Here is a 68,960-nt window from a genome sequence, read left to right as displayed (position 1 = left end):
TACGCCGAGCCAGGAGCCAGCACTGATGCAGAGCCAGCGGGTCCCCGAGACGGCGACCTCTTAAAGGAGGGAGGAGTTAACACCAGCAGTTTTCACAGAGTGAAACTGCCGAGTTGCGGCCATATCCGGTGGCCTGCACGCGCATTGAAAAGACCGCTGATCCCGCACTTGCGCAATTGCCCGGAGTCCGAGCCAAACATTCGCGGAGCGAGTAATCGGCCGGATACAGAAGTGCTGACCTGGCCCTCTGCCGGCAGCGCTGCAACACACCAGAGGCCTGGAGTTGCATTAGATTGTAAACTTAAGTTCAGTAAATAATTGTACTCCAGAGCTTACGCTCTGTACTTATTGTAACAATCGAATATTAATCTCTCACCCTAACGGGGAGTAGAATAATAAATGATAATAAAATTAACATAAAGACTTATTAATTTATATGTACATACAACACACATGCAGAACTACCCTGCAGTACCAAAATTCCTCGCCCGTATTTTTCCTCGCGAGAGTTCGAAAAAAACAAAAAGAAATCTCACAGGCCTTTCTTAGTAAAGTTTCAAGCCGAATTGTGTCGTGGCTACGACGCTGCCGTTGCCCGCAGATCATATTTGTTGGGACTGGTACTGAAGGGTAGCGCCGCTTGCCACGTGCAAATTTTACTATTTGCGTTAAGTATGTACATAAACATACATATTTGTATGTACATACCCGTCAGTACCAGTCGCAAAGGATTACCAAAGGAATCCCAAGGTTTTCTCCAGGAATCCTCGAGGAGTCCCAAGGAAATTTCCATACAAATCGGCGAGGAATTTTCATACAACAGGCGTTCGTGGCGAGGAATTCGAAGTACCGAGGTACCTAGGAATTCAGAGGAATTTCTCGGCAATTTCTGGGAATATCGAAAAACAAGCAAGGTCTCTTCTCGAGGAAGACTAGAGGAATTTCCTCGGAATTTCCTCTAGTATTCTCCTCATAAATTCCTCGGGAAAATAACTGTAAACCGTGAAAAATCTCCAAAAAACGTAAAAAATTTATTTAATTGGTAAATTTAATTTTAATTTTTATTTTTTATTCCATTAATTTTTTGCTATAATATATATTAATATCATGTAGTTTGGAATGCAATAAGCTATGCTAATTTACCAATGCGAAGCACTACTTTATATATTTCACGTTGAAAATTTTCCAAACACCACGTGTCACGTTCTACAATTGAATGCATATGCATAAGAAAAGGGGTGACCGAAAACGAAACCGAAAATTCTAACCGGCACACAGGGTATACTCGACCGTAATGATCCCGTGTAATTAGAATTACATAGGCAAATAATTAAATACGGACGCATTGGCGTTCCCTATAACGACAGTTTAATTTCTATCAAAATTTCAAATCCTTAAATCAACAAATAAATATTAAGTATACACTTAAAAATATAAAAAATATCCCACCAATTATTAAAACGGTATTCAGAAGACTATACATAGCGTTTTTTTCTCTACTCTGAATTTGGTTCCTCTCACCCTCTTTTTCGGTCACTGCTCTGAACTACTTCGAAAAAAAACAACAAATATGAACTTCGAACATATGCAGCAGCAAAGCCAAGACAAAATTCGGCTTGACTTCGGTGTTTGAACATTGCTAAAAACGGCCTGTGAGATTTGTTTTTTCGAACTCTCGCGAGGAAAAATACGGGCGAGGAATTTTGGTACTGAAGGGTATACCATATACATACATACAAAAGTATGCATTTGTGAGAAATATTCGAGACCAAAAATTAATGCAAAAAATTATGCAAGTTTTAACATGTAGAATAGCTATTATAAATGTATATACTTATACAAAAAAAATTTCATTGCAATTGGTGTTATAATTGAAAAAAAAACTATTATTTTTGTTTAATTAATAAATATTAAAATGTTAATTATTTTGATCTTTTTTTGTGCTTATTCTTATGTTTCTTAAATTAATTCAGTATCTTATATTACGTGAGCCAATTTAGAACCGACATTAAATTAAAAATGAGAATTAATTTTTAAACGATATAAGTTCGCACGATGTTATGGCGCTCAAGGGCGACATAAGTTCGCCGTCGGCGGAATAATGTCGTTTCTATCTGGGCAAACTTATGTCGTACTTAAGCGTCATAAGATCGGTCGAAGTAATTTTTGAACGACATAAGTTCGTGCGATCTTATGACGCTTAGAAACGACATTAGCTCGCTGAAAAAAAACGCCATAATTTCGCGGACAAAATATACTGGGCGAAATTATGACGGCGGAATTATGACGCTATGCCAGTAACGGGTATAATAATTTAAGAAGCCTACATATCATAGTTGACAATAATTGAAATTTAGCCTTGCAACTCTACTAGAAGTGTTTTTGCCCACCATCGGCATATTAGCCATACTATGGGAGCTATAAGATACAGTTGTCCGATTTAGCCAATTTTTTTTCTACATGTTATAATTTAGATTTTTGGGAAAAATATCATAACGATGTCTGAACGGGAACTATTTATGGCCGCGGTTCGCTACAAGTCCAACCACTGTGCAGTGTAGCGACGACTAGACTCTTCGATCGGTACATTTAAGAAGCTGTTCGTGAGACATGACAGTGATTACTTTTGCAGATTCATCATTTAAGGGTCTTAGTATCATAAGAACTGTCTCTGAGTACAATCCTGTTCAGCTGACGGAAATCAATACAAATTTTGTTTGTTCCGTTTTCTTCTTCACTATGACCACTCGACTTCCGAAATTTAACGTTGGCTTCTGTATTATTTCAGTCTAAAGCCAATTGTCCACGCGCTCTCTTTCGGCGGCCGCTTCCATAGGTGAATACCGTCTTGGTTGGTGACGAAATGGTTTTATTTGTTTGTCCGGTACGATCCTCTTTTGTACAGGACACTCGATTGGAGATTAAGCAGGCTTGTAATTGTCGACCAACGGCTAAATTATTTGCTTGAACTGTTCAGAAACGTCTGTTATTTTCGGTCTCGACAATATTGTATATAGATAGCTCATTATTTCCGGAACAACAAATTGTTTTACCTTAGCTCCATCGACACACACGGCTCCCGTAAATGTATTGTTTTTACATTTCCTATGCCTCGCAGTACAGTGAAAAATTCTGCAAGTTTTACGTCTGTCAGTTTCTTAAAAACTGAGTTGCAAACGATTAACACATCCGCTCCATTGTCCACGAGACAATTTATTTCAAGTCCGTTCACTGAACCACCTGCACAGGTCTGGATACTTGTGGACACTCTCTTGCATGTTGTATCTGTCTTGCAATCCTTTCTCAGGTGCTCAGCTGACCCGCAATTAAAGCAACGAGCATTTCGGTGGCTTGTATGTGTTTTTCTTGCCACCACTGTATGACTTGACTTGATTGGACATGCACTTGCGGTGGTATATCTCGAATTTCTCTTTAAACTTGTAAAACTCTTTGCAGCTGTACAAGTTAAATTTGAATTCACTTGATATATCTAATCCGTCCACAATGTATCCAATAAGGGACTCTTCGTCGATCGTTCCCTGTGCTACTGTATTTCATAATGAAAATATTCTTTTGAAAGCTCTCATCATTCTTCTTTATTCGCTCTCCCAGATTGACGTGCACTTCTCATTGTACGCCTACATTATGTAGTTAATACGTTTTTCAACTGCTCAAACTTATTAACTACTTCCCAATCTAAGAACAGGTTTGCCAGCTTTGTTCTCTTTCCACGTGCATGTAAGCATTTCTGTTGTTCGCTCAAGCCATATGCCTCTGCCTTTACTCGTTACAAGCAGTCCAAACAGAGTGGACAATTTTAACTAGCTTCTCGCGGTTCATTCCAAAATTCCATTCCTGAGGAGAATGTTAATTGAAGCTTAATTATACCCGTTACTCGTAGAGTAAAAGGGTATACTAGATTCGTTGAAAAGTATGTAACAGGCAGAAGGAAGCGTTTCCGACCATATAAAGTATATATATTCTTGATCAGGATCAATAGCCGAGTCGATCTGGCCATGTCCGTCCGTCTGTCTGTCCGTCTGTCTGTCCGTCCGTATGAACGTCGAGATCTCAGGAACTATAGAAGCTAGAAAGTTGAGAGTAAGCATACAGCCTCCAGAGACATAGACGCAGCGCAAGTTTAACGATTCATGTTGCCACGCCCACTCTAACGCCCACAAACCGCCCAAAACTGCCACGCCTACACTTTTAAAATGTTTTGATATTTTTTCATTTTTGTATTAGTCTTGTAAATTTCTATCGATTTGCCAAAAAACTTTTTGCCACGCCCACTCTAACGCCCAAAAACCGTCAAAAACTGTCAGTGATGAAGACTCTCCTTCGCACTTCCACTAGCTGAGTAACGGGTATCAGATAGTCGGGGAACTCGACTATAGCGTTCTCTCTTGTTTTCTTTTGCAACGCTTCTGGGAGATAGAAAGTTGTCCGGACCCAATAATTCAGTCTACATAGGAAGAGTTAGACTGTTTTTGTTATTTATTTTAAGTGACAAACAATAAGTTGTTAAATCTTATTCTAAACTAATTAATTATCATTTTATAAAATGATTTGACTACGTGGCCTAACAAATTTAACTGATTGTTCGTTGCGGTGCAGTCGGCTTTAGCTGCGTACTTTAATAAGTTTTCTTGCAAGGGGATTCTGATGTGTGGCTAGTTTTTCCTTGTATTTTTATTTTTTTCTAATATTGTCTCAATGACAAATTTTATTTGTAGGTCTCTGTGTATACTTCGGAAGATACCATGGAGGTCCAGTTATGATTCTTAGAATCCTAGACTGTGCTCGCTGTACAATATCGATGCTGCTTCTCGATGCATTGCCCCATATGGGTTTTAGGACAGAGTTGTACAAAAGGAGTTTCTACTTCAGACTTAGAGGAGAGCGAACGTTTATAAGCCAGTTTAGATCCCTTGCTTTAAGTTTCAGGTGCGTCGTCTTGGCCTCTATATGTTTCCGCCAGGTGAGTCGCTTGTCCAGATGAATACCTAGGTATGTTACGTCATCGGCTTGTGGGATGGGAGTGTGGTTCATGACCAAGGGCGGGCAGCTTTGCTTGTTTAGGGTAAACGTAACCTGTTTGCATTTTTGTTCGTTTACTCGTATGCGCCAATCTGAAAGCCAATGCTCTACACATGTTGAATGACGTGCTAGTTGCATCGTAGCTTTTATCTGGATCGACTCAGTATTGCGGTATCGTCAGCGAATGTGGATGTGGTAAGCTGGTGGTCTGTTGGGATGTCTGCCGTGTACAGGGTATATAGAATTGGGCCCAGAACACTTCCTTGGGGCACTCCAGCTTCTATGGTACAATCGCTTAAAGTGCTTGAACTGCATCTGACCGCGAACACTCGTTGGTATAGGTAAGAATTTAGAAGCTTATGAAAGTTTTGAGGTTTGATTATTTTAAACATAAGGCCATCCAAACATACCCTATCGAATGCTTGTGCAACGTCTAAGAATAAAGCTGTGCAATATTCTTGATGTTCAAAAGCAGTTCGAATTTCTGTTGTGTTGCGGTTAGTCTGCTCAATAGCTCCATGTTTTGCGCGAAAACCAAATTGATGCGTTTTGGTTTGAGGCGTTTTTTCAAATAACTTTTGAGTTAAAGAGCAAGCAAATTTGTAGAACTGCACACATTGCGAGCTCGATGATCATTTTCGGGGATATTAAATCGACGCTAGGTGATTTTCCAGTCTTCAGTTGCTCTTTAATGACCTTCGTTATTTCGCTTGGCCGAAATTCTATGGGATCTTGTGGTGCCAAGTCAGATGCAGTTAAGGATGGGAGAGTGAATGAGTTATTGACTGGATTTGGTGGGAATACTTTTTTGAGATGATCAGCGAAGGCCCTTGCTCTTTCCGTATTACTGCGAGACCAGTTTCCGGTAGAGTTACGAAGGGGTACAACAGTTTCTGTTGGTGGGTTTCCATAATGAGTTTTTAATGCTGTGGGCGTGAGATTCTCAATATACCGTAGTTGAGCGTCCGCTTCTTCGTTCTTAAGCGCTTTGGTAAGTCTGCGAGAAGCTGCTTTTAGTCTACGCTTTGCGCCAGGTGATCTGTGCTCCTGCCATTCCCTTCGAAGACGTCGTTTTTCAAGCACTAGCAGTTCAGTATTTCGACTTGTCATGTTAAACTTTATATTGCGTGTGGGTGACTTATGGAGTTGTTGCTTTTGGTGCAGCGACTGTGTTGATTTCAGGTCACCAGTAAACTGATCAATGTCTTTCTCGTTTTCAAAGGGTGATTATTCTGTCCGAGATTCCTATCAGCAGGCCATGCGGAGGTTTCTATATCTTGAGAGGAAGCCTAATCGGAATCCTGCCGTGAAGTATTCTGCACTCATGAAGGAGTATTTTCGCCTTTCGCATATGTCGCTTGTTTCTTCAACCCTGGTCAGTTATTTCCGATACTTCCTACCGCATCACTGTGTCATGAAAAAAGATAGCTCTACAAAAAAGCTACCAGGTGTCTTTGACTTCTTCTGGTTACTCTCTTAATGATCTGTTAATGTCGGGTCCCGTCATCCAGCCCAAGCTGTTTCATACATTAATCCGGTTTCGTTCGCACCCTATTGCTTGTACAGAGGACATCTGCAAGATGTATCGCTGTGTTAGGATTTCGCACGAGGACAGATACTTGTAATGCATTTTATGGACGGACTCACCAACAGAAGAAGTTAAAGTGTATAAACTAGACCCTGTTACGTACGGCACCAATCCAGCCTCCTACTTGTGTGTTGCTCCATTAAGCTGGATCTTTGTGGTGCAGATCTCTTAGCTAGACTTATGCATGAGGTAGCTAGTCTAAAAATATTTAATGACCGGTATTACTGTTGGTGCGACTCGACTGTGGCGTTGTCCTGGATTCGTGATGAACCTTCGAGATTCAATGTTTTTGTGGCTGATAGGATTGCATCTATTCCGACAGCCTTAAATCCAGCCGACATTCTCTCCGGAGGTGCTCTTTACTCTGAGCTGCACGAGTTTCCGGTCTGGATACACGGACCGTTCTTTCTAATCGGGTCAGAAAAAGATTTGCCATCTGTTAGTCTTACTGAGATGCTGCTGCCTGAGCTTCGAAGTGTATTGCTCCGTATGTGGGCATAACCATTTGCTATAAATTTGCTATAAAGATGTTGGGGATAAAGCTAGTCATTGAATTGTGACACATGTAGCTGAGCTTCTCAAAGACAGTAGCTAACGGCAGAGTCCGTATACGACAGCAATTCGTCGTCCCAAGCGCCTAGTACCCAGCATCGCAGTCCGCACTATCCTAGTCGCCATAGTATGGGAACGCTTCCCTAAGCCCATCTGCTCGCAACCTATATATGCAAACTATATGCACATATAAAAGGATAAAAATATGTCGACATCGGTGAATTGTTATTAACTGGTAGCGGTGTCTGTTGTAATCTTCGCAGATTGCGTATGGTAACTTTTTGTTGATGTTACTACGAAGATACAATTTAAATTTAATTCGAAATTGTATGTTTAAGTTTATTTAAGTTGAACGTCCTGTAAGTGTCTATAATGAAATATATTCCATAATGGGTACCTGAGCTAAACAGTTTTCAATGTAAATGGGTAAGGGCCACGAATATATGTTTTTTTACAGGTAGGGAGGTCCAAGCCGAAGAGCAACAACACATTATTTATGCGAGAAAAGGTATTTCTCGTCTTCTTATTTTACTATTATTCGCATCGACTGTATCCTGTCCCTTAACTTCCTAACTCTGTCCACAAATTTTAGTGTGTGACGGAGGTTTTGATTAGGGAGTATCGCCCCCTAGCAATTTCCCTCAGGTAGTCGGATTCTGAAGCCAAAGTATGCACCCAATCGGTATTCACTTCATCGCGTTTGTCTCATAGTTATAATATGCCTTTGAATCCTGTCTTTTACCCAAACATTTTAGAACCATGGTTAAAAGAGAATTCTCGTTGCTTTACTTGTAGGAAATATATTATTGTATGTTAAACTAGTTCTGGACTTATGTAATTGTAGTTTTCTTTTCTTAAAGGCACACGCCCTTTTTCTCGGATCACTTAAATTTTTGTGAGAAGCATCTGAATTAAACTAATTAATATTACTGGTAATTGATACATTTTATAAGCAACAACATATAAAACTCAGTAAAAGTTATTTTTTAAGGTAAATAGTTGTAAAACATTAGTATACCCGTTACTTGTAGAGTAGAAATAAGCGCTTCCGATCATATAATATTATATATGTATATATAATATAGTAAATGTTGTGTGTGAAAATATTAGGATTTATCAAAAAAATTAATTTTAAATAAGTTCAATATCGAATATTATTTTACAATTTATAACATCTTGATAGAAGAGCATTTTTTATTCTAAATTCATTATTAGGGATATACACAAGAAAGAACGCTATAGTCAAATTCCCCGACTATCTGATACCCGTTACTCAGCTAGTGGAAGTGCGAAGGATAGTCTTTAACACAGACAGTTTTTGGCGACTTGTAGGCTTAGAGTGGGCGTGGCATAAAGTTTTTTGGGATATCGAAATTTACAAGTCTAATCCAAAAGTGGAAAAATATCAAAAACATTTTTCAAAAGTGTGGCGTGGCAGTTTTGCGCCGGGTTTGTGGGCGTTCGGTGGGCGTGGCCAAAAGTTTTTTTTTCAAATCGATACAAATTTACAAGACTAATACAAAAATGAAAAAATATCAAAACCTTTTTTAAAAGTGTGGACGTGGCATTTTAGGCGGTTTGTGGGCGTTAGAGTGGGCGTGGCAACATGAATCGACAAACTGCGCTGCGTCTATGTCCCTGGAGTCTGTACGCTTAATCTCAACTTTCTAGCTTTGTAGTTCTGAGATCTCGACGTTCATACGGACGGACAGACGGACAGACGGACATGGCCAGATCGTCTCGGCTATTGATCCTGATCAAGTATATATATACTTTATATGGTCGGAAACGCTTCCTTCTGCCTGTTACATACTTTTCAACGAATCTAGTATACCCTTTTACTCTACGAGTAACGGGTATAAAAATATATCAAAATATCGATTAATCGATATATAAAAAAAGCGGCATATATAGTGATGTTTTTTCTCATGATAATTGAATATCGTTTGAGTGAAAAGAAAACGTACCGAAAACGGAGGTGAACCTTGCAGTTCTCAACGTGTCCGATGCATGGCAAGCGGTCAGCGCTCCAACGCGGATATCGCCGCCCTGAGTCAGCACGGGGTGCGGGTAAGGGGAGTGTCAGCGTTCCCGTGATTGTACGACGGATGACGCCGTACTGAGTCGGCTGAAGTAATTTAAAACAGCGCAACCTGCAATGTTTGCACAATTCCATTAAAATTCCACACATCAAAACTCTTGTCACACTTCACCAATAGGTTAAGTATACATAGTCAAGAAGTGCAAGTTTACAATATAAGAATATAAGAATCTATCCATACCAGCAACTTAACTATTTTTTAAATTGTATTTTTTGTAATTGTATTTATTATATTTTGAATTCAAAAGTATAATGCGTTTAAAATATTTTGTTTACCTGGTTCCGACTAAAAAATGCTTTGTTGAATTCGTTTGTAAAAATCAGCTAATAATTCATTAAAAAATACATGTAACAAAATCTCTCAAAATCTAAAAACTTTGTTAAAAATAAAACAGATGTTTTCTTTCAATAACAATATTATTTTATTTGTCTATAAATACAATAAAATTAATTCAGCTTTAATCAAGAGAAGCTATTGGTGAAAGTGAAACCAAAAATATTATATTAACAAAATATTAAAAATACTCGATATATCGATTTTTTCGGAAGATATATATTTTAGAATTTTTTTAAAAAGTGAAATATCATACTTAACTTTTACATATTTCACAACCTTTTTATGGACTAAAAGCATTGTTATGATTGGCGATAATTAGTAGATGTTTTCACAAGTATTCGATTAACCTATAGTCTGCTTAGATTATCGAACAGTTATAATGAACTAGTTCTTGGTTACAACTCCAGATTTTCCTCTTATTTTGTGTGTGAACTAATATACTCAATATAAAGAATATCTTATTTGATCGGATCTTGGTGAATATGTAGTGTTACATATGGACATTTATCGAAGCCCAATCTAGCACATATTGACTAATTCGGTATGTGATATTATTCTAAGCATACATATGTTGAAACTCACAAATGAAAAGTGCAAAGTGGGTGGTAATAAAATTAAAATAGTTTTTCTCTTATGAAATCCATAAATTAGAAATATGCTAATTCCTGTAACATAATAAAACCAAGAAAATCGATAATTTAGTTCGAACTAAACAAACAGTATGACGAAATATGTATTTATGTGTATGTGTATATACAAAAATGCTTAAACAATCATTTTTTCTTTGTTAATTCAGATCTTATTAATACGAAAATGTATAATACCTGACTCCTATGAGTACACACCTATGAGGGAGTGGTAAGGTATAACAATGAAAGAATTGCAATAATATTCCCTCTATTCATTAAAAAAATGAATACGTACATATATGTATATATTATTTGTCTATGCCGTCTACGCTGCCGCTTAAAATGTTTTGCGCTTGAAGGAAATATGTACATATATATACACTCTTATTAACCCGTTCCAAGAGATTTGATCTTAAGTTATTTTAATCGGGCTTAGATCGTTTGTTAGTAATATTTTAGCTTTTTCCGTCATTTTATCAAGCTATGTATATTTAATAGCAACTCGCTTCTATTTAAAGAGTATATATAAAGTAATTTTATTGTTATTTTTAAATTATTATAGGTTAACATTTAACAATATCTGTATAGGAACTTAAATCATTTTCAATTATGTTTTACATAATATATAATATTTATGGTGTGCGTATGTATTCTGATATTTTACCAAAAATATTCAGTAGCTTATTATGATTGCGTTTATGTCCTAAACTTTTTTTTGTAATTAATAATTAAATTCTATATATTTTTTCAAATTTTGTATTCTGGATATACTTTGAACAGATATTCCTATTTTTGTATGTTTACCTTTACTTCATTCATCGCTCTTTCTTTTGAACCATTATATTTTTTTAATGGCTTGTAATGCAGTCTAGTTTTTAACCTTTTGGTGTATTACCACTTTTTTTTTTTGGTGTATTACCACTGCCGGTGCGACGAGGGCAAACGGTCGTAATGATATTCTAGCTTCAGAACCTTGGAACGAAAAAAATTTTTTTACTTAATTATAAGAACGTTGACTATAGCATGAAACAAGCTTTTTCAAAATTTGAAAATTTCACAAAATTGCAGCGATTTGAAACCAAAATTGCACTTTTGACCATGTTTTCCAATCTAAAATAGACTATAAGAAATCGGAAAAAAAAATTTGTCAAAAAAAGTCTGTGTCATGCCATAGCCAGATGTTTTGTGTATAAGTGACGCTTTACAGATTAGGATATCTTCTATAGTTTCGAAGAAACCTTGACAACCGTTTTGAAAAAGACTACTTTTGGGAAAACGCGTTTAAAGATAAATGATACGTTTGCATGTTTTTAGTTATGTCTACATTAGAAATATGCAAAAAAAAAAATTAATTTTTTTAAACCGCGAAGGTAGACGACCCACTTAATTGAATAGCTGTTTCTAGGAAAGTTATTCAATATACATAATATATATAATATATTATATATATTATATCTATATATATACAAATTGAGAACAAGTTTGCTGAATGATTATAACTCCAGAACGCATGAGCCGATTTCAACGGTTTTGCATTCGTTGGAAAGGTCTCGGCTCCGTTAGGACAAGAGCAAAGAAAATTCTGGAAAAAGTCAAAAGAAAAGCGGGAAAAAGGTTATTTACATGCAGCGCCATTTTTAAAACATAGGATGTGTACTGTGCATTTGAGGTTAAACTCACCACTTTCACCTTCTTCGACTTCCTCATCCTCATCCTCCTTCTTCTTCATCAATTAGAAGATACACGAGCCGAACGCCATAAAGCAAGAAGACTAAAGCATCAACAATCACGCAGGTTTCAGAAGAAGGAGGAGGAAGACGAAGAAGGAAGAAAAAGGTAGAAGAAGAAGAAAGAGGATGAAGAAGAAAAAAACGAAGACGAAGAAGGAAGAAGAATGAGAAGGAAGAAGAAGAAGGAGGATTAAGAAGATGGAGTAGGAAGAAGGAGAAGGATTAAGAAGATGGAGGAGGAGGAAGAAGGAATACGGAGCATGAAGAAGTCAGAAGAAGAAGGAAGAGGTGGAAGACGAAGGAGGAGGAGGAAGACGAAAAGGGATAAAACGGTGAATTTAACCTTAAATGCACGATCCACATCATTTACACAGTTAAACTTACCACTTTATTGAATCTAAAATTTCATTGATTTAAGCTGCATTTTTTTTTATTCAATTTGTGCTTTTGGAAATCAAATTGGATATTTTATTTGGAAAAATTGACATTGAACATAAACATGCGTGTTCAATAACACAATGATCAATCTGCAGAACGGTTTCGAAGCAATTATTAGAAATCGGAAGTGGCAAAGTTCCAAATACAAATGGCTTGATCACTTTGCCAAACAATTTTGTACAATTCTACAATCTAAAGGCAAATTAATAGAAAGCGTTTTTCCAAATAAAATTCGAAATCATAGAAATCACGATTGGTTGGAATTTAAATGCACCAAAATTGTGCAATGGCACAAGATTGGTTGTAAAAAAATTGATGCCGAATTTAATTGAAGCCACGATATTGACTAAAAAAGCGAAAGGAGAAATGGTGCTCATACCGCGTATTTCGTTGATACCAACAGACATGCCGTTTGAATTTAAGCGACTGCAATTCCCAGTGCGTCTATCATTTGCCATGTCCATCAATAAGGCACAAGGACAAACGCTTCAAGTATGCGGGTTGAATTTGAAAGAGCCGTGTTTTTCTCATGGGCAGCTATACGTAGCCTGTTCAAGAGTTGGCATTCCAAACTCTTTATTTGTATTCGCTCCAAATGGACAAGTTTATCCAAATGTTTTGTAAATAACAATTTTCAAATAAAATAAATGAATAAGGGAATTTTTCATTGAATTTTAAGACTGCATGCGGCGAAGCGCATAGTGCCCACTAGTATAATATATTATTCAATATATACAATTGAGAACTTAAATCCATGTTTCCTAAAATAAATCTTAGAAATATATGTCCTGTTTCTTGTTTCTTGTTTCTTGCCAATACAAGATATTTAAATGATTGCATTCTGGGACGGCTGTTCTAGTAGTGTTTTCTAAAACTTTGTTTTAAAATGTTCCGCCATAAGAGTTGTCAAAGTCGAGAAATTAAGTTTACCATATTGTATGAAATTCTCTAAATATGTACTTATTTCGTTGACAAGAACAATTTAATTTAAATCCAATGAAAGAAATCTCAAAATTCTTATTATATATAGATAGAATTGAATAGGATATATTTTAAGATTGTGGGTTTGACCAAAGACATTAGAATAACAAGATGCGTAACGCCATACAATTTTTTGCACACGGTTTTTTTGTGCTGGCTCTAGAGCTGGCTCCAGGCTCCCTAGAAATTTTGTTCAAAAGTCAGAGAGCGGAGAGCTCTAGAGCCAGCAGCTCTCTTTTACGCATACAGCGACAGCTAACCACTGCACTATGGGTAAAAACCCGGAAATTTTGGTATTTATTCCAATTTTAAGGATAGACTTGAATTTTTTTATATGTATTATTAGGATTAATAGAATTTCGAATTTTGTTTATTTTTTGATCTGACCACGCCTTTATCTCCGCCCACAAAAGCTTGATGTATAAAGTTCTGCCTCCGAATTTGAAGAATATCAATTACTTCTTTTGGGAGGAGTTTCTTTTTTCCAAACTTACTTCGATCTCTTAAACAAAGACTTGAAAGCAAAGGATCAGATGAATCCATTGCTCTATTGAAAACATCTGTAATATTTGCTAGTCGACTACATTGCCTAGCGTGAGATATTCTATCACTCTTGTAGAGTTTGTTGCGCGCTTCTGACGCGTTTTCTCCAAAGCAAAAGCATTATCAGCAATTATTTTAATGGGATGATTTTCTCAATTTTCTTTTTTATATCATGTATGTATGTTTTCACTACATATGCTTTTTTTTAATACAAATGCCGTTCCTGCCTGCTTCGTTTTTTTTTGCAGAAATTGAAGCAGCATGAACGAGAAGTGGTGTTGAATGCCCTTGTTCGGCAGCCAGCTTATTTGCTAATTTTCTTTTAAGTTAAGGTCCTGCACCTTCATATGTTAACTGCTTTCGACCCGGTTTGCATTGTGTCATTTCTGGCTTATCAATAACGACAATAATTTAGACGCAAGCCACAATGAATGATTTCGTTTGAATCGCTCCAACATTCGATTGCATTTCCTTAAGTGCTTGTTCATCGATAGCTCGTAAAAATGTTCTAAAAATATTTGTATGCTATCTTGTTACTAAGGAATCAAAAAATTAAAGCAGCAGTAAAATATCAATTACAATAAAAATTACATTAATATCATGTTTTCGACTTTTTACCCATAGTGCACTGTATTGGTGCACACGTATGCGCATTCATTGAAAAAATGTAAAAATGAAGTTCTTAGACTTAGAAATATTAATAGCCCAATCTACATATGTTCATAATAATACATAATAATTTTCAAATATGACTTTACATTAGAATAATTTTCATTAGAGTCTTCAGCTTGCGACGTGTGAAAAATATTTTTATATGTTTTAATTATTTACTATAGTTATTTAGTCAAATTAATAGTATGAAAATGACCCAACTCTTTATTAATTATTAATTATCAACATAAATATAAATATTTAAACGGTAGCTAGTCTTTCGGCATCAATTTTTAAATAATACTATATCAGATCATATCGAAATTGACCAAAACATTAATCAAATTCGATTCTTAGATCAAAGTTGATTTCGGCCCGAAAATAGTCTTCTAGCACAAGCACGCACACATACACACTATCTCCCTAATTGTTTTTACTCATCCAAGCACGACAATTCTATTTGTAGATTTTTACGCTCTCAATTTTAGGCGAGCGAAAAGAGAGCAATTTTGGTCGTCACCAAAAAAGTGGCTGCATAGCGCAAAACCAATGTAGGGCCGTTACGCATCTTGTTATTACAATGTTTTTGGTTTGACAGTTTTGGGCGGTTTGTCGGCGTTAAAGTGCGCGTGGCTTTAAATGTTTTCGGCACATACAAATTGGTAAGACAAGTAATAAACAAATTTTTAAATTTTTTTAAAGCATGACAGTTTTTGGCGGTTTGTGAAACAAACTTGCACAGCTAAGGTGTCACCAGGATCCGCATACGGACAGACAGACGGACACGACCAGATCGATTCGACAAGTGATCCTTATCTAAAATGTGTACTAAGTAGGGTCTCAAACGGTTCCATCTACCTCTACTTTTTTATGAATTAGGTATAGTCTTCTTTTAATACCATTAAAATTCGATAACGTCGAAAAAAAGGGTCGATAATTGTTATTTTCAATTTTCAATTTCAAAGGTAAAAAGCCTAAGTAAAGAAATGTAGGCCCTCATTTGGTTTAAATTTTTTGAACAATCAAAATTACATACGGAGATGTAACAGGTGAAGGTAGAACATATAAAGTATATATATTCTTAATCAGGATCAATAGCCGAGTTGATCTGGACATCTTTTCATCTGTTTGTCCGTATGAACATCGAGGTCTTAGAAACTATAAAAGCTAGAAAGTTCAGATTCAGCGTGCAGACTCCAGAAACATACACGCAGCGCCATGACCCATGAGTAACGGGTATCAGATAGTCGGGAACTCGACTATAGCATTCTCTCTTGTTTTTTTTACAGTCTTCAAATATGCCACAAGTATCCGTATCTCAAAAAAATTTGATTCCTTTTTCAGTTTAAATATAAATTTAACTCACATAAACATGGACCTTTCATTGACGCACGAGTCTGCAAACATGCAAGCCCAATTTGCATCTTTTCAAAATTATGAACAATTTTCGGCATCAGGATATTCAAGCACTCCTGTATATATAACAAAGCCCCCAGGAATAGGTGCAATAACAAAAGTTGCGCCTCACTGTTCGGTTCTCAGCACTCAAAATAAGATTGAGACAACATCTACAGACAATTCTATTCCAGACATTGAAAATCATCCATTAGCTCCCACAGTGAGATATGTACAAGCTGGTCAGTTTGAGGATACACCCGAATATGGTGTAGCTGGTCTACCTTGTGGTATAGACTCTGAGTACACAGCGGACGCTGTCGTACCTTACTGCTATACGTCGGATGCAAACTATACAGGAATTCAAAACCCAACTTCAAATATTAAACCATTTTCTGGAAGGCCTTTTAATGATAACCTAAATGCATCAGAAGCTGGCGCAAATTCCCAATGCCGAACGTTTAAAAGTTCAGCTGAATTTAAATTACCCCAATTCGCCATGAGCTCTATAAATACTGTGCCGCAAAGTTTGGGAGAAAAGGATGACTACATTGGAGGATCAGAAAATGATATTTGTTCTACAATGAGGTGGCGGATCCAAATCTTTCGGAAGTTATAAGCTTCTTGAGCAACCCGAACAGTGCTATAAAGGCTAATGCCGCAGCCTATTTACAACATTTGTGCTACATGGATGATCCAAACAAGCAACGTACAAGATCCCTGGGAGGAATACCGCCATTAGTTCGTCTGTTATCTTATGATTCTCCAGAAATACATAAGTAAGTATAAATAATAAAATAAAAGATTATTATCACTATCTTCTACGGTCATATTGTTTTGTTCATGTTTTTCATACCCATCAATTTAGAACATGCTAAGAAATATTCAAAAATTTCGGATAAATTACAAAGAGCACATGAAGTGATCTCCAAATGACTTTCTATTTTTCTGTTATTTAAGTTTTTGTAGCTCAAATAATTTATTTTGAGGATGTGGCCGGATATAGTTTGTATTCTTGTAATTGTTCATTTTTTTCAATAATGATTTGTATATGTCTTAATCGTTTGAAAATCCACTTCTATTTATCCTTTGCTTTCTCAATGGAAGTACTATCTATCCAATAAAGCATCTTTTTATCCAAATACGATCACCTAAAATATTTCCTGGTCGATCTTTTATTTTTCTTTACCTATTTATTTTTTGTTGGCGGTTAGTGCAATAGATTGTTTATATATATAAGTAAACAAAAAATAAATGAAACACTTTTTCTGAATAATCCTCTAATAAAAAGTTTATTTCGTTTTGTTTTTATACGTTTAAAAATTGAGTGAGTTTCAAGGCTAAATTATAACAAAGTGTACGTAATATAATATTTATATGATCTGTAGTTTACAAAGATTATTGTAGGCCGTCGCCAAAGTAGCTCTCGTTGTAACTGTTTATAGAGTACTAATGATGCTTTTAAATAATTCACTGATAACGCCGAATCGTTACATGTGTTTTCTTTTTGTAATTACCGTCGGAATGCAGGCTGAGGAAGACAGCAAAGCACTTTGGAGCTAAACCACTCCGAAAAAAATCGGACTATTGGCCTGAGTTACATACACTACATCCGTTATAACATTTAACGATTTCTGCTAAGAAAAAAGTTCAACTTAGTTGTTTATGGAATGCCTAAATTATTTTACAATTGTTATTCAGATTGTTTTTATTCATTCATTATTATTGCCAAAATATATAATAAAAAAGCTAATAAATCCGCCTATTAGACCAACCGACATAATTTGTGCATAAACAACAGTGCAAATCATACAAGCTGTTTAAAGCTTTAAATTAGTTAATATCGCTGATGGTGGTTACATTGTTCAACAATATTTTCTGCAGTATTCAGAAAAGGTTGAAGGCGGTGCGCTATAAAAGGAATTTCGTTAGATACGCAAGGGTGCACCTTGCAAAGACAGACTGTCAGGAGGAGCTTTTGTTAGAGGTAGGACTAAATATTAATCTTAACTTAGATAGCATAATGTGGGAATGAGGTAACTAAAAATATGTTGCTTGGAAAAACTGTCCAAATAGATCGGCCATTGACAAATACGGTCGTATTTTCAAAAAATATCGAGGAGAGAAGTGGGACAAAATATTAAACTCGACTCAGATACAGCATAAGAATAAGGTGAGAATAAGGTAACGTAGAATAGGTGGCTTGGAAAAGCAGTACAAATTTATTTTAATTTAACTAGTTACGCCAGCCCCTTTTATTTTAATGGGATAGAATGAGGTAAGGAATTTTAATTATCACCGTCCCTTTTTAAACCCGTTACTCGTAGAGTATACTAGATTCGTTAAAAAGAATGTAATATGCAGCAGGAAGCGTTTTTACCATACAAAGTATATATATTCTTGATCAGTGTCAATAGCCAAACTGGCCATGTCCGTCCGAATGAACGCCTCAATCTCAGGAACTATAAATGCTAGAACACTAGCAATCTTTTGGAACCCTTTTGATATTTATACCCGTTACTCGTAGAGTAAAAGGGTATACTAGATTCGTTGAAAAGTATGTAACAGGCAGAAGGAAGCGTTTCCGACCATATAAAGTATATATATTCTTGATCAGGATCAGTAGCCGAGTCGATCTGGCCATGTCCGTCTGTCCGTATGAACGTCGAGATCTCAGGAACTACAAAAGGTAGAAAGTTGAGATTAAGAATACAGACTCCAGGGAAATAGACGCAGCGCAAGTTTGTCGATTCATGTTGCCACGCCCACTCTAACGCCCACAAACCGCCAAAAACTGCCACGCCCACACTTTTGAAAAAGGTTTTGATATTTTTTCATTTTTGTATTAGTCTTGTAAATTTCTATCGATTTGCCAAAAAACTTTTTGCCACGCCCACTCTAGCGCCCACAGACCACCAAAAACTGCCACGCCCACACTTTTGAAAAAGGTTTTAATATTTTTCATTTTTGTATTAGTCTTGTACATTTCTATCGATTTGCCAAACAACTTTTTGCCACGCCCACAAACCGCCCAAAACTGCCACGCCCACACTTATGAAAAATGTTATGATATTTTTTCATTTTTGTATTAATCTTGTAAATTTCTAACGATTTGCCAAAAAACTTTTTGCCACGCCCACTCTAACGCCCACAAACCGCCAAAAACTGTCAGTGCTGAAGACTCTCCTTCGCACTTCCACTAGCTGAGTAACGGGTATCAGATAGTCGGAGAACTCGACTGTAGCATTCTCTCTTGTTTTAAATTTTGTATATGCCTTTTTGCCACGCCCACTCCAACGCCCACAATCAGCCCAAACTAACACACCTCAATTTTTTTCACTTTTTTTTTCCGATATTCAAGAAATTGTTAAAATTTCTCGTTCACATTTCCACTAGCTGAGTAACGGGTAGTAGGGGAACTCGACTATATATGTAATTCTCTCTTGCTTATCCTATAAAAATAAGCTTCGAACTCATTATATCCGTAAATCAACATCACAAAAAAACGAAAATTTGATTCTTTACTGGAACTACCTAAAGAGGTTTTTGTACTGCAGTTGTGCTTCTGAAGAGCAGACTTATGCCGGTAATCCGAACTCAATATTCCCCGAAAAAGTATTTGGCTTTGCTGATTTTGTGTCTGAAGACCCAACTTGTGACGTTTATCTGGACCTGTAAACCATTCGGGACAGGTGGAATCACTGGATGTGAAACTAGTGCAGACAAATCGGCATTTATAGTGGTCAAGTTGTGCACAGCCCCCACCACGTATTGATCGGATTGCTCCAAATTGTTTCAGGGTTTTCTACGAACAACATCTGATCAACAGTGGAGTCCTATTGATCACTTAAAGGAGGATGCGGGGTGTTCCCTTAAGGCAGCCCACCACAAGCGAATATTTTTCACTTTGGAGAAAGCTTATCGCAATTAAAATGCGAGTTTAGGCGAAAAGAAGATCATCAGTTCGATAAAAACTGTTTTTAGCAAAAACAAATATAAACTCAGATCGCAAAAAAAAAACACGACCGTTCGCATTGATGTCAAAGTTTACTTACACCCATCTTTTCCAAAACAGTGATTTTTAAAGTGTTCCAACTCACTGCACGTCGGACAAAATTTAAATTTGCTACAGGTATATATAACAGTTATTCGATTAGCAAAAACGTTACAAAAAAGTAATTAAGATCAACAATGTGTTACCGCTAACATGAACAACGATTTGAAGCTTAAAGAGTAAAATCGCAGCCAAAGAGAAAGAAGAGACAAAATGGAAGTGAAGACGAAATCGTATCACAGCACATGATAACCAACTCTGACATTGAGCTGAACAATAATATAGAACAAACAGATAAGATATTGGTCACCGCCATCCATGTCAGGAGTTCGGACACAAAATCATATTGCGCCTGAACTGACAGCTCTCGAAACTGACAACTGTTCTCAAAATCAGAAAAGCAAAGAAAAAGCACAAACTGCAACGAGATTAGTTACAAATGCAGAATTAGGAACTTAAAAAAGAAGCCACTTCCCGATTTCTTGGTCCTTTTTATAATCAGACAACATTCCAAAGTATGCCAATCATACGCTGCCAAATTTGTATATAAAACACTTAAAAAAAATAAAACATATTTAAAAAAACAATTTCATTGTTACTTGTAAATTAACTATGCATATATATCTAACTTTAGCAGTATGTGAATAAGATATCTTTATTTTTAAATGGAATTCCATTAAACTCGTGAACATTTCATAAACACACCCGTCACTAGCAAATCTTTTCTTTTTAATTGTTAGATAGAGGTCATGGAGGTGCTGCACTCCACGGAGTTTTATTAAATATCATAGACAGTACTAGGACCCACGCTATCCAGGCTGCCACAATGGAGATACATGCACACCGATGTATCCATAATAGCGATTTTTAAAACTTTTTTCAAGGTCTGCAAACATAGTTTATTATCGGAGACGGCATTAATGCCAATCAGCCATGTTGCGGATTGAGTTATCCGAAGAGATTTGATTTATACATATGTCTACACATTGGCTAACTGATAGCCAATAAATATCAAACTTGATCGACTCTGTAGCATTCTCTGGAATCGCACAAAAACACATGCAAAAAAGTACAATGTTTTGATCTTAACTTATATCGTTCTCAAATAATAGAAAGTTATCGCCAAATAGCCGAATAAAAAAGTCCTGAGAGACATTAATGCTTTTGAAGCCATTCAGTATCGCCTGTAGGCCTGGATACCGCGTTAAAAACAGGAGAGGATATAAACCACGCTGTAGAGCATTTTACAAATACAATTCACGTTGTAAAAGTGTTTTTAAATGTAGTAGTATTTTCCTTCCCATCTGGTAAAAACTCAATCGGTTATTTAGATGTAACGTTCTTTTTTTATTACAATAATCCATTTCTGTATTTTTCCATTTTTGTATTTTTCTATTGACAACAATGTCCTTCAACGCATTTTAAACCTTCAAGAGTTTATTGTTTTATTCCATCATAAACCTTGATTCACGGCCATATGTCAACTATTTCTAACATAGCTAAAGTCCACTGACATTTATAAAGCTTCCCTTTAGATTATCCTTATACAACCAAGCTTTTAAATGTGACTCTTGTTCGTCAATCGATGTAGTACTGTTCGTGTATTTGGTCACCTCTAAGTATCCTTGAAATTTACCTTGCAGGGAAATTCGAAAATTCATAGGCCTTTGTCTCTGCCACTGTCCAATTATGCCTTTTATTACCCATTCCGCGTTCTTTGTGATAGGTATAATGTCCGCAGTCATGGCTGGTTGTCTACTCTAGGAAAAACAATAATAAATTGTAACATTTTGTGTCGTGTTTAAAATTGTAATTTCTGTGTACCAACCATCCTCTGGGTCATATCGATAAAAAGTTCCCCTAAATGGCTTTGGTAATATAATTAATTTTCTTATATTATTTTATGAATATTATTTACATTTATATTATATTTTAAATCATAAAATACTGATCTGCTTCTTTTATTTATGTTTATGGATATGATGGTGCCAAGGTATGGGAAGCTGGTGACGAACTCGATTGGGTTCCCATGTATGTTGATGTTTCCTTGGTTGGTTGATACGCATAGCTTTTGTTTTTGCTACGTTTATCTACGTTTATTATCCGACGCTGCTGGCTATCCTGACGAGGATACTTTGTATCTGTATGTCGCCGAGTCTGTGAGAGATAAGACAGATGTCGTCTGCATAGTCCAAGTCCTCAAGGTGCCTGGTGAGGCTCCACGTAATTCCGCGCTTGGACGAGCATACATCGCTCATTAACTCGTCGACCACGATGTTGAAGAGTAGAGGTGGTAGCGGGCATCCTTGCCGAATTCCGGTGTTCGTCTGGAAAGGTGCACTTGTTTTCCCGTTGTGCAGTACCGCTAGGTTGGCATCGACATACATCGATTTGATGATAGCGATGAGATTAGCAGGTACTCCTTTCCTTGCAAGTGATCGCCATATTGCTACCCTTTCAACTGAGTCGAACGCCTTCTTGAATTCGATGAACAGGAGGTAAAGCGGGGCTCTCCATTCCACAGCTTGCTCGGTAATTATGCGTAGTGTGTTTGCCTGGTCTACGCAACTCCTGTGTGGTCTGAAGCCTGCCTGTTCGTCTCGGATTGTGTGCTCAATTTTTTCTGGAGGCGTTCGTTATGCAGTGTAGCTAGGATTTTATAGCTAGTTTTGAGCAGTGTTATCCCTGTCCAGTTGTTGCAGTCGCTGAGGTCGCCTTTCTTGGGGAGCTTCACGATGATTCCGCTTTTCTAGGAGTCAGGCACAGTCTCGTCTTCCCATATGCGTGCGAAATGTGGATGCAGCGTATCAGCCATCAGCGAGTGTCTACTTGAAGCAGTTCCGCTGGTATGTCTCGTCTTGCGTCTGTTGCAAGTCTATTCAGTCGCTAAGGAGGTTCAGGTTCGGGGGGGGGCTCTCGTCGGTGTTGGCTTTTATCAGTGTTCCTTTAGTAGTTGCGGTTCAACTTAATTTAAAGTTCTTCAATGGCCAACTCATGATCACTGTCTATAGATGCTCCCCTTTTTGTTCCGTACGTCCAGTAGTGAGTGTCTCCATTTGCCGAAGATTGTTGCATTAGGAATTTTGGATGGAAGATTACTTTCTTAAAGCTAGAAAAGTTTTTTTTAACAGGAAAGTTTGTGTGGCCATGCAAAACTAGAGTTATAAAAAATAATATAAATTTGAAGGGCATATTTTGTCATTTTTACAATGCATGAGCATACATGTGAACCAATTCAGTGGTCAGCTGTCGCTATATGCGTACAAGAGACCTGCTGGCTCTAGAGCTCTCCGCTTTCTGGCTTTTGAACACAAATTCGAGAGAGCCTGGATCCAGCTCTAGAGCCAACACAAAAATATCGTGTGCAAAAAAATCGTAAGGCGTTACTCTTCTTGTTATTCTAATGTCTTTGCTCTTACCTCTGTAACTTAACAAAAATAAATATTAAAATTGCGTGTAAAATAATTAGACTAGTACCCTTAGTCAGTCAACAATCATCCACACGCTTAACTGTCGCTTGATCGTAAAGCGATCGATCAATGTTTCGGTCACATTGCCTCCCTTTTTACACCACCGTGTGCCAAATGGATGTCGCGGGTCGCGCAATACGATTCCCATTTGTCATGGCTGTCTGTCAAAAGTTTTTTACCTACTCCACTTCTCTCGTCAGCACCCTTTTGAAAATGGTTTACCTAGTCATTTATCGTAGTTGTATTCATATACAATTTTTATTGATTAGTATATTGTGGGCCAATGCCCACAATCTGGCCATGTCCGTCTGCCCGTCCGTCTGTCTGTCCGTATGAACGTCGAGATCTCAGGAACTTTTTTTTCCACGCCCACTCTAACGCCCACAAACCGCCCAACGCTCAACCGCCCACCAACCGCCCATCAACCGCCCACACTGCCCAACCGCCCACTGCCACGCCTACACTTTTAAAAAATGTTTAGATATTTTTTCATTTTCTTATTAGTATTGCAATTTTCTATCGATCTGCAAAAAAACTTGTTGCCACGCCCACCCTAACGCCCACAAACCGGCCAAAACTGCCACGCCCACACTTTTGAAAAATGTTTCAATATTTTTTAATTTTTGTATTAGTCTTGTCAATTTTTATCGATTTGCTAAAAAACTTTTTGCCACGCCCACTCTAACGCCCACAAACCTGAAAAACTGTCAGTGATGAAGACTCTTCTTTATACTTCCACTAGCTGAGTAACGGGTCTCAGATAGTCGGGGAACTCGACTATAGCGTTCTCTCTTGTTGTTTATGAATATGGCCGCTACCAAAAAGTGTCCTTTTAATACTGATTGGCTTGTTTGCGGCGCAGGCTTTTTTTTTATTTTTATTTAGAAATTACTAAAGTTCAGTTTAGGTACTGGCGAGTAAAGTCGAGTGTAAACTTTAATTTTAAATATTGGAACTTGTCGTTTTCCTTGATACGCATTTTTATGCTTATTAACAGCTCGATCGGAGTGGTTACGAAGATGTGTCGTAGATTCTAAATTTGGATTGAAATGGGATTATGGTAGCGTTAAATCTCTTGACTTCCCTGTTCCCATGTCAAAGTGCTGTTGTCGTCTTAATTGGCTCGGTGCTAGCCTCATTGCAATTCTTTAAAAAGTCATCGATAAATAATGTTGCAGGGTTGCCAAATACTGTACTTTGGTTACGCAGATCATCATTTGAAGTAGTCGTGTAAATCTGTAGTGTTGTGACTAAGCCGTTAAATCGGAAGTCAAAGAAAAGCAAATTCCTGCTTTTGGGAAATGGTTGGGGATGTTATTATGAACGGTTTTAAACGCGGCCAGCAAGTATGAAAGTAGATGGTCGCAATCGCGTGATGTTTAAATTCAGATTAACTGTTCAAAGTTAATATTCTCGAGTCTTATTCAGAGGTGGTCAAGTGCAGAGCGGGTGAGCAATCGATAGTTTGATTGCACCCACTGTTTATTGTATCGGGTAAAGGGTACTCCAAAAACGCCTGTACATGCCGCCCCAATGCTGGGTCCAGTATTAAGCCATTGTTCTCGGTACCTGAAAAGAGGAAGTGCTTTCATTGGGATATATGTGAGATCATAATGCGAGTTTAATTTTATGCTTCTTCTTAATGAGAGGCTTCCGTATATGTAGGAATGGGTAACCAGCAGATCTTGGAAAAAGATCGCTGTCTTGATGGTCGCAACTCTGAGCAGATTATCTAGACCAGGGTGCAGTTCGATTATACGGCCAAGCTTCCACTCAGTGGGACCGGTCCGGTCGTCTTTGATAACGACAAAGTCATTGATTTGAAGGTTGTTCTCTTCTTGTCTCCATTTGGGACGTGATTGAAGATGCGAAAGCCAGTCTGATCGTTTCCAAAACTGTCGTAAAATACGTTCTCCATCCATGAACTGTGCGTTGATCGACTTATCCTTAAGATTGGGAGTAGGAAGCGCCAGCATTGAATCTCCAATAAGAAAATGTGCCGGAGTTAAGGTTTGCAGATAATTAATATCAGCCGTTAACGGACATAATGGTCGGGAATTCAGGCAAGTTTCTATCTGAACCAGGATGGTTGACAGATGCTCGTATGTTTACGTTACGTTAAAAGCGCGATGAATATCGGTTTTAACGGCTTTAACGTTAGCTTCCTATAATCCTCCGAAATTCGGACTGTGTGGTGGGTTGAAGTGCCACTGAATCATACGTTTGGTGAACTCTGGGATGACCGTCTCGGTAACGTCCTGGCAGAACTTCTTGCTCCACAACTGTAACGATTTGTCCGCTGCAATAAAATTTGTGCCGCAGTCGCTGTAGATGTGCGTTACCAGCCCACGTCGACCGATAAAGCGTTGGAGTGCCCAAAGAAAATTTTGTGCTGTGAGTCCTGTCACCAGTTCCAAATGGATAGCTCTACTGGCGAGGCAGATGAATACCGCAATGTAGGCCTGATAGGTGGTGTGACCTCGAAACCTGGAGGCCTTGACTTCGATGGCTCCTGTGGCTTTGAAAGCTCGTTTCGGCGGGTTGACCTGGTGAAATGGTAGATCCCCCATTAGTTGTCTGGAGGGTGTAGGTTGATGCCGGAAGCAAGACTCACACTGGCGAAGCACTCTTTTGACTGCTTGCTTGCCGTTGACTATCCAGAACCGCTGCTGAGTGACCGCCGAAGTGAGTTGTGTTCCTCCATGCAGCGTGTTCAGATGTGCATTTCTGATGACCATGTCTGTAAAATGATGCAGCTTGGCTCCTAAGCCGGCCCCGCACTCTCATGATACCGTCGTCGTCAATAAAGGGAGACAATTGACTGAGCTTATTGATCTTGGAGAGTGCTTTGAAAGCTTGTAATTTCGACAATTCATCAGCATATGCCCGCGTTGCACTAAACGAACTATAGTAGACAATGCCTGCGCTAACTCGGTTACTACGCCAATTTGAAGTAGAGTTCCCTTGCATCGAATATTATGAGCGAACCTGTGGAACTCGATACAAAATACGAGTCGATTGTATGAAGAAAACGACTCTATTAGTGAAGTAGAGCAGGTGAGCGCCTTCATGATTTTTTTGCCTGTTCTGCTAATACGCTGTCAGGCTCTGGAGATACGAGTGAGTTTAAGAGTGGGCCTTTGGTTTTCAGATTGTAGCCAGTCTGGTCCGTTCCACCATAGCGAGTTGCACAATCTACTGGATTCTGCTGGGTGGGCACATGGTGCCAGCTGGCTTCTTGAATGATTCCAATTCGATTTGCCACAAACGTCTTCCATCGGCACGGGTTTCCGTGTATCCATTAGAGCACAATCATGGCATCCGACCAGTAGTGTACTGAAACGGGAATCGTTGGAACGTGGAGCTGTTTCGGAATCCATACTGCCAGTTTAGTAGAATGGACGGCACCAGAGAGTTCGACTCTCGGTATTGTGAGCGGTTTGGTTGGAGTGACTCGACTGCGTGATACGATTAAGGATGTGGTCGCGGTACCATCCAGGCACACCGCTCTGAGGTACGCACACGATGCATATGCAGATGATGATCCATCGCAGAACATATGCAATTGAAGAGAAACAATCTTGCTTACGTCGAAACCAAAACAACGTGGTACTTTAATCTGTTGTACGTCTGGAAGATGGTCGATGTACTGCTGCCAACGCTCGGCGAGCGAATTTGGCAAATTGTCGTCCCAATCAAGTATACCTTGTGTACCATCGCCTTGTTGAAGGCGAAAGCTCCATACATCCTTTAGCAGAATTTTCGACACGACGATGACGGGTGCTAAAAAACCTAATGGTTCGAAAAGACGTGCTACGGTGGATAAAAGCGATCTTTTAGTCATTGTTGGATTGATTGCGAAGTTTATTTTGAATCCGTAGTCGTCGTTGCTGGGTTGCCAGTGCAATCCTAATGTTTTAAGGGCGTCGTTGTTGTCTATTTCAAAGATAGAGTTGTTGCATAAATCTGCTTCGGGAATATCACGAAGTAGATCTGGGTCTGATTGCAATATTTTTTCCGCGATAGGATACTTGTGGCGTTCGTCTTTTTCGATCTGGTGGATCACACGAATGGCACTGTATGGTGCTGATACGATTCCGAAAGTGACTGTTGTGAGACAAAATTCCTTTAATTCCCCATTGGAATCGCGCAACCAAATCCGTTGATATTGAAAATCATTTGGATGCATTGCAATGCATCTATACATCTTTTGAATATCAGTCACAAACACGTACCGATAAAAGCGCCAATTGAGAATCACTCCTCCCAAGTCGTTCTGCAAGGCTGGACCCATGCATAATTATCGTTCAGTGACTTTCCATTGAAGCTTCTGCAGGAAGCGTCGAACACTACTCTGAGTTTAATGGTTAGGCTTTCTTCCTTCACGACTGCATGATGTGGGATTGTGCTGCAGGAGACAAGTAGTTGTCCATTCAGTTCAAAATAATCTTCGATTGCGCGAGTATATTGTTGGTGAAAATCAGGTTTATTCTGAAGTTTCCGTTTCAAGGCGTGGAAGCGATTTAATGCTATATGTCTGGATCGACCTAAAACTTGTGAAGGGTCGAACAATGTTTTGAGAGGCAATCGAACCATGTACTTTCCATGTACAAACATGGGTTTGCACAAAATGTTCTTCGCACCATTGTTCTTCAGGAGTGAGCTGGCGTTCAGTGGGAATTTGATCCAATTTAAAGAACTTCTGCACCATATTGTCGAGATTTGTTACGTTACAGCGAACGGTGACTGTTTGTTACACGGGAGACATCACAGGCCCGAAGACAATCCAACCTAAGGGGGTATTCTGTGCGATTGGGTCCTCGTCCGTGCCTCGTGGAATCTCCGGGAGCATTACACCAATTAATAGGTCTATGCGTCCGCAACGGGTAAAATTGGGGTCAGCGAGCGCTGTATCGACACTTGTTTTTAGAAGAGCCACTGATTCCTGTTATTTCCGCTGACGTAAGACGGCGCGCAAGGCCCAGACTCTGTACAATATTTTCTGTAATGAGCGTTGCTGAGGAGTTGCGTTTCTGTTGGAGCAGCTGAGCCGTAAGCTGCGTTCTGCAGGTTAGATGGAGCAGATGAGAAGTAAGCTGCGGTCTGCAGGTTAGAGGGAGCAGATGAGCCGTAAGCTGCGTTCTGTTGGATGCCCTGCATCGTACGTAAACCGTTGGCAGTTGGTTGTCGCGGTACAGCTCGGTTGGCATGATGGAGTGCTACACTTGGAAAATGTAGCAGCGTGTGATGTCGTTGGCCGCATTGTAAGCAATTGCGAGAGCTGCTGCAATGGCTAAGCGCGTGGGCAGAGCTGAGACAGTTAAGGCATGCCTTGATGCGATCGACGTTCGTCTTACGAACAAATCAGTCCTTGGCGAGAAATTCTGGGCATCGTCTCAAAATATGATTCCCTTGGCAAAGCGTAAACCGTGTGGTTCCAGAGTCGGTGATTACATGAAAACTGTGGTTTCTGTGGGTGGCGCTAAGTGGTCTGTTGGCTGCCCTTGGAAATGATGCCGGTGTCGTGGTGAATCGATTTGAGATTGGCTGAGAGCGACTCTCTAATAATTCAGTGCTGATTAGACGCTCCAGCAAAAGGCTCTAGCATTGAGAAGGTAGGAATCGCGACGGAGCTTCCCATAGAGTGCTCCCATGCTTGCGTTGTAGTTGTAGGGAGTTTTGTGAGTAGGTGGTGCACTAACCAGGAATCAATGTTTATTTTTAAACGACGAAAATCGCTGATACAGACGTTTGCCAGGTTGAAAACTCGCCGCAATCCTTCGGCAACCTCCTTATGAACAGGATCGAGGTCGTAAAGTGAGGACATAGTGTGCATTAATTGGAGTCTAGGATTGTCATAGCGCTTGACGACGAGATCGCAGGCAACAACATATCCATTTTCTGTCATCGCCATTCCAAAATCTCATTCCATCGGAAACGGAATCCGAAACACCAACTTTATCTTCTTTGCCCATGATATGTTGTTAGACTTATCAACGCACATGGAATTACATATATAAGGTTGTCAAATATCTCCCTTCCGCCTTTTTGTCTTTTGAATTTCGCGGCTATGTACAAAGCGCTACAGAGCTCGTATACTATACATAATTTGAAAGGTCTTGACATAACCTACAAAACGACGCTATGCATGATTAGTTTGGATATTGCGTTCAACAGTTATAGACGTGTAAACATGGAGTTCACTAACGCCGAAATTCGCGCTATTTTAAAGTTTTCCTTCGTTAAAGGCAAATCCGCTAGAGAAACGTTCCGTGAGATTAATGGTGTTTTGGGGGATGGTACTCTATCACTTCGAACCGCGGAGGAATGGTTTCGACGATTCAGAGCCGGTGAAAACGAAACCATGGATAAACCAGCCGGCGGAAGACCTGTGACGACAAATACCGATCAAATCATGGAATACATCGAGTTAGACCGGCATGTGGCATCTCGTGACATCGCCCAGGAGATGGGAGTTAGTCACCAAACCATTTTAAACCATCCGCAGAAGGCTGGATACAAAAAAAAGCTTGATGTTTGGGTGCCGCATGATTTGACGCAAAAAAACCTTCTGGACGGAATCAACGCCTGCGATATGCTGCTGAAACGGAACGAACTCGACCCATTCTTGAAGCGGATGGTGACTGGCGACGAAAAATGGATCACATACGACAATATCAAGCGAAAACGGTCGTGGTCGAAGGCCGGTGAATCGTCCCAAACAGTGGCCAAGCCGGGACTGACGGCCAGGAAGGTTTTGCTGTGTGTTTGGTGGGATTGGAAGGGAATCATCCACTATGAGCTGCTCCCATATGGCCAGACGCTTAATTCTACCATCTACTGCGAACAACTGGACCGCTTGAAGCAGGCGATCGACCAGAAGCGTCCAGAATTGGCCAACAGGAAGGGTGTAGTGTTCCACCAGGACAACGCCAGACCACACACTTCGTTGATGACTCGTCAGAAGCTACGGGAGCTCGGATGGGAGGTTTTATCGCATCCACCATATAGCCCGGACATAGCGCCAAGTGATTACCACCTGTTCCTGTCCATGGCGAATGCCCTTGGTGGTGTAAAGTTGAACTCAAAAGAGGCTTGTGAAAAGTGGCTGTCCGAGTTCTTCGCAAATAAGGAGGGGGGCTTCTACGAGGGAGGTATTATGAAGTTGCCGTCTAGATGGAAACAGATTATCGAACAAAACGGCGCATATTTGAACTAAATCCGATCACTGTAACACTTTTTATAAAGCATTGAATAAAGAGCAAAAAAGCGGAAGGGAGATATTTGACAACCTTATATAACCTCACAAGCACTCACCCTTTGGTCCGTTATATGGGCAGAATCTGTCGATAATCCGTGTTCCTTCTGTCCGTCGTTTGCAGAACCGTTGCTCCGTTGTAGAATATGAACGTATCGAAGAGAGGAAGCATAGTGTTGCAGAAAGCTGGGCTTTGTTAATAAATCCACCGAGACCGATTGTTTCCCTCCAGTGCAGTTGCAAATAGATTTTATTAAATCGCAGCAATTTCCCTCATGGGCCACCAAAATGTGACTGAGCCGTTAAATCGGAAATCAAAGAAAAGCAAATTCCTGCTCTTGGGGACTTGCTGCAGCGATAATGAAAAAAATCTAGGTTTAATTCACTATTTAAATACTGATCTTTATTTGCACTGAACAGTGAGGCAAAACAATGGTTGGAGATGTTGTTAAGAACGGTTTTAAACGCGACCAGCCAGTATGAAAGTAGATGGTCGCAATCGCGTGATGTCCAAATTCAGATTAACTGTTCAAAGTTAATATTCTCGAGTCTTCTTCAGAGGTGGTCAAATGCAGATCGATTGCACCCACTGTTAACTGCATCGGGTAAAGGGTAGAGTGTACTTAAAAAACGCCTTTACACTACATAATTGACAAGCTTCTAAAAAAGCAACAAAGTAATCATAGTAGGACTATTTTCTCTTGTTGAGAATGTCGCATATTGCTCTTCTTTGCTTTCTGAATCCCAAACGAAATACTTATGTTTACGTGCTTGTTTTAGATTAATGGCAGTTGGTAACGGCAGTTTCTGGCTTTGGACACATTATAAATTTGGTGATGTTCTCGGGGAGGTTCAGACTGAGATTCGGTGTCTTATACTTCAGGATTATGCGCATTTGGTAGCCTTCCGGTGAAGCGGTCTGTGATGGTTTATATTTTGTGCACTTCATTATTTGCGAACTTAATTGCCTGCCGGTTGATATTTATTTTGTCATACATATTTTCTGCGATGTTGATTATCATATCGTTTACCCAATCGATTTTTGAACCATTATACAAAAATGCATGACCATGCTTTAATTTCTCACTGTCGAACAATTTCCATCGTTCGGGTTTAGTGGCGTATCTTTTTAGCTTTTGTTTTTTAACCCGCTCAAAGTTCTTACACCAGGGAAAGCTATATCAATTGAAAGGTTGCCTATGCCATTGATTATGTATTGAATTAAAACAACTTCACAACATCTCCACGAATTGGCAAATCAGTATGCAAAAAAGCATTCCTCATTTTTTCCTTTGCTTTCCGTTTTCTATTATCCACGGATTTTTTTGAGACAAATATCGAATTAGCAGCATTGCCATTTTCCTATTTCAGCCAGACATGGCTGAAAGGCCATCTTTAACGGCTGTACCTTCAAAATATCTATTTTGCTTCATATACTGATTATAATCAATATAATTATATAATATATTGATTTTGATCGGTCTGTATACCGAATATGGTACTGATCAAGGATAGGGTTCAGTTCGGCCATCTTTTGTAAAAGTGCTCATAAGGGGCTACCAATTCAGACACTGTGCCATACTATCGAGAAGTTATTTTTTATGGGGGTATTTAAGGTTGATGGTTTATGCCAACAAGCCCACCGCGATTCCTTCCCTAGAAGCCAACATTGCCGACATACGGCCCCAGATGCTTGAAAAAGTGGTCGAGAATTGGACTTCCAGGATGCAGTTTCTGAAAAACTCACGTGGTGGCCATTTACCCAAAGTCATATTCCATCATTAATGTCTTCGAATTATCTTTCAAATAAAAAACAAGAGAGAACGCTATAGTCAAGTTCCCCGACTATCTGATACCCGTTACTCAGCTAGTGGAAGTGTGAAGAAGAATCTTCAACACTGACAGTTTTTGTCGGTTTGAGGGCGTTAGAGTGGGCGTGGCAAAAAGTTTTTTGGCAAATCGATAGAATATTACAAGACTAATACAATAATGAAAAAATATCAAAACATTCTTCAAAAGTGTGGGCGTGGCAGCTTTGGGCGGTTTGTGGGCGTTACAGTGGGCGTGGCAAAAAGGTTTTTGGCAAATCGTTAGAAATTTACAACACTAATACAAAAATGAAAAAATATCAAAACAATTTTCAAAAGTGTGGACGTGGCAGTATTGGGCATGAATCGACAAACATGCGCTGCGTCTATGTCTCAGGAGTCCGTATGTTTAATCTCAACTTTCTAGCTTTCGTAGTTCCTGAGATCTCGACGTTCATACGGACAGACGGACGGACAGACGGACATGGCCAGATCGACTCGGCTACTGATCCTGATCAAGAATATATATACTTTATATGGTCGGAAACGCTTCCTTCTGCCTGTTACATACTTTTCAACGAATCTAGTATACCCTTTTACTCTACCGAGTAACGGGTATAAAAATCTACTCTAAAGCAACTTGGGCATATTCTTTTTCAATTTAAAAACATAAACCTCCTAAAAAAACACCCTTTATATGTACATACTTTTCAACGAGTATGATATACCCCCTTTTCTGTACGAGTAACAGGAATTAATATAGGTGTTTATTGAATTATGTGCGGGATTTATACGATTTATATGTGTTTTTGAAAGTTACACTGAAACCTTTCGAAATACAAGACTAGCCCAAGACGCTAAAGCCCAATACCTCGTTATTAACTTCGCGACCACGACAACGACCAGATCAGAATTACTGGTGCTTCAGCCGAGAAAAAGCAACCTTCACAAATACAACAGCAAATCCAACAATTCACTACTAGGTGATCTAACGCTTATTTTAATTAAAACGAATAACTCATTTAAAAAGCCAGAGTGGAAATAGAAAAAAACATTGAAAGCTTGTGCTGTCGGGGACGGCGCCACAACTGCTTAACGATATTTTATATGAGTTTTATATAACCGTCAAAGAAAACCTTCATCAACCCGTTACGATACTCTGTTGAAATAAAGTAGTTAGTCCCTTTGTTAGAAAAACAGTTGAAACCATTTTTAAATATTTTTTAAGCACTAATGATACATTATATACATACGTATTTAAAAGGTTATTTTTAAATCACGGTACATTTACTTGTATAAAAAAATACATTGGTTTTCTTTATACCATTTTTTCGAACGACAATCCAAATTGGAATACAAAAACACACTTGGTCTGAATATATTTCACTAATTTTCTATATCCCCAACAATTGAAATATAACACATTTCCGTAAACGCTGTAAAGTTATTAAGAACCGAAAACAAACACCATTTTAAAACAACTAATTCTTTTTGAGCAATGAATTTTATATTTGTATATATATGTGCTTTTTTTAGGGTCCTACACCAGCATTATACAGATTGATATAAATACTTTAGCTCTACGATTTCTACCTAGCCTTGCAGGGATCCACTTTAAGTAGATACATATCATACTGACATGCAGTTAGGGACTTTAACTAAATCTATTTCGAAAATCTTTGTTAGTTTGTTTAAATGAGTAAAATTATTCCGCTTTAAGTTTCTTAACATTTGACTTGTTTACCGCAACTATTGATATATAACAAGATCATATATGACAAGTCTTATTAAGATATATATGGTGATACCAAAGACATTATAATAACCAGATGCGTATGCAGCCATTTTTTTTGTGGCGGCCAACTTGCTCGTGTAATGTTGAAAGCGTAAAAATCTAAAAATGGTATGTGTGCATATTTGTGCGAGAAGGTGATTTTCTATCGAAAAACATATTTAATATAAGAAATTTATTCATTTAGAGATTTCTCTCTTGATAAGGAATCCAGTCGAAATAAAAAATTGAGATTAGGTAAGCCGAATTCAGAGGCATAGAATCAGCGCAAGTTTCTTTCCCGATGTTGCCAATCCCATTTCAACGCCCAAATCGCTCAGAACTGCCACGTCCACACTTCTGAAAAACATGTCGAGTAACTGGTATCTTCATTCTTTCTTTTTATACCCGTTACTCGTAGAGTAAAAGGGTATACTAGATTCGTTGAAAAGTATGTAACAGGCAGAAGGAAGCGTTTCCGACCATATAAAGTATATATATTCTTGATCAGGATCAGTAGCCGAGTCGATCTGGCCATGTCCGTCTGTCCGTATGAAAGTATGTAACAGGCAGAAGGAAGCGTTTCCGACCATATAAAGTATATATATTCTTGATCAGGATCAGTAGCCGAGTCGATCTGGCCATGTCCGTCTGTCCGTATGAACGTCGAGATCTCAGGAACTACAAAAGCTAGAAAGTTGAGATTAAGCATACTGACTCCAGGGACATAGAAGCAGCGCAAGTTTGTCGATTCATGTTGCCACGCCCACTCTAACGCCCACAAACCGCCCAAAACTGCCACGTCCACACTTTTGAAAAAGGTTTTGATATTTTTTCATTTTTGTATTAGTCTTGTAAATTTCTATCGATTTGCCAAAAAACTTTTTGCCACGCCCACTCTAACGCCCACAAACCGCCCAAAACTGCCAAGCCCACACTTTTGGAAAATGTTTTGATATTTTTTCATTTTTCTATTAGACTTGTAAATTTCTATCGATTTGCCAAAAAACTTTTTGCCACGCCCACTATAACGCCCACAATTGTATTAGTCTTGTAAATTTCTATCGATTTGCCAAAAAACTTTTTGCCACGCCCACTCTATGGCCCACAAAACCGCCAAAAACTGTATGTGTTGAAGACTCTCCTTCGCACTTCGAATAGCTGAGTAACGGGTATCAGATAGTCGGGGAACTCGACTATAGCGTTCTCTCTTGTTTTTTTTATTAATTCTAATATTTTACTCAATTAGTTTATTTCTAATACTAGCTTGCCGTAGCCTGGCGACCGATATGCCTCAAACATGTTTATGCTGGCTATCTCTTCATTAGGGGACTGGGATACAGCTAATTGAAAGGCTCGTCGCGGGTTAAGGCAACCATTCTGATTTAATTTATCGTTTTTTTTAAATTCCATTTAAAATACTCTCCAAACCTCTAAAAAACAAAGGTTATTACTACGTTGTTTCTTAAAATTGCAAAAATAACATAATTTATACTAATTGAAAAAATTAAACCTCATTAATTTCTTCAAGCAAACTTTTTTATATTTTTTTTTAATCTTTATATGGAAATGTTTATTTATAGGAAAAGCGTACCACTACCACCTAGGCAGCTTAATCTAATGAGAAATTTTACCTATACAATTATCTACAGCTATTTACATATTTATATAGATTTAAATTATGTTGGAGCTATAGATAACATGAAAAACACCAAAGGGATCTTTGGTTATACATGTGAGGGTGGTGACGATTGAGTCTTCATCGTATTTTTAATCAGGGATCTGCAATTCGCAGTGCCGTGCTGCCCAGTCGTCTGGCTAGGCTTGGATAGCATAAAATAGGCCAGGCGTTAATATGCACTTATAGATCCTAACATTATTTTTACGGACAGCTTGTTTCTTGGTGTTTCAGCCAGGATAATTTTGCAATCTTGGACTTGAATGCTTGCTGTACTGAGGTGTTTGTAATGGGTCTTTTGCTCTAAAACTGTTAAGACTGCAGTGTCGTAAGCATATTGTTTAGCTATTGAGCTTTTTCAATAGCTGTTGCGAGAAATATGTAGCCGAAGAAAGTTTTGTCTTTTGTCCGATACAGTTTATTTTGTTAATTATACTGGCAGCTAGGGCCGACCAAGAGCTATAACGAATGCACAAGTTAAGTCTTTGCCGAAAAACGAAGAAGTGACATTGGCGGGACAGACAGCCGAATGCTGCGCCCAAGCTTAATGTAGGTAGATAACGAAGAGGATAGAAGATAGAGACGAAGGAATGAGCGCCATACAGATAAATTCATGCGAGAATAGCGGTTTGCACTATGGGCATCGCAACTGCTACCACTGACTACTTCGGTTTACAATATTACGAGTATAAGATTAGTCTACTGCACAGTTTTGGGGGCTGCATGACCCAACACATATGTTGCATCGTTTTGATTACAATGTTGGCCCCAGAACACTTCCTTGAGGAACGCCTTCCTCAATGCATTTTAGAGAAGACTTGCATGCATCGGCTGTCACCCAAAATGTGCGTTCTTCCAAGAAACAAGTTGAAACAGGTGGGGTGAGGAGTTTCTTGACTTTGTGCAGGAGCCCAGGGTGCCACACTCTATCGAATGCTTGCTGGACGTCCAAGATGCGGCGACCGTGTACTCTTTTCTTTCCATCGCCTCTCAAGTAAATTTAACCACTCTATGCAGTTATTCTAGTGTGCCATGCTAGATCCGGAAACCCAATTGGAATCAACAAGTTCATAATTTTTCCAATGGACTGAAGGTGGCTAATTGGTCTATAGGAGTCCACCTCAGCAGTTGGTCGTTTTCCTTGCTTCAGTATCAAGATTATGTTGGCTACACTGTAAAAAATATTAAAATCATCGACCCAGACATGTCAGGGACACAAATAAATTCTATACCACACTGAACAAATAGTCGTCATACTTCTTTATTCTTTTCGTTAAAGAGCTGGGGGTTCTTGACCATACGTTTAAGTTTCTGAATTTAAGCTAGAACTGCAATTGTGAGCAGTGTAGAAGAGCAAGTGTCCGTGAAATTAAATAAATAAACGACAAGAAAAATTGAACAAAATGTATGACGGTCCGTCCTGATACAAAAACAATGCATATTCTACAGCCGGTAAGTTCGAAAATTTATACAACATTATAACTAATATATCGAAAAACTATGTAACTGTTTTGATATGTTACAAATGTGCAAGAATAAAAGACTAAATTGAAAAAAAACAGAATTAGAAAGAAAAAAACTAAATATTTAGAAGAATATAGTTATATTACACAATTTGTTTTAAGTTAAACCCGTTTTAACTAATTTCAGTAACCTTAGAATCGGACCTCCATGGAACCTAATAGCAAACTTAACATGTAACTCTTGTTCCTTGATAAACTATGTAGTCTGGATTCTATGTGGTCTTGATTCCCCATTTTTGGTGACATTTCATGCAAAAAACTAAATGAAAAAACGCACTGCCAAAAGTTAGTAAAGTAAATAGATGTGGTTTCCTGAAAAGTAAATGATGAATTAAAGTAAACAATCACCCATATTTTCCACCCATATTAAAAAAGGTGGATTTTGTAAAAAAAAAAATTGATCTAAGATTTTTATAAAACATTTCCGGACTGTTCCATCCGATTTTATGCAAGAGTAACTAGTATAATACAAATCTAGAAAAAGCGGGAAAGTCAATATCATCGACTTAATAGATACCCATTACTAAGCGAGTTTTAATGCTAGGAAGAAATTCACAAATTGTTTTTGGCATGTTGATGGATAAAACAAGAGAGAACGCGATAGTGGAGTTTGCCGATCAAGATTACTGGCCTAGTCGATCTGGCCATGTCCGTCTGCCACGCCATCATTTTTGAAAAATGTTCTGTTTTATTTCTTGCCGATTTCTAACGGTATGCCAAATATTTGTATTTTTCTTTCCAATTTCTATCGAAATGCTCAAAAGAATGTTCAGCTTCCTCGTTCGCACACCAATTAGCTGAATAGCAGGTATTTGATAGTCGAAGAACTCGCCTATAGCGTTCTCTCTCGTTTGCTATGTGGTTTTTAGGCCACAATACAGCACACAACAACAACAAAGTTATTCGGAAATATAGCAGCTATCGGGGAAGAGAAAGCAGAAATGACGGACGCAGACCCCCATTCACCTCTCATGAAATACGGAAATGGCCCAAAAGAATCAGGATGGTTCCGGTTCAAATATACATTTTTATACCCATTACTCGTAAAGTAAAAGGGTATACTAGATTTGTTATTCCGACCATATAAAGCACTTTTGAAAAATGTTGATATTTTTTCATTTTTTTATGAGTCTTGTAAATTTCTATCGATTTTCAAAGAAAATTTTTATAACGCCCACTGTAACTTCCACAAACCGCCCAATTTTTTGAAAAATTTAAACTTGGCGGTAAATATTTATTTAATTCACAGTAAGCAGAAGAACAAATATTGTCGAAATCATATTAATAAATTAAGATTTAAGTGATCTTATAATGTTATAAAGCTAAATGTATACATTTAGATATTTCTCGGGAGTTAAGCTCTTTTTTGTTTTATTTCAGGAATGCCTGCGGAGCTTTACGAAATTTATCTTACGGAAGACAAAATGATGAAAACAAACGTGGAATAAAGAACGCGGGTGGAATAGCAGCTTTGGTTCATCTTCTATGTCGGTCTCAAGAAACAGAAGTAAAAGAATTGGTGACTGGAGTATTGTGGAATATGTCCTCCTGTGAAGACTTGAAACGGTCAATTATTGATGAAGCGCTTGTTGCTGTAGTTTGCAGCGTTATTAAGCCTCATTCTGGTTGGGATGCAGTGTGTTGTGGAGAAACATGCTTTTCTACAGTATTTCGAAACGCTTCTGGAGTTTTACGAAATGTTAGTTCTGCTGGAGAACATGCAAGAGGATGTCTTCGTAATTGCGAACACTTGGTTGAATGCCTTCTTTATGTTGTGCGAACATCAATTGAGAAAAATAATATTGGAAATAAAACTGTAGAAAATTGCGTATGTATACTTCGAAATCTTTCATACCGATGTCAAGAAGTGGATGATCCCAATTACGACAAACATCCTTTTATAACACCAGAAAGAGTAATTCCAACCTCATCCAAAGGTAAATAATAAAAAATTATTTATTTTGGTTTTTGTTTACCGCCTGTTACTCATGAACGGGTTATTATTAAGAATCGCATTTGTGGAAAAATTGTTTTTCCTGGTTATACCCGTTACTCGTGGAGTAAAAGGGTATACTAAAATCGATCTGGCCATGTCCGTCGGTCCGTCCGTATCAACGTTGAGATCTCAGGAACTATAAAAGCTAGAAGGTGGAGATTAAGCATACAGATTCTAGAGACATAGACGCAGCAACAGTTTGTTGACTCATGTTGCCACGCCCACTCTAACGCCCAGAAACCGCACTTAACTGCCACGCCCACACTTTTGAAAAATGTTGTGATATTTTTTCATTATACCCGTTACTCGTAGCGTAAAAGGGTATACTAGATTCGTTGAAAAGTATGTAACAGGCAGAAGGAAGCGTTTCCGACCATATAAAGTATATATATTCTTGATCAGGATCAATAGCCGAGTCGATATGACCATGTCCGTCCGTTGAGATCTCAGGAACTACAAAAGCTAGAAAGTTGAGATTAAGTATGCAGACTCCAGAGACATAGACGCAGCGCAAGATTGTCATTTCATGTTGCCACACCCACTACAATGCCCACAAACCGCCTCTTGTAAATTTCTATAGATTTGCAGAAAAACTTTTTGCCACGCCCACAAATAGACCAAAACTGCCACATCCACACTTTTGTTAAATGTTTTCATATTTTTTCATTTTCTTATTAGTATTGTAAATTTCTATCGATCTGCAGAAAATCTTTTTGCACCGCCCACTCGAACGCCCACAAACCGCCAAAAACTGTCAGTGTGGAAATTTCTCCTTTGCACTTATATCACCTGAGTAACGGGTATCAGAGAACTCGCGTTCTCTCTTGTTATACCCGTTACTCGTAGAGTAAAAGGGTATACTAGATTCGTTGAAAAGTATGTAACAGGCAGAAGGAAGCGTTTCCGACCATATAAAGTATATATGTATATTCTTGATCAGGATTGTAATGACCCGCTTACTAAGAGTAACACGCGTTATGATTTATAGATAATATATATATATATATTCAGTTCGTTTATTCCGATCTATGGTATTCGCACATCCACGCTGCTTGGCAGTCCGCTCAGGAGTAATAAGGAGTAATCACTCAGACACTAGGCCATCGGTAGCGTCTCTCCCGTCGCTGCTCTCCCGATGCTTGGTTGTTGGCAACGCCGGTCGCCACATCCCTCCTTTATTAACAAGTTTTAGCTTTAATGGCGGCAGGGGTGGCTGGATCCCGAGGCTTCCTTCTGTGGCCTGGAGTACTGCGTTCTCCGGGGTAGGTGTTGATTCCGGTAAGCTGTCATCTGGTTGCGGCGTTGGGCAGGAGGCTGGATACGTTTGGCTAGCTGGAACTTTCTTAAGATGTGAGGCATTTTTTTGTTAGTTTTCTACCACCCCCTTCGATCACCACAATATTATTGTGTCGTTCTAAAACCGTAAATTCCGTCTTGTCGAAGTTTGATGTAAGTTTGTTTGGGAACACTACGTTTTTCAAAAACACCTTGTCGCCCACTCCTATATCGACTTCTGTCACGGATGACTCTGTTGAACATCAGCTTTGTGGGCGCAGACCCTTTTGTTCCATGTGGGGTTACGTTGTACATAAGAACGAATTTTTGGATTTCCTCTTTGTAGTTTTTCCCATTTGCGGCTCTGTTCATGTTTTCAACTTCCCCGTTTGCTTGCGGCCAATACGGTGGGGTTCGAACTTGTTTGATGCCGCACGCTTTGCAGTAGTTAGAAAACTCCTCGCTAACATATTGGCGTCCATTATCCGTTCGTAGGTGCTCAGGATATCCCAGTCTACAGAAGATCTCTTTAATTGCCTCTACCAGGGTAGTTGAAGATATGGTTTTAAGAAACTTATGCTCCATATATCGTGAGAAATAGTCAATGAAGACTAGAACATATTCATTGTTGGGAAGCGGACCTAGTAAATCCGACGCTACCCAAATCCAAGGGCCAGTGGGAAAAGGATTCCTGTCCATAGGGGGTGGCCTGATGTCTTGTGATACCAGGCAACAATCTCTGCAAGCTTTGACAAACTTTTCTGCCTCTCTGTCTATTTGTGGCCACCATACTTTGGATCGCAGGCGGCGTTTCATTGCTGTCTCGCCGGGATGTCCTTCGTGGGCTAACTCCAGTATTTTTACTCTCAGAGATGTTGGCACGACTAGGCGGTTTCCCCTCAAAAGGAGCGAGCCAACCGCTGAAAGCTCATACCGAAACGGGTAGAAGCCCACGGAACTATCGGGCTTCCAGGAGTCGTTCTCCAGGCAACTGATTGCATCCATAATCTCTTCATCCCTCTTGGAAGACTCTGCTATTTCATGAATTGTCATAGATCTTGGGATAGAGCTCTGTACGACGCGAAGGATGCTGTATTCCGTCTTGTGGTCGATTGGTTCTACCGGCGGTAGTTGACAGAGTCGAGACAACGCATCTGATATGTTTTCTCTTCCGGATTTATAGATAACGGTGAACGTATATGCCTGGAGCCGCAGCAGCCACCTTTCAATGCGAGCTGGGGGCTTGGATGTTGGTTTGAAAATGGCTTCCAAGGGCTTGTGATCAGTTACGAGTTCGAAGTGCAGGCCTGCCAGATAGTAGTAAAATTTCTCCACTGCCCAAACCAGCGCTAGGCTCTCTTTTTCCGTTTGGGAGTAGCGTTTCTCCACCTCCGACAGGGCCTTGCTAGCAAAGGTAATTATTAAAGGTTCGTTGTCGACTTTGTATTGCAATAACACAGCCCCAAGGGCAACCGGGCTGGCGTCCGCAATCACCCGTGTTCGATGCCTTGGATTGAAATATGATAATTTGGGTACCTTGGATAGGAGATTCTTTAGGTTACTGAAAGCATTTTTCTCGGCTTCGCCCCAGGTGAATTTGCTTTCAGTTTTCAGCAGTTTTCTTAGAGGATCTGTGTGACTTGCAAGGTCCGGAATGAACTTCCGACGTAGGTCACCAAACCGAGGAAGCTCCGCGTTTCTTCTTTGTTCTTTGGGTCTCTGAAAGATCGGATGACGTCAATTTTCTCAGGGTCGACTTCTATTCCCTTGTCGGATAAAATATGTCCGAGGAATTTTAGTTTGCTTGTCTTCCAGATGCACTTTTCTTTATTCAGTAGGACATTATTTTCCTGGAAGATCTGGCATACTTCTTTTACGGCGCTGTCGATTTCGAGGTCAGTTGCTCCAAAGATGATGATATCATCGATGAAGTTCATGGCGTTAGGTACCGCAGATAGCATCTGCTCGAGAAGGCGTTGAAAAATTTCGGGAGCAGAATTTACTTCAAACATCAAACGCTTATAGCGGAAAAGTCCCCTTGGAGTTATGAACGTTGTTATTTCCCGGCTCGATTTATCAAGGGCCAGTTGGTGATAGGCGTCCTTGAGGTCTAGGCGTGCGAAGAATTTAGACTCTTTGAGTCTGGTCATAAAGCAGTCGAAAGTTGGTAATGGGTAGTTTTCCCGTAGGATTGCTTTGTTTGCCAGTCGCATGTCGACACATAAGCGGATGTCCCCGTTCTCCTTAAACGCAAGCACGATGGGAGATATCCAAGCACTCGGGCCCGTGACTGGTTCAATTATATCTCGACTCAGGGCTTCATCCAGTTTTTTCATGACTTTGTCCTCGAGCGCTGCCGGGATTCGTCTCACTGGTTGTTGAACGGGTTTCACATCATAATCTATGGAAAGGCTTACTTCAATGTTTTTCCATTTTGGAAAAGGCTCCATTTCCTCAATACGGTTAATGTTTCTTCCCAGTCGGAGGACTTTTAATTCTATAGCCGTGTCTCGGCCAAGCAGAGATTGTTCTCCATTTTCAATCACGTAAAATGAGGCAATCTCTTCGGTACCCGGCTCAACGGAAATAGGGGCCTCGAAAATATACATTACTCGTAGTAATTTATTAGAGGCATAGGCTCGGAATTGCTTTTCTGTATGAGTTCTTACGTCAAAGACTGTGGCTTTTCTCTTCACTAGCAGAGACCAGTCCGCGTGGCTGATAAGGTTAAACTTGCACCCCGAGTCAATAATCAAAGAAATTTCACGGCCTCCCACTCGGCATCGTATGAACTCCTCTTCATCTTCGCTTGACACTTTAAAGCAATGTGTTTCGCCCTTTTTGAATTTGGAGCTGGTGGCCTCCTCTTCGACAGAGCGAATATACGTGCGGGGCCTTTTCAGGTTATTCCTTTGGTTCTTAAGGAATCGGTCGTTCAAGTTAGTTCGGCACTTCCTGGCAAAGTGTCCAGGCTTCGAGCATTTATTGCAAGTCACATTTCTTGCCGGACATGATGGGTCGTTGTGTGTGTTCGAATTTTCCACATCTGGGGCACTCCCCACTCTGTTTAAAACCACGATGTGTAATTTTACAGATGGGTTCCGCAATTGGTCTTGATGTCATTTCTTTTGATTCTTTGTTGATCTGCTCCTCAACCTGACATGCTTCGATCACTTCCTCTAGTGAATGCTCCTTTCCCAGAAGTCTTTTCTTGAGGTCTAGAGGTGCCCACACATCTATGATTTTATCCTTTAGACATATATCCTCAATCTCCGCTTTTGAGGATCCGAATGCACATCGTTGCATTTGTTGGCGGAGTCGCAACATGAAATCACCAAAGCTTTCTGTGTCCAACGGTGTCAGGCCTCTGAATAGATGTCTTTCAAACGTTGAGTTTTGCTTCGGTGAAAAGTGTTTAGGAAACGGAGTCTATTATATATTTTTCAGGACAAGAAATCCCTCACAAGAACTATAATTGAAAATAGACTAAGCTGAAATAATTCCGTAGTCGATCCTGGCTCAGGGTCGCACACCAATATTTCATACAGTATTATTATACTCCTTACTCGTAGGTTAAAAAGGGAATATTAGATTCGTTGAAAAGTATGTAACAGGCAGAAGGAAGCGTTTCCGACCATATAAAGTATATATATTCTTGATCAGGATCAATAGCCGAGTCGATTTGGCCATGTCCGTCTGTCCGTCCGTCTGTCTGTCCGTCCGTCTGTCTGTCCGTCCGTATGAACGTCGAGATCTCAGGAACTACAAAAGCTAGAAAGTTGAGACTAAGCATACAGACTCCAGAGACATAGACGCAGCCCAAGTTTGTCGATTCATGTTGCCACGCCCAATCTAACGCCCACAAACCGCCCAAAACTGCCACGCCCACACTTTTAAAAAATGTGATATTTTTTCATTTTTGTATTAGTCTTGTAAATTTTTATCGATTTTTTCATTTTTGTATTAGTCTTCTAAATTTCTATCGATTTGCTAAAAAAACTTTTTGCCACGCCCACTCTAACGCCCACAAACTGCCAAACTGCCAGTGCTGAAGACTCTCCTTCGCATTTCCACTAGCTGAGTAACGGGTATCAGATAGTCGGGGAACTCGACTATAGCGTTCTGTCTTGTTTTTTTATTAGTATTGTAAATTTCTATCGATATGCCAAAACTCTTTTTGCCACGGCCATCCTTACGCCTACGAACCGCCCAAAACTGCCGCGCCCACACTTTTGAACAATCTTTTTTTAGTCTTGTAAATTTTTATCGATTTGCCAAAAAAACAGTTTTACTAGACTTTATATTTATAGACTTTTATATTTATACCCCTAAAAAGCGGTAAAACGAGTTCAGTTAGAAGATTCCAACACAATAAAATATACATATATTTCAAATCAGTATTAACGGCCGAGTCGATATCCATGTCCGTCTATCGGTCCGCTTCTTTGCAAAACATTCCCTACCTTTTACAGCAATATGCATGAAACCTTTGGAAAAGTCGTATCTTTAATGCAGGAAGTCGGCCATAATATGGACTTGTTACTTATCGGATAAGTTCAACAAAAATTATATCGATATTGTGACTCACAAACGTTACTTTCGCTGCTCGAACTGGGAACACCATGAAGAGGTTGTAAACCAATACATAGGTTTGAGACCATCGACTCATCTGGTTCCAGGTGCTGATGCTGCGAGCAGTGACTCGCCTGTCAGTAGTTGCCTGAAGGCGGCTCTTGAGCCCTTCGAGATCAGACTAAAAAATTATCGCCACCAATAGCAAAAACGCGGTAAATGGTAAAATATTTTCTGAGTTATGTTTAGTTGGGACATACCGCCACATAGCCTCATAAATTTCGTTCAAATGGGACTTTTAATATGTGTTTTATTTTGCGATAGGTCTGCGGAAAGAAGAGTGGCACTGAACTCAGACCTTGGATGCGTTTAACTTTTGAGCTTCTCTACTTTAGATTTTGAAGTCAGCAATGGCAGCTTTTAACTTTTTTTCTTTTCCTACGGATATAAACGCTTTCCATGGAATTGGTATGTGCAAACCGTGGAATTGATATGTCCCCCAATTCTTAAACATATTCCAAGCTTTTTCCAAATGTCTAGAAATCCTAATTCAACTTCTTTAACCATAGATCCTGCAATAGAATTTTATTGATTTAAATGTAACCTTAGATGTGGTGACATCGGGGGATTTAAGGGGGAAACTAGCTTTAGACACTTAAAAAATAATTTTTTTGGTTTTAATAGATTTAAAGCAAATTCTCGAAACTTTAAATGGGATTTTCTCGACTTTCAAAATTGTGAAAATAATAATATTACAAATAGTGGAGCGATTTCCTCTCCAGCATTAATTTTAAAGAACGTAAGAAATAGTTTTATATGGTCTACAGCTTTTAAAAAACAAATCATTTGTATACCCTTTTCGACTGCAAAATCCTGTTTTACAGGGTTAATTTTCGAATTTCGACAACATTTAAGTTCCTCGTCGATAAAAAAAAAATGTTTGGTTTGTTTAATTTAGACTGTTTTAGTCTTTTAGTGGCCAGTATAGCTTACACAATCTACGATGTCAGATCTTCTACAAGATCTTTGAAATTTGAAATTTGTTAAATTTCAATTTTCACTTGTGTCTTTAAATAAATATTATATGGAATTAAAAAGAACTCCCTTCTTTTTCCTAAAAATGTACTGCAAAATAGACATTTTTTAGCTCAAACCGTAGCTCAAACCTAAAAAATACATTTGTGAATTTAAGCTCCCTTGGTTTGCCGAACTTGGGACTCTTCAGACTTAATAGATCCGAGCTCCTCTTAGCATGCATCACCACAATATATTATCACAGTAAATGTCTGATCCAATAACTTCAGTAGTTCTAGGTAATGATAGTTTATAAGCGAGTTATTCCGGTTACATATGCCCATCTGCTTAATTTTTCATTACTTGCAATATATTTTCCTATTATTTTATTACTTTAGGAAAAGGAATGGTTAATAAGGCAAACAGATTTAAAAAGCTAAATTCCATCCATAGCTTATAAACCCCTTAACCTAGTTAACCGTTTTACAACTATACTTGCTATACTGATTTTTTCTAACTTTTTTGTACTTTTTATATCTTGTAGCCAGCAGAATGAGTAAATTTTAATATATTTGTATTATCGAAAGCAAAACAATCTTTCGTCCCAAAACCTGATATAAGCCCTTTATATTTCAAAGGAATTTTTTATTAGTGCCTTACGTAAAATTTTGACAAAAAGAATTTTAAAAAAATTAATGAAGATACAATTTTAAAATTATACTCTTTAATTTCAAATTTTGCAAATATATAATTTTATAATTATTTCCTTTTTTTCAGGAGACAATTTGGGCTGTTTTGGAACAAATAAAAAAAAAAAAGAAGCTAATAATTCCGATACTCTCAACGAATATAATATTTCGGCTGAATATTCTAAAAGTTTTGTAACATATAACAAATTAAACAAGGGATACGAGCAATTATGGCAACCTGAAGTAGTTCAATACTATTTGTCATTGTTGCAAAGTTGTTCTAATCCGGAAACACTTGAAGCCGCTGCTGGAGCAATTCAAAATTTGTCTGCATGTTATTGGCAACCTAGTATTGATATTCGCGCAACAGTGCGTAAGGAAAAAGGTCTACCGATACTTGTTGAGCTTCTAAGAATGGAAGTGGATCGCGTAGTTTGTGCAGTCGCTACAGCACTACGCAATTTGGCTATAGATCAACGCAACAAAGAACTAATTGGAAAGTACGCAATGCGTGACTTAGTCCAAAAACTTCCATCTGGAAATGTACAACATGACCAAAATACATCAGATGATACAATCACAGCTGTATTAGCAACAATTAATGAGGTTATAAAAAAAAATCCGGAGTTTTCCCGTTCCTTGTTGGATTCAGGTGGGATAGATAGACTTATGAACATAACAAAACGGAAAGAAAAATATACCTCTTGTGTGTTGAAATTTGCAAGTCAAGTTTTATACACCATGTGGCAACATAATGATTTGCGAGACGTTTATAAAAAAAATGGATGGAAAGAGCAAGATTTTGTTAGTAAACATTATACTGCACATAATACTCCACCAAGTTCACCAAATAACGTAAACAATACACTAAATAGACCGATGGCTTCACAGGGACGTACTCGCTATGAGGACAGAACCATTCAGCGTGGAACAAGCACATTATATAGTGCTAACGATTCCAGCGGTGCCGTTATGTCTAGTAATGAATCTGCAATGCTTTCAGACATGGTTAGAAAACAACTATAAAATTGGTTGTATTTTCATTATTAAAGTAATTAAAAATACATAAATAAATTCAAAGTTTAAATTATATTTACTTATATTCCTTTAGCAAAAGTGTTTTTGCTGTATTTACTCAACTTAATTGTAAAATATCATATTAAATACATATTTAGAACACTAATCAGATAATTTAATAAATAAAATAAGAATATCCAAGTTTTATTAATACAAATTGTTTTATTAAAATTTTAAGTGCCACTAAACCACTTACCTACTGGGTTGGTAAAGGTGGGTTATTCAAAGAAAACACATATATTTATATTCGGTACTTGTAGTTTCTCCTTCAATTTAATTTCAAAATTTGTAATAATCGATAAAACTTTAATTGTATTGATCATATTTTCTTTTCTGAGGTATATCGGAGGTAGGCAGTTTTGTTCCCTCGGAATCTCCGACTCAGTCGACCGGGCTCACTCGGGTCCTTGCTAGGATTGGGACCGCCTGGGCCCTGCTTTGTCTAATTGGATCTCAGCTACCTGTGTCTCAGTTCGGAGATTCCTTGTCTCGACGTAGCGACCATGCTACTTGCTGACTCACGGCTGAAGTTTCTTTTCTCATTTCGTTGATTCGCGTTGTTCACTTGTATTCTCGGTCTCCTTGACTGTCCAGCGTTTAGCGTTCAGTATGCTTATCTAGGCCTTCTTTAACCGTTATTCCTTGATGTCTCCAGTCTCCGGATCCACTGTTTTACCGTTAGCCTGGCCCGAAGTACAGCGTGGTACCGTTGCTTAATCTGGCACGCAGACGCTTACTGTTCTACAGCTGTCCTGCTGGGCAGAATTAGAAGCAGCTTATTCAGATATACCAGGTCCAAGCATAAACCTGAACCTCATTGCATTTCTAAGCATGCAGGAAATGCAGCAGGAAGGTCAACAAGAGAGTCATGAAGGGAGATAAGGCTAAGTCCAGAAAGACCCAGGCCCAGCCAAACGGATTACGCGACCCGAAATCGCAAAACAAGTCAGGGAATGGTCTTTCCGCTTTGACGGAGGAGATATTACGAATTCCTGGAGCAGATGGAGTGGTCCGCAAACACGTAGGGCTTGGAGGTAAACATGATTCCCCGAGAAATTCCGGAATGGATGCTGGGGAAAGCTCTAAAATGGTTAATTTTTAATAGCAGACAGTGGAGAACTTGGGCCGAATTCGTGGAGACTTTCTATGCATACTTCCTGCCAAGGGGATACTTTGCGAAATTTGCAATCATGGTCAGGCAAACATCAGGCTCGGGTGAAGTTGGAACAATTTAACCCGGTCCAGTCCAGGCGACAGAACACAACCCTATGGAGGCCGCTAGTCAATGCACAGAGACACAACGGAGCGACACCCGGGGGCAACTAGGTGCTAATCCGCAAGAAGCCTGTCCCAGGTGCGCTGGACTTAACCATTGGGCAAGAGGCTGCTGTTCTGCTGGATGTGCGGAAGAGTAGGAATTAGAAGCATGGAATGCTGCCAGAGAGCGAGAAATGGCCAGCGATCTCAGCCGCAGAGAAGCGAGCGGGCCTGGCAAATTCCTTTTGGAAGAATCATGTCGGTTCCAAGGAAAGGGCTGTTCCAATGGCGAGTGATGCTGTTTGGATTAAACTTCGCATAGTACACATTTCAACGGGCACTGGACCTGGGGATTGGACCGGAAATGTCCTCACATGCCTCTGGGTACCAAGAAGACATCATCGTGATTGGTCGCATCCTAGGCGAACTAAAAAGAAACCTGAGGGAAGAGTTCCGCCACTTAAAGAACGCGAACCTAAGGATAAGCCGAGAATGAACCAATTCTTCAAGCAAGAACTACTGCACCTAGAGCACCGCTTCACAAACTAAGGGATGGCTACGGACTCAGAAAGGTAACAGCCATAGCCCAGGTGAAAGCAAGATTCGTCACAGACCCAGTTAGGGCGTGCCATGACTTTGGAAAAATGTTCATCCTGCAAACGGGGCCAGCACCAGGCTCAATTCTTACGCAGGATACAATTCGTACTTAAGGCTGACCCTAAAGGGGCTCAGTTAAACGTGGTGGCATATGCGCTATCAAGTTAAGGTTCTACCAGAGTTTGTGGTCACGACACCAGAGATACTGTGAAGAACGCAGGAGACAGAGGCCAAAGCAGAGTGCAACTGGATCACGGAAATGCAAGAGAAAATAAAGGCACATCTTCATAAGTTCGCAAACTATGTATGGGAAGACAGCACCCTTTAAGGAAGATTCCGCATAGAGCAGGGAACGAAGATGTGGTGACCTGGAAGCTGTGCATTCCGATCCAACTAAGGGAAACCGTCCTGCGAGAAAACCACGACTCTTCAGCAGCCTGCCGTGTGGGCAGGCGAAAGACACCCCGCAGGAGAATCCGACAGAGAGAGCGAACCGCACAGTAGAGACAATTATAGCACAGTTCGTCGGACAGAACCAAAGAAATTGGAATGAAAGATGACCCGAAATTATGCTGTCTAAGTCTACGGAACACTCACCGGCGTTTTCTGACACAAGGCCTCGAGCCAAGGCTACCGAACGCACTGTACGACAGAGAAACAGGAAGGCAACCAGTGTTGCCGGAAGGAAATCTTTGAGATAGTGCAGAGAAACCTGAAGAAATTTTCTCAAGACCAAGCCAGACACTACAATGCGGCCGAGGGATTTGCGACTGAAATGGCTCCAAGGTTCGATGGGCCGTACTGGATTGTGAATTTCATATCGGCAGGGGTCTGTACTCTCCGCCACCGGGAGGACAGAAAGGAACGCATGGGACACATCTGCGACCTGAAGCAACTGCATCAGGGGGGGGGTGATGGGGAGAAACAGGGAGAATATGCAGTAGAACCAACAATACGCGAGAATGCACGCAACACGTCACCCGTTTCGGCGTAAGCAATTCTCTCACACGGACATCAGAATCCCGCAAAAACTTAAAGAGAGGGACGTCAGGCACAGGTACACTCAACGTATCCCAAATACAAGCAGGGAGGAACCGTTTCAGCATCAGTGCAAAGCCGAAGTCAACGGGGGCATGCCACAAGTAATCGGGGTACGGAGGAGGTATGCACTTACCGAACCCAAGGAACCCACATACTCCCTAGGAAAGAGGAGGGGCGGTACAGCGGTACCGCAAGGCATGCATAATTAAGCTTCTGGGAAAAAAATCCAAGGATAAAAGGAGATGAAACATTTTTAATAATCAAACTTACCGGCAAAACTTTTCAAAGCTCGATAAAGTCGATCGGTGAGCAACAATACTGAAACTATCGGCACATGACGGGTCACACTGAGAAAATAATAAGATCATCGAGTGGCACCGCCGCGCCTGCGGAAGCTATTGGAAGGTGGCAACAATCAATCTAAAAAAGGTGTGTGATCAGATGATGAAAGAACATAAAATACGGAATGCGGAATGTTTGGTCGAACAGGCTAACTGTAAAAAAGGTGGACTTTGGATCCGGAGGCTGGAGACATCAAGTATTAACGGTTAAAGGAGGCCTATATAAGCATGCTGAACGCTGGACAGTCAAGCAGAACGAGAATACAAGTGAACAACGCGAAGCAACAAAATGAGCAAGGAAGCTACAGCCGTGAGAGTCAGCAAGGAGCAAGGTCGCTACGTCTAGACGTTTGGAAAGAGGAAAGTCTCCGAACTGAGACACAGGTAGCTGAGGTCCAATAAGACAAAGCACGGAAGGGTTGACACGGCTTGCTACATCGCGAATCGAGAGCAGACCCTGGCGTTGGCCCGGCGAGTCCGAGAGCGGATGAACAGGCAGGCCCAATCCTAGCAAGGACCCGAGTGAGAGGCGGGATTCTGGTGATGACCCGGGTGTGTCGGAGATTCCATAAGAAACGAGCAGGCGTGGTACCGTTGCCACCAGTCAGAGTAGTCGTGGGGTTGACGTGTTGTTGTTTCACCCGGCGATTGCCTGGAGTGAGGTCGCAGCCTTTAGTTACTGAGTCCGCATACAACAGCAATCTCTAGTCAAAATGTCAAGCACCCAGCAACGCAGTGCGCACCATCCAGGATGACGAGAGCGGCAGAACAACAGAAACGGGGCCGTTGAGCAGACCCATCCAGGTCCGTCCTCACCAGCTTGAGGAATGGGTTAGTGTGGAACGTTCGTCTTTCACGGGGCCGTTGAGCAGACCCATCCAGGTCCGTCCTCACCAGCTTGAGGAATGGGTTAGTGTGGAACGTTCGTCTTTCACTGGGCGTCTTGCTACAGGGTCTGCGGTGTAAAACGGACGATTGCGCGGAGCGTTTGTAAGAACTGAACAGGCATCTGGCGGGACCGGCCGGGACAGAGCAAGGGACAGGAGGTTGCGGCTGGCAAGGCGTTTGCCTTGAGAGCCCAGCACCTGTTCTCCCTAGTCTGGAAACGGTGACCCTTCCCTAAGCCCACAATCCACCTTCTCACCAACAATCACGCGACTCTGCAGCAGTACCTAGCAAGCCATCACTTCCACGACTGAGGAGAGACCCACCACCATCAAAGTGTTAAATTGAGAAAAATAAAAATCAAGGAAACGAGAACTACAATGTGTGGTTACTGTTAACCGGGTGATCACGTTTAATATAAATTTGGTGGGACGAACACACGAAATATTCTGAGCTAGTCGCACGTATATCGTAGCGAGCAGACCAATAAAATCAGTTCGTTATATATGGCGACCAAAACGGTAGTATACAAAACAAAAGCAGTATGGGTAGAAGTTGGATCTACCGCCTCAAAAAGGAGAGTTTCGCGGAAAAATGAACCAAAGCTCGCAGCAATCTGGACAGAGTTAGAAGCAGCTTATCCAGATAGACCAGGTCCAAGCATAAGCCTCAAGAACCCCAAGAGCGAAGAACTCATTGCATGTCTGAGCAAGGGGGAAATGAAGCAGGAAGGTCAACGAAAAGATTCGGAGAGAAGGGAGAGAAGGCCAAGTCCAGAATGACCCAGGCCCAGCCAACTGGATTTCGCGACCCGAAATCGCGAAACAAGTCAGGGAATGGTCTTTCCGCTTTGACGGAGGATAAAATACGAATTCTGGAGCAGGTGGAGTGGTCTGCAGAAACGTACGACTTGCACCTAAACATGATTCCCCGAGCAATGCCGGGGATGGTTAACTTTTAATAGCAGCCACTGGCGGACTTGGGCCGAATTCATGGAACCATTCAAGGACTACATGGTCGAGATGAAGATCCTAATAAGGCCTCTGCGATACGGGAAAAGAACATACATTTAGCCGAAACACAGGCCACGTGTTGAAGCAGGGAGGACGCAGACGAACTAGGCACACAGGCCCAAACAAACTTCTGGAAATGGGACTTATAGAGCAGTCGTGGAGCCCGTACAGTTCGCCCGTTAAGAAGAAAACGGGGAAATGGAGACTGTGCGTGGACTTCAGGCAGCTAAACGCGAAATCCATAAAGACCGCCTACCCAATGACACGAATAAATTACATCTTGACCAACTTAAAGCCATACCTGAAGTGCTACCACTACCTTATATTAACGGACCACATGGCACTGAAGTGGCTAAACAACATAAAAAGCCCATTGAGAAGATTTACCAGATGGGCATTAGATCTATAGCTATATGACTTTGCTCACAGAAAGTGTTAGTTAAACGTGGTGGCGCTATGCGCTATCAAGGCAGCCTCTACCGGAGTCGGAGGTCACGACAGAGAGACAGAAGCCAAAGCAGAGTGCAACTGGATCACGGAAATGCAAGAGAAAATAAAGGTACATCTTCATAAGTTCGCAAACTATGTATGGGAAGACAGCACCCTTTAAGGAAAATTCAGTGACATGGAAGCTGTGCATTCCGATTTAACTAAGGGAAACCGTCCTGCGAGAAAACCATGACTCTTCAGCAGCCGGCCATGTGGGCAGTCGAAGACACCCCGCAGGAGAATCCGTTAAAGACATTAAACCGCACAGTAGAGACAATTATAGCACAGTTCGCCGGACAGAACCAAAGAAATTAGGATGAAAGATGGCCCGAAATTATGCTGGAAGGCAACCAGAGTCGCCTCAAATGGGAAATAGACGGATCCTTGGTAGGGAGGGTGCGTCAGGGTCCTTTCCATCGAAGACCCAAATCTGCGTCGTGTCGTCCGGTATTAGTCCTTCACTTGTAGTTTCTGTTGATGTTTCTTTGTTGTTTTTGTGGATTCCATGCCGAGTGGAATTTATGGTGCGACCTGTGGGCACAGGGGAAGAATCCGCCCTGTTGATGACTGGCTAGCCGGCCTTGCCCCATCGAAATCAGCAGGCCGTAACCTAATGGCCGATCGATGTACATACATATGTCCATTGCATCTGCATACATTGCGTACATGGCACATACGCAACGTCGTACATCTGCATGGTCATAGGGTGTTTCATTAATCGCCAAAACATTCAAAAACATTCAAACAGACATTAATATCATACAACATATGTACGTACATATATTAATGTTATTGTTTATTTTCACATACACGAAAGCTTTCACACACACGACATTTATTCCGATTCGCATATATCGTCTCAAAAATTGGCCAAACATCCACGCTTATCCAGCGTCCCACATCGACAATTATAGTCCAGCGTGATCCAGCGCCCTCATATCTGTTTTTTCTCAATCGATAGCAACATTTATTCCGATTATTGTGTATTCCGCGCTTAATCCAGCGACCCCAGGTTGTATATAAAACGATAACATAATTTGTAACGATTACCATTTGTTTTTCAAGCGCAGTCCGGCGCCCCTTACCTTTGTCTAAATCGATTAATTCCGATTATTCATTTTTTCTTTTGATTTTGTCTCTCGTTCAATACAGCGACCCCGGTGTTTTTTTTTGTTCCGATTGTCACATCTTTTTCACGCGTTGTCCTGCGCCCCCACACCCTGTCTAAATTGATGCGATAATTTGGTTCTTAAATTACTTTTGTGCGCTTTATCGAGCGACCCAGTATAACTCCAAATCAACAATCCTTAGCTTTCGATTATTTTTGGGTGTCCGCTTTATCTAGCGACTCCAGTTATTTTTTCCAAATACGAACATTCCGATCGATCCAACTGGTCGCACGAGTTACCTCCGGGGAGCTTCGTGAGGTATTGTAATGATGAAGAGAGGGGGGTTGTGAGGAGGAATACGATCAGTAATTTGTTGCGAGAATCAGTGATTTATTTTCGAGATTTAACATGGATATGTCCACAAGTGCTTGGTGCTCAACATCGACTGCCTGTCGCATTTTTCCTTTCGTCTAAAATAAGCTAATAGTGAATATGTATGTATGTGTTACAATGTTAAGGTTCTTAGAAATAAAGTATCTGACACAGCAGAAAGTATAAGTATGTTTATAAGTATGTATATGGAATCGTATGCGTTGCCCTGTCTGAGCGAAAAGAATGTGGTGTCAGCTCTCTGGGCGGATGACGGCGGCTGACTCGCCGTTGATGTATATGTTGAAATTTTGTATCGCAAAGCTTCCCGGTTCGATGTCTTCTATTTGTGTAGGCGATGTGGTTTAGGGGGAGGGGTGGTGTATAGTACCGATGGATCGGTAACTCCTCGCCCCCAGTTTGGAGCGACGGCCATAACGGAGGAATTGGTGGAGCGACGATTGGAAGGATGTGTTCGGACCCGGTATGAAAGATGTGGGTGTCCCTACGAAGTGTCCAGGTGAGTATTACGGCGATAAGGGATATGGTGAAGAGGATGTACAGGGTTGTCGAGTGTCGAGCGTTTCCTGCGGTGACGACCAGTAGTTTGTTGGATGTTGTGATCGTATCCAGGTGAAGTCTTTCTAAGGTAAGTACGTTGACAGTGGCATTTTTTATTAGTTTCCGCATTGGTGGTAGGAAGAAGTCGGGATGCCCTTCTGTTGATACCACCGTGTTGTCGTAGTTAATTTCATTGATTTGTAATGTGCAATTATTGTATTTAATTATAGCCGATCCGTTGATGTTCGTTATGGTTTGGTTGGAGGAGATGATTGGGAGGTTGTACCCGTTAAATATAAATATGAAGCCTTTTTCCGCTTCGAAGACATCAGTCTTGAGTCCCGTTTCCTTCATGTCGCAGTAGCTGGTTTTATTCTGGGTAAGGTGGGCCAGGCAAGTATTATTTTAAAGATTGTTGATGGAATCGATTTCGCAGAAAACATACTATTACTTTTGTTATTATATATTAAGTACTTAGGTGCTATTACAAATTGTGTGGAGTTAATTGGAAGAGGAATTAATCTTGCCATTTCTAAGTTAGAATTAATAAAAATAGGGATTTTGATACTGAAAATTATTTTGTCTTGGTAATTGACTGTGTTCATTTTTAACAGGTTATAAATGTGCTGTTCGGATTTTATTGTATAGTTTTGGGTTTCAAAAATTTGTTTGATTTTGGTTATTTCTGTCTTATCTAAGATGAGTTTTGGGATAACATTAATTTTGGCAAGCAGTGTACTTTCTATAATGTCATTTAAATGGCTAAGTAATAAATCTATATTATAATTAAGCCTATTTATATACTGTAGTTTCTTTATTTCTTCTTCATTGTTATATATTTTTTGTAAATTGTATTTTGAATGTTTTCGAAGAAGTTTTTAATTAAATTCTGTTCGTTGTTAATGTGTCTTGTTAAGTTTTCGAACCGTAGTTGAACTTCATCGTTAAATGAGTTCTGTATTTTGAAGTTATTTGAGATGGTGGTGGATTGGCTTTTTAGGTGGTTAATTTCCGTTTCTATATTCTTTGCATCATTGGCGTCCATGTTGCCAGTGACGACTTTGACTAAACTACCTAACCCGTTAATAAGACCTCTTTTGTGGCGTGAAAAGGGTGTTAGTGCGTCTATTTTACTTTGAGTTTGGGCGAGCTTAGCATTTAGTATTAATATAGAGTCGGTGAGTGTTTCATCGTGTCTTAGGGTATCGATAGTGTGATATAATTTTTCGATACAGTTGGTGTATTCGGACAGATCGATTATGTGGCTAATACCCGTTACTCGTAGAGTAAAAGGGTATACTAGATTCGTTGAAAAGTATGTAACAGGCAGAAGGAAGCGTTTCCGACCATATAAAGTATATATATTCTTGATCAGGATCAGTAGCCGAGTCGATCTGGCCATGTCCGTCTGTCCGTCCGTCTGTCTGTCTGTCTGTCTGTCTGTCTGTCTGTCTGTCTGTCTGTCTGTCCGTCTGTCCGTCTGTCTGTCCGTCCGTATGAACGTCGAGATCTCAGGAACTACAAAAGCTAGAAAGTTGAGATTAAGCATACAGACTCCAGGGACATAGACGCAGCGCAAGTTTGTCGATTCATGTTGCCGCGCCCACTCTAACGCCCACAAACCGCCTAAAACTGCCACGCCCACACTTTTGAAAAAGGTTTTGATATTTTTTCATTTTTGTATTAGTCTTGTAAATTTCTATCGATTTGCTAAAAAACTTTTTGCCACGCCCACTATAACGCCCACAAACCGCCAAAAACTGCCACGCCCACACTTTTAAAAAATGTTTTGATATTTTTTCATTTTTGTATTAGTCTTGTAAATTTTTATCGATTTCCCAAAAAACTTTTTGCCACGCCCACTCTAACGCCCACAAACCGCCAAAAACTCTCCTTCGCACTTCCAGTAGCTGAGTAACGGGTATCAGATAGTCGGGGAACTCGACTATAGCGTTCTCTCTTGTTTTTTTATAGTTTCCTATCACGAGTGTTTTCCCTAGCGGCACTTTTGCTAAGAGGTTGGTGTTATTGAAGTTGTGGATGGAGATAGATTGGTATGCCCCATGGAAGGATCTGGAATGCAGGTGGAAAGGCTTAAGTCATTTGGAGGTTTGAATACTTTCCTAATTTTTGATTTGTGGATTTTTTTGGTTTTTTGTAGTTACTAGGGTTTTTCCTTTGTCTTTTGTTGTTCTGTGTAAGGAAAACCGAGGTGTTAATTTATTTCTCCTGTTCTCCTTTCTGAAAATTGTGCTGTTAGGTTGTATTGTTGTTGGTTCTACTCTGTTTGTGTTTAGCTTTTCTGTCCTTTGCTGGGCGTTTGTGGACAATTTTTCTTTTATTTCGGAGTATAGTTTGTCTTGGAACGTATTTAGTTTATTTAAATAGTCATGCTCATTATTGGGTATTATTGTTTTATCAAATAAATGGGTCCTACCATTAAAAAGTTCAAAAGGGGTGTGGTTAGTGGCGGAGTGGATTGCGTTATTATAAGATATTACGGTTTCTGACATTATTTCCTCGTGGTCTGTAGGTAGTTTGTGTTTTTTTCGTGTGTCTAGTATTATTCTGTAAATCTCTGTCAAAGAGGAGTGTAGGCGTTCTACTGGGGAGTTACTTGAGGACTGCTGGAATGACGTGACATGGAGAAGTATATTATATTGAGAGCAGAACTTTCGAAATATGTCGTTGCAAAATTCTACTCCTTGGTCGTGTATTAGCTTTTTGGGTAGTCCAAATTGACTAAAAAAGTTTTTTATAGCTTTAATGCAATTGATACCGTTTCTATTTGGAATGGGGTAAACGGCTGCGAATTTGGAGAACTTGTCTATGATTGTCAGGCTAAAATTATTGTTAATAGTGTAGACGTCTATGTGTATTATGTCGAGGGGTTTCGTTGGGGTTTCTGGGGTTTCAAATAAAATGTTTTGTGGTTGCCTATCATACTTAAACTTTAGACAGGTTTCACAATTTCTAATTAATTCAGAGATTTTGCTTTTCATATTAGGGAAGTAGGTTTCTCGTTTGAGGAGGAGGAATGTTTCATCTATGCCTCTATGATTGCTATTAATGTGATATTCGTGAATGAATTTATTTTGTTCGGGGGTGCTTCGATTTCGTGGAGAAGTGATTTGCATCTGATAATTTTAAAGTGTTTTTTGTGTGCAAAATACGTTAAAAAAGCTTTTACTATTAATGCGGAATTATTATCGTCTGCCAAGAATGCGCAAATCCTGTTAGGTTTTAGGGTTCCTTTCAAGATTTTAGCGATATTGTCGAAATCGAAAGAGTATTGTGAATATTTTTTCCTAAGATTTTGTTTAAATGGTGTTGCAGTTTGGCAAGACGTGTTTGTATCTATTTCTAGTATGAGTTGTGTGTTAAATTCGTTAATAGGTTTTTCAGAAGTGGGGCAAGGCTCAACCGTTAGTGTTTCGTTGTGATTTAAATTTGGGTCCGCTCTACTTAAGGCGTCTGCGATTACATTTTGTGAACCTTTTTTGTGAATTATTTCGAAATTGTATTCCATGAGTTGGAGTCTCCAACGGATTATTTTAGAGTTAGGTTCTTTAAAGTTCATAAGCCATATTATTGGCTTGTGATCGGTAACAATAGTAAATTTTACGCCGTAAATATATGGCCTGAAGTATTTTACTGCCCATATTATGGCCAGCATTTCTTTTTCTATGGTTGAATAGTTAACTTCGGTGTCGGAGAGGGTCTTGCTGGCGAAGCATACAGGTCTATCGTTTTGTAAGGAACCTTGAGATAGTACGTCTCCTAACGCGAAGTTACTAGCTTCCGCAGTAAGAATGAATGGTTTTTCGAAATCTGGGTGTATGAGGATTGGATCGTTGGAAAGAAGGGTTTTGCACTGTTCAAATGCGTCTACGAAGTCTTTGTCTGTAGTAACTTGTCTTTTGCCTTTCAACTGTTTAGTCATGGGTTTTGTTATTCGTGCGAAGTCCCTTATAAACTTCCTATAATATCCCAGTAGACCGAGGAAAGATTTGATGGCTCTTCTGTTGGTGGGGCAAGGGAATTTTTGGATTGCACTAATCTTATTCGGGTTTGATTTTATCCCGTCTTGTGTGACTATGTGGCCTAAAAATTCGATCTCTTTTCTTAGGAATTCTGATTTTGAAGGTTGTAGTTTAAAGTTTGCTGCTCTAAGTTTTTCGAATACCATTTTTATGTCCAATAAGTTTTTTTGTAGGGAAGGCGAGAAAATTATGATATCGTCAAGATAAACTAGGCAAATGGTGCCGTTAAGGTCGCCAAGAACGCTGTCCATAACCCGTTGAAAGGTAGCCGGTGCGTTTTTTAAGCTGAAGGGCATTCGTATGAATTTATAGTGACCCCCTTCGACTGTAAAGGCTGTTTTGGCAATATATTCTTGTTTCATCTCGATTTGATGAAAACCGCTAGTTAGTTCGAGCGTTGAAAAGGATTTTGCCTTGCCTATGTTATCTAATATTTCATTTATGTTTGGGATGGGGTATCTGTCCGAAATGGTTTTGTCGTTGAGTTTGCGGTAGTCTATTACAAGTCGCCATTTCCTGTTCCCTGTTCCGTCGAGCTTTTTTGGAACCACCCACACCGGGGCGCTCCAAGGGGAGTGGCTAGATCTAATAATTTGTTGGTCTAACATGGATTCGATTTGTTTTTTGACTTCTGTTTTATGGACAAAAGGGTATCTGTAGGATTTTGCGTGGATTGGAGTGTTGTCTATGGTGGGGATGGAGTGTGTGATTTTGTTGGTAAAAGTTAATGGTGTTTCTGGGTTGTAGAATATGTCACGAAATTGTTTGCATAGAGTTGTTAAGGCTAATTTTTCTTCTGGGTTAAGGTGTTCTGTTAAGATTTGTAATTGGGCTTGGGGTGTATCGTTATTAAGAGGTGTGGCTGATATTATATGTTAAAGAGCTCGATATGGTCATTTTTATTGTAAGGGGTGGTTTCTAGGGGATATTCTAGGTATAGTAGTTTATCTGAGTCGGATTGGTTAGAGATTTCAACATTGGCAATATTATTGTTTGATTTATATAGTCCCTATGAAAGCGATAACTCGTTGTTTAGTTGTGTGGTACAACAATAGAATTCCCCATGCTTAGTCTTTACTGGTAGTGGTAAGATAACTTTACTGTAGGCAGGAATGTTAAAAATATTTTAAGCTTGGTTAGTGTACAAGAATATTGGGAGTGTAGACTTTGAAGTTACTAGTTGTAAGTTTACTAGGTCTATTTTTGCTTCTAGGTATGATAATAGGTCCATTCCTATGAGACCATTGAAATACGAATGAAATTTGAATTTAAGTAGGGTAATTTGACCTTCGGTTTTGAACTCGGGTGGCATTGGGAATATTGCCTTTTCCTCAATTTTGAAACTATTTAGTGCTGTTGTAATTGAGGTGGATATTGGTAGGATTGTGCACTCTAGTTGGTTAGCAGATTCTGGGTCAATGAAGGAGTTATTGGATCCTGTATCGATAAGAAATGACAAAGGGGATTTTTGTTGGAGATTTAGAGTTATGTATGGGAGGGAAGTTGCATGTGTGGTAGGATGTAAGTATCCTGTTGGGCTCCTGAGGCTGGTGCTTGAAAATTTAGGTTGGTAGGGCAGTGTTGGGTGAGTTCTCCTTCTTCTATGTTGTGTAGTCCATATTTTGGTGTTTTATTGTCTCTAAATGGGTTACTAGCCCTGTTGCCAGTGTTGGCCTGACGATACTGGGAATTGGGGTTTGAATAATGATTAGAGTGGTTTTGGGTGTAAGATGAGCTACGGTTGTTACGGTCGTTGTTGTCTCTGCGATTGTTACTGTTATTGTAATTGTTAGTTCGTCGTTCGGTGTTGTTTTGTGTAGGGGGGTATGGGTTTCTGTTATGGTAGCGAGCCCTTTCTCTTTGACATAGTTTGTAAGCTGCTTCGATAGTCTTGGGGTCTTTCAATCTGATGATTGTTTTAAGCGGTTCTCTAATTCCTGAAATGAAGGCATTTAGACAGACTTCGTCATATAGTGTTTTCTTGGCTTCAATGATTGTAGCCGACTGTCCACTATTAGAAGTAGTGGATATAAGTTGGCTCCTAATCCTTGATAAGCCGAAAAACAATTGCCCTAAAGTTAGGTTGTCCGGGAAAGATTGGAGCTCGCCTATGAGGCTAGCTTCGCTTTTATTGCTAGAATATAAACGTAGTAGGTTACTCTTTATATCGTCCCATATAAGTTTGGTGTTGGCTAGATTAAGAGCTTCGTCTGCTCTTCCGACTATTTTGTTCCTAATTGCCCTGAGTGTTAACAGTCCGTACGGCGTCTGGTCGGTACCCCTAATGAGCATGATTATTTCCTCAACGCTAGTTATATATTTATCGAGTTGGCCTGGGGTCCCATCGAAAGTCGGAAGTTCTTTAACGAAGGCTAAAATATCGGTGGCACTAAGTGCCGTAGCAATACTGCTGAAGCCACTGACAGTAGGTGTTAGTGGGGCGGAATTGTTTCCAGAGGCGTTGCCCGAATCCATATTTATAGGTTGAAGGGGGGGTAAGGGTTTATATTCTCTAATTACGGGGAGGGTGCTTGTTTTAGTAACTGATCGTGTGACTCTTTTTGGAAATGTTTGTGATCCTAATACGGAGCGAGTTGTCTGTTTTATAGTTTGTGTTAACTTTTTTGACATTTAAAAACAATTTACAATGAACTTAGTTACTCTTAATTACGTGTTTATTGTTGGATAGTGTGTTTTCTTGTGCGTTAATTTAGTAAAGCTAATAAAAGGTTTAATAATGTATTTTCCATTCCATCCTACCGGCTGCGCCAGTTACCTCCGGGGAGCTTCGTGAGGTATTGTAATGATGAAGAGAGGGGGGTTGTGAGGAGGAATACGATCAGTAATTTGTTGCGAGAATCAGTGATTTATTTTCGAGATTTAACATGGATATGTCCACAAGTGCTTGGTGCTCAACATCGACTGCCTGTCGCATTTTTCCTTTCGTCTAAAATAAGCTAATAGTGAATATGTATGTATGTGTTACAATGTTAAGGTTCTTAGAAATAAAGTATCTGACACAGCAGAAAGTATAAGTATGTTTATAAGTATGTATATGGAATCGTATGCGTTGCCCTGTCTGAGCGAAAAGAATGTGGTGTCAGCTCTCTGGGCGGATGACGGCGGCTGACTCGCCGTTGATGTTTATGTTGCAACTTTGTATCGCAAAGCTTCCCGGTTCGATGTCTTCTATTTGTGTAGGCGATGTGGTTTAGGGGGAGGGGTGGTGTATAGTACCGATGGATCGGTAACTCACGCTTATCCAGCGTCCCAATATATAAGTTGTTTCGATCTTGGTTGCACGCTTATCCAGCGTCGCAATATATACGTTGTTTCGAGCTTGGTTGCACGCTTTATCCAGCGTCCCCGTATTTGTCCAAGTGGACACACTGTTTCGCCCCCGCACGGTTTTCGGCTCCTCCGAGAGCTTAATATGCCAATTGGCCACGGTGAGGAGGTAAAAACCCGTTTGACTGTTTCTAAAACGTCTCAACGAGTTAGAGCCAAGAGCGAGTCCTCTGTGCCCTTTAAAAGCCCAAGTCCCACTCGAAGCAAAAGCCCATCGACAACTCCACGAAGATCCACGAGCACGTCGCTCCAAGTTCCACGGTCAGCACCGAACACGAAACCGAATTCAGACTTCTCACCCCAAATTACTAGAGCAACCACAAAAATGGCGCAAGCTTAGGCAGACAGGGCCTTGATGAAATTCATGACCATAACCGATAGAGTAGGTCAGTTCGAGGCCAGAATCAACACCCCAGCAGTCACAAGTCCGTCAATCCACACAAGTAGGGTGCGACTCGAGCAGATCAGGGCCCTATGGGACAAGGTGGAGAAGGAATACGAGGCGTGCTTCGAAGCTCTGTCCGGTCTGGGATCCACAGACACAATAACAGTCATGCAGACCAAGTATGACTACTGTTATGCCGTTTACGAGCGGTGCGCAGCGAGCCTCAACGAGATCATTGAAGAAGGTTCACGCTCGCAACAGGCCGTTCTGGCCTCCATTCCGGCGCCTCCTCAGGGAGGGTGTCGCTTACCCCCAGTCGAGTGCGACAGTTTCAGTGGGGACTATGTTCACTGGCCCACGTTTCGGGATCTTTTCTCAGCCATCTACATACACAACCCTCGGCTTTCAGAAGTTGAAAAGTTGTTCCATCTCAATGCTAAAACTAGTGGTGAGGCTAAATCCATTGTGGCCTTAGCATGGAGAAACTTGCAGAATCGTTTCGAAAACAACAAAACGGTCAACAGTCAGCTTAAGATTTTGTTTAATTTACCTTCTGTTGCCTTTGAATGCGGCAATTCCTTGAAACAGTTTGAGAGCACAATTCAAGGTTGTTTAACAGCATTGAAAATAGCAAAAATCGACATCTCTAACTGGGATTGCCTGCTCGTTTTTCTGTGCTCTGCCAAGTTGCCAAAGCTAACGCTGTCTCTATGGGAACAATCCCTTATGAGTAAGACAGATATTCCACTGTGGGCTGAATTCCAGGCTTTCTTACAAGATCGTCATCGAACGCTCGAGGCGATTGAAGATTTTAAGCCAAACGCTCAATCCAGAGCACTGCGGACTGACAATAGCTCGCGGGCGATCCAGACCTTTGAGAATAGAGGGACGGTAACTCCACAATCCTGTAAACTTTGTTTGCAAGAGAACCATCCTATCCGAGTATGTCCGTTATTCTTACGAATGCCAGTCGGAGAGCGGGAGAAATATATAAAACAGCAGAAGTTGTGCTTAAACTGTTTTGCTAGAACGCATCTGCTTAGGGATTGCACTAGCACGCATAATTGCAATACTTGTAGAGGGCGCCACAACACTATCCTGCACCGAAACGGCACTCCACCAGTCCAGTCAGCGGCCACCAGCCCCACGTATCCACATTTAACCACCAGCAAGATATACAGTCCACTCCATTAACGAATCAACCGAATGTGCAAACGTTTCTGGCTGTAAACACTCAAGGGGTCCTCCTGAGTACAGCTTTAATAGAGATTTGCCATTTAGGCATCAAATACTCAGCACGGGCACTTATTGACTCGGGTTCTGAGGCAACCTTTATTTCAGAACGCTTGTTCAACTTGATTAAGTTGCCTTATGAATCCATCCATGCTCAAGTTTCAGGGCTCAACCTCACTGTTGCGGATCAGCCCCGTAAGCGCTGTCAACTCAGCATAGGTTCTCCGGTCAAGCCCCACATCCAAATTAAGACTTCTGCATATGTACTACCACAACTGGCCGGGAGTCTCCCATCCTTTACTTTACCTGAGGACTCTTTGAAGCATCTGCCGCCTTTGCAACTAGCAGACCCAAATTTCTACCGGAGTTCGCAGATCGACGTTCTGATTGGTGCCGATATCCTGCCATCGATCATTCTCAGCGGCTCCCATTCCAATATCTGTGGCACGCTTCTTGGCCAGGAGACCATATTTGGATGGATTCTTTGCGGTCCGATCGCAACGAATCCCACAAGCAGAATATGCTCATTTTCGTCCCGACTAGCTGTCACCGAGTCCAGACTGGACAACATTCTCACAAAATTTTGGGAGGCGGAGGATGTTCCAGTAAAGCTGGTTAGGGAATCCACCTCGATTTGCGAGGAAAACTTTGTCCAATCTACCAAAAGGAACGAGGATGGGAGGTATGTGGTTTCGTTGCCCCTTACAGAGCCTAACAATATCAATCTTGGGCACTCCAGGTCGATCGCACTGGCTCAGTTCCTCCGAAACGAGATTCGACTGAATAAAGACGTTGCGTCAAAAAAGCAGTACGACTCAGTCATTCAAGAGTATTTAGATTTAGGTCATATGCACCAAGTCTCTCCGAACGACTCTAATAATTTTTATTTGCCCCATCATGCTGTCTTCAAACCAGACAGCACCACAACGAAGGTTCGCGTTGTGTTTAATGCTTCCAATCCTTCATCAAACGGGAACAGCCTCAGGATATCCGAGGCCAATATCCCTTGGCAAGTGACATCATCTCGAACTTCATGTACGTCGACGATGTGCTCGCAGGCACTCACACTAAGCAGTCGGCAGTTTTAGCCATCGAGGAGCTTCGGCTGGCTCTTGAGAGTGCTGGTTTTCAATTACGGAAGTGGACCTCGAAAGAAAACTCCTACAAGAGGTTCCAAAGGAGCACTTTATTAGTGCAGACTTTCTTGAGCTTGAGGCTAGTACGGCGAAAACTCTTGGGATCCGTTGGCAAGCTACATCTGATAGTTTCTTTTTTATTCCAATGGTGATCCACCTCCAAACTGCTTACACAAAACGAGAGGTTTTATCTCAGATAGCCAAAACTGTTCGACCCAGCAGGATGGCTATCACCTTTCGTAGTCCTAGCCAAGATTTTGATGCAGAAAATTTGTCTACGGGAGCTAGGCTGGGATCAGCCACTCCCCAGGGATCTCGCGACCCAGTGGCGGGAGTTCCTAGAAGGGTATCCTGCTCTGAAGGAGATTCGTATTCCGAGATGGGGACGTTTCCATCCAGCTGCGAAACTTCAGTACCATGCGTTTTGCGACGCGTCACAGGACGCCTATGGGGCTGCTATTTTCGTCCGAATCGAAACGAAGGAAGGCTGTTGTACCCATCTACTTACATCCAAAACCCGAGTTGGTCCTGTCAGATTCATCTCCATACCACGCTTGGAATTGTGCGGAGCAGTGCTGCTCACGGAGCTGGCAGCTCTAGTAATTTCTGAAATGCCTCCTCATGTTTATGAGACCTTTTACTGGACCGACTCCACGATCGTTCTTGCATGGCTGAGTAAGCGTGGGCCAGCTTGGTTGCACCTCAAACAGGAGCAGTGGCCAAGTGAGTTGTTGGTCCATCCGACTGAGCTTGAGCAGCGCCCCGTCAAATGTCACACGGTCGCAGTGCCCTCAGCAGTTGAAATCCTAGAGAGGTTCTCAGCCTTTGACCGAGCTCTGCGAGTGCTTGCTTATGTGTTACGTTTTGTGAAAAGTTGCCGGAGGGAAGGTGTAGCCTCTTCGGCAGAACTCACTGCGGCGGAATTGTCGGAGGTGCAGGAGCGGTTAATTGTGCTCACTCAGAAAAATGAGTTTCCCGTCGAATATAAGGTTTTGAGCAACAAGCAACCAGTTCCACCCGCAAGCGCAATTTCTAACCTAAACCCCTTTCTTGACGGAAATGGTGTCTTAAGAGCAAGCGGCAGGTTACAAGCATCTGAAATGCTTAGGTATGATGAAAAACATCCGATCATCCTTCCTGCACTGTGTAGGTTCGCCGAACTTCGAGTCCTGTTTATCCATCGCATATCCTTGCATGGGGAGAATCAATTAATGATCCGACTGATCCGTTCCAAATTCTGGATTCCCAAGCTTAAAATGTTGGTGAAACGAACAATACATTCGTGCCGAGTGTGTGTCATCCACAAGAAGAGACTGCAGACGCAGTTGATGGGGAATTTGCCCCGTGCGAGGTCCACGTTCTCCAGACCGTTCACCCATACGGGAGTGGACTTCGCAGGACCATTTGACGTCAAGAGTTATGTCGGTCGAGCCTGAAAAATCACAAAGGGGTACGTGTGCGTTTTTGTGTGTTTTACTACCCGGGCTATCCACCTCGAAGCGACCTCGGACTTGACTACAGAGAAGTTCCTGGCCGCATTCTCCCGTTTTTTCGCTCGGCGTGGGTGTCCACAACACGTCTACTCTGACAACGGGAAAACGTTTGTCGGAGCTTCCACGTCCTTATCAAAGGATTTCATTGAAGCTACCAGAACATCGGTTTTCGGGATTACTTGCGGTAGCAGAACCTGAGGTTAAAGAAAGTCCCAGCTCCATTATCAATCGGTGGCGGAGGTTGAAAGCCCTGAATCAGCAGTTCTGCCTGCGTTGGAAGGAGGAATACCTAAAGGAACTCCACAAAGGAATAAATGGAAGTTCCCAACGCGAGATCTCCAGGCGGGAGACATGGTGGATCAAAGAGGAGAACTTGCCATCCAACGAGTGGCGACTTCGGCGTATCCAAGTGGTCTGTCCCGGCGTGGACGGCAAGGTCAGAGTGGCAGACGCTCTCACAGCACGGGGGGTCGTCCGAAGACCAGTGGCAAAAATGATCCGCCTTCCAAGGGACAGCCCTAATGAGTCGAATGACTCCTCCATATTTTAAGTATTTGAAAACCTGCTACTGACGAGCCCTAAGTTGTGTCGTCCTACGTCGTCCATGTGTCATGATCATCCGCATCTATCACATCTAATTTTTCATTTTGCCCATTTCTTATGTAGCCGAATATACAATGGCTTCAGCGATCCGCCACGATTTATACCGCTGTCGAGTGAGCAGGGGGGTTCACCCATTGAAGAGCTGCCACCGATTCCTGCAACTGCCGGCTGTGAAGCGGCTCCGGTCAGTCTTGATTAACAAGTACTTATAACTATTTATAACTATCGGCGACGGCAGTCGGTCGGGCAGGCGTCAATTTTCCTTGGCAACGGCTTGGGAGATGGTGGCTTTTGTATTATTTGTTTTTCATTTATGAATTTAATTTTCACTGAGTGAGTTGTGGTATTCGGCTTTCTTAGCTGGAGGTCTTGTTTTAGAAAATCTAGTTCGGCAGTTAATTTTTGTGCCGTTGCCCATGTGGGCGGCGTTTTATTTGTATATAATAGCCACTTAATGTGTGCTATTCTTTTATTAATTTTATTTTTCTGGCCATTACTACCATCTACTCACTCAGTATTTTTTGTTTTTGTCCAGTTCCTCAATCTCCCGCGCTGGTGTAAGGTACTGATTGCCTCTCACACTTTTTGTTGTTCTTGTTGTTGTTGTCTTCGCAGGCGAGAAGTCACGGTCGCCATGTAGAAATGAAGAAGGTCTCTTGCTTTTGATATTTTCAATGTTTCTTTATTATTGCTGGAAGCAGCGAAGGTGCCGCTTCCAACGTTCAGTTGAATCTGATTTTAACATTCTTCCTTAGGTTCTAATTAAGCCTAAGCGGAGAGGGAGTATTTCTTATGTATTACTCTGCTAAAGAGAGAGTGTTATGTGCGCTCACAAGTGATCAGCATAAATGCTGATCCTGCATTTATGACGCATGTGCATGAGTGGG

The 68,960-nt window shown here is 40.4% G+C and overlaps 1 protein-coding gene across 1 annotated transcript; it reads left to right on the top strand.

Moving 5' to 3' along the window:
- The first annotated feature begins 10,186 nt into the window (after positions 1 to 10,186).
- On the top strand, positions 10,187 to 48,274 carry LOC122625594 (catenin delta-2-like). Its single transcript, XM_043805683.1, is given in 5 exon segments — positions 10,187 to 10,216; positions 15,935 to 16,575; positions 16,578 to 16,764; positions 38,928 to 39,484; positions 47,182 to 48,274. Coding segments are annotated over 5 exon segments (2,337 nt in total). The 5' UTR covers positions 10,187 to 10,202; the 3' UTR covers positions 48,120 to 48,274.
- The last annotated feature ends 20,686 nt before the right edge of the window (positions 48,275 to 68,960 follow it).

The sequence above is a fragment of the Drosophila teissieri genome, unplaced genomic scaffold (assembly GCF_016746235.2).
Source record: "Drosophila teissieri strain GT53w unplaced genomic scaffold, Prin_Dtei_1.1 Segkk13_quiver_pilon_scaf, whole genome shotgun sequence".
Classification (NCBI taxonomy): Eukaryota; Metazoa; Arthropoda; class Insecta; order Diptera; family Drosophilidae; genus Drosophila; species Drosophila teissieri.
Note: the sequence above shows the minus strand (reverse complement) of the source record. Positions and strands in the feature narration are given on the sequence as shown.